The sequence below is a fragment of the Staurois parvus genome, unplaced genomic scaffold (assembly GCF_062004578.1).
Source record: "Staurois parvus isolate SC_StPar_1 unplaced genomic scaffold, SC_StPar_1.0 ptg000693l, whole genome shotgun sequence".
Lineage (NCBI taxonomy): Eukaryota > Metazoa > Chordata > Amphibia > Anura > Ranidae > Staurois > Staurois parvus.
The window spans coordinates 394,847-466,935 of record NW_028318489.1 but is presented as its reverse complement, the minus strand read 5'-3'; the positions used below and the strand labels follow the sequence as shown (position 1 = coordinate 466,935).

Here is a 72,089-nt window from a genome sequence, read left to right as displayed (position 1 = left end):
CACCCACAACCCCTGCACCACATGGCAGGTATGGATCACTATAATTGCTTAGACTCTCCGGGTTGCTTGTTTCGTAGTTGATTTTTCTCCACTGACTGCAAATTTTTACATAGGGACAGCCACAGCATTTCATTAAATATGTACATAACATTTGGTAATGAAAATGCTGCAGATGTGAAGAAAAATATAGAAATGTTTTCAGGTAACTGTTCTCATCACGTACTGTGAATTATTACTGAAAACACAATGATAATTACCCTTGGGTCAGTACAAATTGGATGCCAACTGTCTCCTATTTTCAGTAACATCGGATAATCATATTCCCCCATCTAGTAAATTATAATTTTTGGCAGCATCATGACCAGAGTCTCAGGGTTACGTGACAATTATCTTGCACTTGCATTGCAAAGGTTAGTTGCTTATTTAGGTCTTGGGGACTTGTTATAGAATATTTATTTACCTTTTGAAAAAATGAGATTAAGGGGGGATATGATCAACATGTATAAAAATCAAAAGGTTCCTCCTGCGCTGTTATGGACCCCAACCCTACCCTACAGCTGCTAACACTCCCCGATACCCCGAAGAAGTCACGAGACCACGTGACGTAACGCGTAGGTACGCCGATACGCAGCTTCCGGTTTTGAAGTGACAAACTTCCTGTACGGGACGCCATCTTGGAACTCCCAGGAAATACTACATGCATGCAATCTACTCACATAGAGGAAAGAGGCTGTAATACAAATGTGAGTTGCCTTTTAATTTAAATAAAAAGATCTGCAAGCTTGAATTACTACACTATGGAGGATCTCTTTTGTGCTCACTAATATGTGAGTGAGATTTCACAGAACACCTGTTTAGAGGGTCCTAAAGGACACAGAGGGGAAATTTGGAAGAAACAGTTTGGGTAGGAGAGTTACCAGTCGGTGCTGTTGAGGATCCAGGGTGATCCTGAAGGCTTTCTGGCCCTTAGGGGTCACAGAAAGGAGGTGAGGAGGCACTGCAGCTGGAGTGGAAAAGTGTGCTGGCACTTGCACGACTGAGCACCAATTTGCACTTTGCATATATATGTGGCATCAGTCACTTATTCAACTATTGGACTTATTTTGAGATTTGAAGTGGCACCTATCACAGTATTCATCAATTTTATTTTTATAGTAATTATGTTTAATAATTTGTTGGCACTTGTTTTGGGCACTAAGATGACCCTGTCACTTTAGGTTGTGTCACAATTATATATATATTAATATTTATTTTTACTGTTTATCACTAATCACGTTAACGTTAAGGTTTGATCTGTTTATGAATTAATAACTATGATCATCTAGTTTAGTAGCGCTACACTATTTTTTATTTAATGATCAGCATGTATAATGTTCAATATTGGGCACCAAGTCACAAAAAAAAACTGGAGAAAGTAGAGAGAAGGGCAACCAAACTGATGCGAGGCATGGAGGAGCTCATCTATGAGGAAAGATTAGAGGAGCTGAATTTATTCTCTCTTGAGAAGAGGAGATTAAGGGGTGATATGATCAACATGTATAAATACATCAGTGGTTCATATAGTGAACTCGGTGTAGAGTTATTCACCCTGAGGTCATCACAGAGGACAAGGGGGCACTCTTTATGTCTGGAGGAAAAGAAATTTAATCTCAAAACATGGAAAGGTTTCTTCACAGTAAGAGCTGTGAAAATGTGGAATAGACTCCCTCAAGAGTTGGTTCTGGCCAGCTCAGTGGATTGCTTTAAAAAAGGCCTGGATTCTTTCTTGGATACACAGAATATAACTGGATACTAACATTTATAGGTAAAGTTGATCCAGGGAATATCAGATTTCCTCTCAGAGGATCAGGAAGGAATTTTTTCCCTGCAGGAGCAAATTGGGTCATGCTTTGTTGTTGTTTTCGCCTTCCTCTGGATCAACTGTGGGTGTAGGATTATAACTTTTGTTTATGGTTGAACTGGATGGACTTTTTTCAGCCAGACTAACTATGTAACTATGTAACCTGTTACCTTGCTCCTCCATGCTGCTATACTGGTCCCCCAGTGTCTTCTTCCCTACACTCCATTAGGCTATGGTCCTGATGCAGTAGCATAACTAGAACTTTTAGGGTCCTGGAGCAACAAACCAAAGCCAAAGGTCAGGGGGGTCCCTTCCTTCTGAGCCTGGTGGTAGAACACCAGGGCCCAATCGCAAGTTCCACTTGTGTGACCCTGGTAGTTCTGCCATTGGTATCATATTTTTAATTTTGTATTTGATTACCTTTTATGATTTTTATTTTTTTATTTTTTACACCAAAGTTGGGGGCTTTGGTGAAATATCAGGGAAAATGGATAGATCGATTCCTCTATATGCAGAACCCCCACTGCTCCTCCTCTCCAGGTGTACAGGGGGCTGGGTCACAGTTGTGACCCCTGTAGGCGCACCCCTGTCCTGACATCATCAAGATCATTGCAGGGCTTGTAGCTCTTCATTGGACATGATGATGCCAAGGGACAATTCACTGCCAGGGTATGGGGCAGCAGCATCTGCTGGGGGGAGCAGAGGATCAGGTAAGAAAAACTGCTTCTCCACTCCCCTAGACTGAACAAGTGATTAACCCTTGCAATGTAGGTGCAGTCTCACAGCACTGATGTAACCCACTTAGGTTCTTACTAGGTATGGCAGATCAGCAAGCGGATGTTTGTTGGTCTCCTTCCTCTTTACCCAGTAAGTCAGAAAATAGGTGGAAAGGGAAAGTGAACCTACCAGGGGTGGATGGAAAGTTTGGACAGTTGTACAGTCATATTGTCAGATTTACTCACATGTGTAAAACCCCCTGCTGCTGCCAACCTATGTAATATGTTGCTGACAACGAAAGGGGTAATATCTGGGTTTGCAAAGGCATTTGGTGCACAAATAAGTAGATTTATATCCTTTGTCGCTATTATTGAACACATTAATGATTTTTTTTTGCTCCCAAAGTTCCTTTTGTAACTATATCCTGCATTTTAATTAGACCTGTGATATTTTCATTTCAAACTCTGAAGTCTCATTGGGAATAGATCAGAATAATTAATGGGTTGGAAAATAGTAATGGGATTATAGGGAATAAAAATAAACTGCATGTTGAATAGAATATAATTTATTTGCATATTCTCGTTTCTATGAAAATGAGCCACATATGGTTTTCCTATGTTCCTGATGCTGTCTCTGAGTGGATGCAGTAAATCTTATCTGAAGAGATAACAGTAGCTGAACTCCCTGCACATTCCTCCAGTGTCATGGTCAGACAAATTGAGTTCACTGGGGAAAATCATTATTCATAATTAAAATGCAAATAGATGATCTCAATTTGTTGGTCCTTATGGCTGCTTCTATGAAGAATGTTGCTAGATCTATAAGATGGTCAATGGACCATTCTTTGTGAACCAAGCGTAGGCAAACATGGAAGACCCTAGGGTCAAGGCTAGCTAGCTGGGGGACATAACCATGGTACCAGACAGAAAGTAATAAAACAAAAACAAAGTCAGTTATCTAAACCCAAAGAACATGTAATATATTGTTGCTAACCAGTCCTTAGATGTGGTTGGTGCATTAGTTTTCTTTTTTTAAGCTATTGGTCCTTTTTTTTTTAGCCTCTGTTCACATCCCAGTAATATGAAGCCAATCTGAAGCACTTTTCTGGAAGGGCTTCAACGTTGCATATCAGATTTCCCATGTTATTTTAGTGTGTGTATTCACATCTGAGTGATGTGCTGTCACTCAATGCTCAGAAAAAGTACAGGAGCTCTCTTGGGGCATGTTTTTGGCCCCAATGGACTTAGGTGGGACTGCTGGAGAAACTCATGTTCTCATAAACTTTCTAGCCTAGTCAATCATCTCCTCCTACGATTTACTAATTACCATTGACTTAAACAAAAATGCTCGCACTCAAAGGTGAATCCAGGCACCTGCTGATTCTGAGAGTAACGAATTTCCTCAGGCATGTCTGCTGTTCATCTCCATTACAATGTGGATGGAGAGATTAGTAGTTATCAGAAAGAATAAACTTTGATTGTGCTTTCCTTTCAGTGCTCAAGAAGTGACAAGGATATTGCATTTCTGGCAGGATCAACAGGTATGTTCTGTATTTGCTTTTGAGCAGGGTGTAGCGTGGTGTGTCGGCAAGGCCGAGATGAATGAGAACAGTGTATAATATGCAGCGTTACCCTCTGGAGGGCAGCTGTAAGACATGGGCCCCCCAAAGGTTGCTCTGACCTTGCAAGCCACCCAACACTTCTGACACCCTGGGTTCAGACATAATGCACACTGGAAACAATTGCACAGACACTTGAATGCAGTAATGCAATAGCGTATTCACTGAGAATTTTTCAGTCAGCAAATAGTAAATAATGTTTATGCAAATACCTCTTTATGCAATAACCACCTTGTTGGACTCAAGCTGTGAACACAAGTTAACTTGTCAAAACTGAACACAAAAAAATCAAACAGTGTCCCCATATGCTCAGTAGGGAGCTTTTGACTTCAGGTATAAAAGGGAAAAGAAAAGACTTTTTAGTGTCAACCTGCTCCTTTAGAATCCTGATGCCACAGGTCCTAAAAAAACCACATTCTGTGAGTTGAATGTATAAGCTACTCTATGAACAATTCAAAAGGAATTCCCCGAGATGGGCACCGAATCCTGGGATTGAGGAGTGTCAAAGAGACTCTTGGTGGACAGTAAGTCCTGGATCTTAAGCAAGCTCAGTAAGGGCCCTGAAAAGATTGCTGTGCTATGGCGACCAGCAATCGTAGATATTTTGGGTAGATGATTCCAGAGAAGGATCCCAAACTTCGTGTGAGATATAAAAGGTGTCTCTTACTGAGGAGTTTACACAGCGTGGGCTTCCGCCTGCTCCCCAATCCTGACGATACCACAGCTCAAGGGATCCAGGCTAACCTCCTGCAGAATCTGCGACCAGCGTGGGACACTTGGCCTAGCATCTTGTGACACTGGGATTCTGCTGTAGCTGTAGAATTTGGATGATGCCAACAGCATCTACAACAATGAGCGAGAATGCAACCTGGCTGATCCACACCCAATGGGGAGGCTTCCTATAGAAGAGGATAAGCGTAGTCCCTGCACTCTCCCTACTCTTAACGAACCCCTTCCTTAATCTAAACACTCTCCTTGACAGACGGGGAACCTGTCCATACACTAAACACTTGCAAAATGTGCTCCAAATCAGGGAGCCAGTGTCTTAATAAATACTGCTCTCACCAAAGATGGCTGCAGAGGTTAAGCAGGGCGCTAGTGTCCAATCAGACAGCTGATTCCCTGATGACCACAGGAAGTCAAAGAACTAGGTTCCTCACACCTTTCTTCCCCTTCTGAATTGCCATTCAAACTTAGCGCCACCTACAGAGGGGAGCACAGTCTGCACCTGCCTACATGCTGACATGGTACTGTAGCAATTAGCCCAGAAGGAGCTGCACGTGTTTGGGTTCCAGGTGTTAATGAGTTCATTGGTGGTACCACACTCTCTGATACACCTTGAAGTTGAAAAAAATGTTGTTTATTCGGGCAATATGCCAGCCGTGTAAGAAAACAACAGTGATACCAACAAACAGCAGGAAAGCAGTGGCAATAAACAGTATATACCAATGGCAAATTGGATTATAACAGCGTCATGTACAATAGGTACCCAACATCCCGATTCACAGATATTGACCTCCCAGACCCTGACCTAAGGTGATGCCCAAAATATGGGAGATACACACAGGGGCTATAAAGACACCATCCCTCCTTATCACCCTCCCAGTGGACAGGGGTATATAGCTGTTGGGGGCCCAAGCCTTTCTAAACAAAATTTTGTAATCCCAATAAAAGTGTAGCACCCTCCGAGGTAGGTGTTAGGTTTAGATAGTTAGCTTAGCTTTAGTTTGAATTTTGATAGGTAAATTTAGTTATCACACTGTAGTCAGTATGATTGTAAACTGTTGCTAGGTTAAAGCATAACTGGATAAGTGATGCCTTGTTCTGTTAGTTAACTCTGCTCAGTCCGCTCAGCTGCTGTCGGGCCGATAGCTCCCTCTGTGTCTAGGAAACTTGGGAAGTTTTTAGATTATAAGTGTGCAGCTATGCGGATGGCAGCATGAATATTGATATAGCCCCAGCCTATCCCAGAGAGGCAGATTCTGATGTCATGCTGGATAACTGTATATATTCAATGAGCACATTGGGCTCTGGGTCTTTCCTGTCCAGGATTGGTCAAGCCTGGGAGAGGACATGTGGCCCTCCCTAGCAACTACCACCATGCGGCCTCAGGTGGGTGGCCTGAGGGCCTGAATGCTGAGACCCGGGTTCTACTATTCTGACTGAGGGACTGTCTACTGAAAATCTGGTCTGGTATTACGGAGGAAGGCAAACATCTGCTCTTGGGCATTGTGAGTACAAACTCCCTTACAGGATCTTAGAGACTGTGTGCAGTTTAACCCCCTCTGCTGCTAGGAAGTCAGCTGCGGGTCTAGCAAAGGGAACAACGCCTGGTGTTCTTTCTCCTTCTGAAATACCTCTTAAAGGGACACTGCTCTGGGGCTCTAAAGCTATTACTACTACGGCCTTAAACTGAAATCCATAGTTTGATTCAAGCAAGGACTCTAACATAGCTAATCCTGAAGATTAGATAAAGTCCTCAGTTGTACATAGTTCTATTTCTGGAGTATCCCACAATCCCCCTCAATCCTATCCAAGTTTCCAAAAAAAAAAAAAGGTAAAAAACAACAAAGAAAAAAACAACACCCCTGGACTGGTCAGAAACATATGAGTGAGCCAATGTGCAGAGCAAATTTTTTTTGGGGGGGCCTGGACAATATTCCTATGGCTCCTATGGGAGCTACAAACGAAAGGGTGGGGGGGACTCTTCAAAGAGCAATATCTGAGGGATTCAGGAAGGAGGTACTGCTGTCTCTTTAAGCAGGAGTATAACAAAACTCCATGGCCAAGGGGCCTTTCACCAGTCTGGAGTCTGACACAAAGGTCCTTTCCCCTCCTGGTTATCCTGAACAGCATCCCTGGGTGGTTCCCAAAGTTCCTGACATGATAGCAGTGATAAGATCACAGCAGGATGGCCGTTCTCTGAATTAATCTAGGCTGCAGTCCATCTGTAGATTGGTGATGGCAGCCTCAGGAAGGCTTCCCACATACAGCAACAGAACTCAGGTGCAGTAGTATTTTTTCCAGATTAAGGCGGCAAAAGGCAGTTCCCAGTGCACATAGCATCAGTGATCTCTGGGTAGAAGCAACAGAGCAGACCTGTAGGATCCATGGAAGCCTAGCTTGTTATTCACACAGTTCAGCACACACACTCCTCTCTCTAAATGTGTCCTTAACAAATCACCACCGCACAGAGGTCCTCTTTTCTCCCCTCTCCGCATGAGACTGTCCTTTGCAGTGCAGCCTTTCCAGACCTCTTCCTTCTCTAGGGCACACAGTCCTACTAAAACTTGTAGTCCCACTCTCAGATTCCACTGTTAAAGGCCTATATCCCCCATAAGTCACTGCTTTCCTCAGCCTCAAGTTTGGTGGGCAAGGCTTTCTCCAGGACTTCTCCAGTCCTTCTGCCATCCATTAAACAGTGGGATGCAAGCTTTAATAGAGTCTACCCTTCTCCCCCAGCCTCCCGCTCAGTACAACTGCTGCGGGAAAGAATGAGATGTAAACCTTCGGTCAATGACGTCACATCCAGGGGAAAAAGGGGGCACCCCTGGAACTGGAAAAATAGGAAGGTGCTCCCCACAGTAGCTGGGGCTCCCAGAGACAGTTCAGACTGACAGTGGAGGGCATCTCACCTAGCTGAAGATCACTTGTCCAGCTACCTCTGTGATGTGGCCTCTCTGAACTACTGGGTGGGGGGAGAAGCAAAGAAGCCATGAATCCAGGGAGTTGTGGAAAAGGAGTTAAAGGGTCCTGCGCCTGCAATTGAGTAAATGAGCCATCCTCTTAACCACTTCCCATCCATAGGACCTACCCGAACCTTGGATGGGAAGGGTGACCAAGACGGATTTTGTCACTTCTGGTTTTCGGTGTGATCTGATGCTTTGGAGGCCAGAAGATGAACGATGGTCCAGCATCGCACACATATGAAAATTACGATCACACCACATATGTGAGGTATCGGCACGAACGTTAGAGTGGGAGCAATAATTCTAGCCCCAGACTTCCTGTGTAACTATAAACTGGTAACCTGCAAAGACTTTTGGAGATTTTTAGGTACTGTAGTTTGGAGCCATTCCACAGGTGTACATTTTTAAAGTGTGACATGTTTGGTATCTGTTTACTCAGCGTAACATCATCTTTTATATTTTACAAAAACAAAATAGGTATTATATTATGTTTCTGTGCTTTAAAATTCATGAAATTCACGAAAAAGTAGTTTTCCTAAACATTTACGTTTGAAAAACTGCTGCTTAAATATCGTGTGACATAAATACATGCAAGAATGCACAATCCCAATGCGTATGTACCTGCATTAAGAAATGGCTGTGTATATAGACAGGTGCTGCAGAGACCATCAGCTGGAACCGAGCAGAAATAAAGGCGAAGTATGTCATCAGCTCACCGAGGATCTCCAATATGAGTCCAAAGCTTTAAAAAGCGATCATATAGTTACAGCAAGAGCAACATTTCGGAGTGCGGCATGAAATCCTGTGACAAAAACATGCAACACCCACCATTTTATTCTCTAGGGCCTCTGCTTAAAAATGTATATAATTTTAGGGGGTTCTAAGTAGTTTACTAGCAAAAAAATAATGTTTTTTACATTTAGGAGAGCAATGTCAGATATGGCCCAAACTGGAAGTGGTTAAAGTGATTGTAAACTGCTACAAATAAAAAAAAAAAAAAAAGAAATCAGGTCCCCTGCAGGTTTAAGTTATAATGTACTAGTGTGCAGGAGCTCTCCGTCACAGCGCTGCCACCGCACCCGGGCGCTTCCATCATCTGAATGAGAAAAGAACAAACAGAGGGCGCACAGGCCTAGTGCATTACCATAAAAAATGTTTAATAAAAAATAAAGTGGGTGTTGTACTCACAAACGACAATGTAGTCAAGGCACATCATAAAGAACAGCTGGGTCAACACCGCGCTGAGTAACAGTCTGCAATAGGGAGTGTAGACATCCAATAGGCTGACGCGTTTCGAGGACTTCCTCTGTTTATTAAACATTTTTATGGTAATGCACTAGGCCTGTGCGCCCTCTGTTTGTTCTCTCCTCATTCAGTTTATTTGGATTCCCCCGGTCTATTTGAGGGCAGCAAGGTGTGCATGTTCCAGGACAATCTTAATGTGGTTGTAGCCTGCATCGAGTCCATCCCCAAGCCCAGGAGCATTTGTGTTTGCTGGTTCTTTGCTTCCATCATCACCTGGTCTTCCTTCCAGGTTTGAGGGCTCCGGCTGTATGGATGGCCGGGCCACGATGACGTCATTCCTGCACATGCGCGCAGGAGCTCTGAGCCTGGCACAGAGCTCTGAAGTTATGTCGTGGATATGCCGTCCCTTCAGAGCGCATGTTCCGTGTGCATATCTCTTATTATAGGCTTACCTAGAGGTACACATTAAAAAATGGACTTTACTTCCACTTTAGCTTGCAACTTGGTTGCTGTAGACAACAGCTAAATTACATCTCCTTATTCTTTTATGCAGCTGTTCAGTTGTTTTTCAATCTATGCAAAGCCAGCAAGGCTGGTTTTTTTTTGTGTGTGTTACTAGGCTCTCTGAATTCCAAGCAAAATTAATGAACAGCAAAAAATACATTTCAACATAATAATTAACTCGGACAGTTTTAGAAGCCTGTTTTGAGAAGGGACCGCCGTGCATGCAAAGCATAATTGGCTTAGTGATGCATTCTATAAAACCCAATTTAGAATGATTACTTGCCGTTTACACTCAGCGGGGAAATCACTCTGTCCCTTCTGCTGATGGAGCATAGCATTATTCATGGGTACAGTTACTTATCTGTGATTCATCGCGCACATTGAAATGAACTCCGTGATAAAGGCATTGCTGGCACAATAGAACAGCCCCTATTAATTCTTTTTAATCTGCAATACTTTACACAGGGAAATATTTGAGCATTTTTCCAGAGTCAGCGGAGGTAATAGATGTCCGCCACACACTGCTGTGCCCGAATAATAGGCCTTTCAGGACATGGCATGGCAAAGTGGGGAAAGGAAAGTCAAAAAGAGTTTAAAAACGGCAGACTTTCAGCTCAGGATTCAGATTTGACAAGCTATTAACTTGATTTGTCAGAATCTAAATGAATGGGTGAAAAGTAGGATCATTAAACTCTACAGTTCCAAAAGAAGAAGATGGGTGTTTTGTATATGGGAAAGAGAGCTCTGAAAGCTCAATGTTCAAAACCGGTATATAATAAATGTTACCCCTTTGTCTGGTTAAGTGATATTCATAATGGCTCTCCTAATCTGCCCCCAACCTGGATGTTTACTCATGCTGTACAAGCTTGGTAGTACAAAGGACATAAAACTGTACTATCTGTAGCTTCTTACATATGAGATGATAGTCATGCCTATGGGTCAGGCAGAAGGCTATTCACCACTGATAAAAAAACCCATCACATTCCCTAAAGCAGACACTCTTGAAAGTAAGAGCTAATTACTAGTACTACTGCTGGAACTTACAATTCTGTGCATTTTCTGTACAGGGGGACATGTTATAGACTTTTTTTTTAAACAGTGGTGAACAAACGCTGCATTTATTGAATGTTAATGAAGTATCCCTGCTGCCTGGCATTCCACTATTGACTTCACCACATTCATCTTGGCCAACCAGTGCTCTGCTCCTGTCCCACTGCCCTCATCTCTTGTTTTGGACATTCTGCTCCTGGTCCCACCACCCTCTTCTCTGCCAGCTGGCATCTGCTTCTGTTCCCACTGCCCTCATCTCTGGCGTCCAGCAGTGTGCTCCTTCATCTCTGCAGCCTGGCACTCTGCTCTTGGTCCCATCAGCCTTATCACTGATCCCTGGCGCTTTGTTCCTGACTCCATCGCCTTCATTTCTGGTGCCTGGAACTCAGTTCCTGATCCTTCTGGCCTCATCCCTAGTTCCGGGCACTATGCTATACCTAATTTGCCATACCTAAACTTCAGTTTTAAGAGTACCTGTTGTTTTTCCAAGCCTGAGAACCTGATCTGCTGATTGTGAGTTCTGTTATTCTAATGCCATTCAAGAATTCCTCTAAACAATTTATGTTGCTATAGTTCTAGATCACCAAAAACCTTTGCACTGAAAGCCTGTAAGAGCGAACTTTGGGGATTTTGTGAACAAAGCAAAGTGTGACACAACCACAAAACAGTGGCATCACCAGGAAAGGTTAATGTATCTTCCCATCCCATATCTACCATGTGATTACAGGAGTTACAAGAGTGGTTAGAGGAGTCTTAAGGGACTGGACTCCTGGGAGAGGATGTGAGTGATCTCTCAGAGTGAACCTGGAGAGAGGCAATTTATCATGCAGATAGAATGTGTCTCCCAAGGAGTTAAAGCTTTGGCACCCCCACTCAGAGAGCCCCTGAATGCTGCATGTGAGCTTGGGCACACTGATGTATGTGGAAAGGATTGTGGCTCTTCCATCCAGCCCATGCAGCCTGAAAGTTTGGAGAGGCCTCAGCCTACATGTCTCTCCCAAACCATGTCCCCTGATGCATTCCACCCCACTCACTGGGGCTTATCATAGACCCTATGACCAGGTCCCAGTGGGCAGGGCAGAATGCGTCAGGGAAAGGCTGAGACTGCTCCACACATTCAAGCTGCAAAGGCTGGATGGGAGAGCAACAATCCTTTTCACACACATCTTGCTTACTTACTGGATCAGCATATGGATGCCGACACCCCACTTTCCTGAGAATTTAGGGAAGAAGCTCCTCTCCTGTGTGTGAGCAGCTCCATCCTTTTTTAGTTTTGGTCACTTGGGCACACTGAATCATGTGGCCTTGGAAGCTTCTGGTGGTTTTAAATGTCCCAGCTCTGAAGGCAAAGTCCCTTGAATTGGGTTTGATCCTAGACACTGACCTATTGATTAGGCAACAGGTGTCTGCTGCCATCAGGTCCTCCTTCCACAATCTCAGGAATATTACTACATTGCAGAATCAAACATCTGATTCCAGAAGAGGATATGCCTGAATTAATCCATACTTTTGTACCATCTAGATCGGATTACTGCAACACCCTCTACTATGGTGTGTCTGAAAAAGATGTATAGTATTTGCAGCTTGTACAGAATGCAGCAGCCAAACAACTCCCTCACCAATCCTGTCTTTGCCACATTACACCAAATTCTTTACTACTTACACTGCCTGTTTTAAAGGAGGATATCCTCTAAAATTGACCTACTTACTTATAAAACTGAAAAAAAATCTGGACCCCTCCTATCTGACAACCCTTCCAGTTAACTTTACTCCTGCATGCTTGTAGGCAGGTTGCCCACTGTTAGCCTAGAAAGAATGCTGTCAGGAAAGAGTTAAAATGTTGTGCACCATTTCCCGTGTGTTCCTTTGCAAGCTTTTTGGATCTGACCTACTGGTTATGTAGTCCATAAAAGGGACATGAGTCCAGAACCTGGAGCTCTTGCCTAGCTCATAGCCTTAGTAGTAAAGCATTGAAATGCTTCCATGCTTGGTCTGAGGTGACTAAAGGGGTGTATGAAGGTAACCGGCACATTATACACCAAATATCACCAAACCGTACTCTCTGCTTCTCGCACGAGCTCCTGCTCTCTAGCTCCCTGGTCTCCTCCTCCCATGCTCGTCTTCGGGACTTCTCCAGAGCTTCCCCCATCCTCTGGAACTCTCTGCCCCAATTCATCAGTCTATCACCTACTCTGCTCACTTTTAGGCGATCTCTGAAAACCTATCTCTTCAGGGAAGCCTATCCTGCCCTCATCTAATACTAGAATCTTCTACTCTTCCAACCAGTCCATCCCTCACAGTTACTACCTTTCTCTTCAGGGAAGCCTATCCATCCCTCAGCTAATAATGTAATCTACTCCTCCTACCAGTCCATCCCCCACAGTTACTACCTTTTGTACCACTAGCCCCTCCCTCCTAGATTGTAAGCTCCTATCCCTCTTGTAATGAAGTGTATTGTTGCTGTATTGTCTCCCGTTATATTGTAAAGCGCTGAGCAAACTGTTGGTTCTATATAAATCCTGTATAATAGTAATAATAATTATACGTTTTCATCTGCAGCTTGGGTCAGTTAAAACAATAAACAAACAGAAGGCACCGCCATCTAAGTGTACCAATTTAATTAAAAACAAGTAAAGGGAAGGGTTAAAATGCACTCACAAGAATGAGTGTAAATGGGCATATCATCAGTCCTTATTCACTGGCAAGCCTCGGTGAATAGCAGGTGGATGGAAGGATAAGATGTATCCTTAGAACAGCTCTGCAGGATAGGTGCAATAAAGCTGGACTCTGTCAGAATGCAGATTAAGTCCATATGATAGGCTGTGTCTTCCTCCAGCAGCAAATATAACCAGACTGGAACGCAAGCCAGCCCTAGGACCGAAATCCGAAGTGACGTAGGGACGTATTGACGTCAAAGCGTGATGGGTGGTAACATGTTTCAGAGCCAACAATCGCTCCTTTGTTAAACCATGAGAGGGAAAGGGAAGAAAGGATAGATATTATTCGACACTGAAAGAGGAAGGGGAGGGAAAATGTAGCACACATGGAATATTATGGATAGTTAGGTATGGGCGGATATGGCTTAAATAATTTGGGTGGAACTGACTGAATAAATGAATACTATGTGCATGATCTTTAAAAAATCCCCATAAAGGGGAGTTCTAGCGGAAAAAATAAAACAAAAAATGAAAATAAAATTAAAAATAGATGATACAAATAGCATTGCAGAGAAAGTTTAACTCAATATAAATAGAACTAGAAAAATAGACACTATATGAAATGTGGGAAATAAAAAAAAAAAGAGGAACTCTAGCCCATAAAAAGAAGATCATGATTTTAATAACATACCAAGAAGAGTGTGCTATTTGCTCTCTGTATATGGATAGATTTGAAGGTAAAGAAATGATAATATATAAAATAACTGTGTGAATATTATAAAAAGCTTTATATAGCTTAAATATAATATTGTTGTCAAAACAATGAATCTAAATGATAGTACTAGTTTCTATCTCTTCATTGAGCCCTGCTGGTGTTAGGGTATTCAAACAAGAAGATCCAATATGTCTCCAGTTCACACAATTTTTTTTATACCTTTCGGCTTTGGGGACAGCATTAGAGATCTGCTCTATGATCCAGACCTACAGTCCAAATGTAGATCTGGCATGCACTTGTAGAAATATGCAAACCCATATCTCTTGATTCATTCATTCAAATACCTTCCCTCATGAGTCTTTTATTGTTTTGACAATTTGTAACTGAGTAATTTTTCTCCTTCACTGATGTGCGCTAATGAGGCTGCAGTATTGGGCACTGATAGGCTGCACTGATGGGCACTGATGAAGAGGCACTGGTGGGTGGCACTGATGGGCATTGACAAGCATCACTGGTGGGCATGGATAGACACCACTGATGGGCACTGAAAGGCAGTACTCATATATGGCACTGATAGGCAGCACTGACTGGCACTGTTAGGCGGCACTGACTGGAACTGATAGGCGGCACTGACTGGCACGGATAGGTGGCACTGAATGGCACTGATAGGTGGCACTGATTGGCAGCACTCATAGGCGGCACTGACTGGCACTGATAGGTGGCACTGACTGGCACTGATAGTTGGCACTGAAAGGCAGCTCAGATGGGCACTGATATGTGGCATTGATGTGCACTGGTAGGCACTGATATGTGGCATTGATGGACACTGATATGTGGCATTGATGTGCGCTGGTAGGCACTGATATGTGGCATTGATGGACACTGATAAGTGGCATTGATGCACACTGATAGGTGGCATTGATGGACACTGGCAGGTGGCATTGATGGACACTGGCAGGTGGCACTGATGGGGCTACACTGATCATCAGTGCCCTGATGATCAGTGTAGATGTCCCTTCTGAGGAATGCTAATTACCGGCTCTCCTCTCTTGTTGAGCTGTCAGCGTGATAGCTTGTGAGGAGAGGGATGCCGATAACCGGCATTTCCTTATTTACATGTGATCAGCTGTGATTGGACACAGCTGATCACATGACAAAGCCAACATCATTGGCTCTTTCTACTGATTGGTGATCTGCTGTGTTGACCACCGATCGCCGATCGGTTAGAGTGGCAGGACGTAATATGACGTCCTCCCAGAATGAAAGAACCAACACTCGTCTGTCATTTCCTTATATAGTGGGCGGGTGGCCGTTAAAGAGATCTAAAAAAGTGCAGGTAAAGCACAGAAAAGGCAAGTATTATAAATGCTTACTTGCAGCTATCTTTCCTTTTCACAAACAATGTATTATTCATTTGCAATGTCCCTTTGAACTTACTAGAAAATTTGACTACTCCAGGAAGAGTCAATTTCCTAGCACAGTCCTTCCCTCCTTACATGTCATAGCCCTCTCCTATTCTGGGGATGTTTAATGACTTCTCCCTCCATAACCTTTTATGTAGCTCTGGAGGGAGGAGCAAAGGACAATATTACTGTCACTTGAGCTGACATCTCTGGGTTGGATGGGGTTGGTGACATCACATCCAAGATAACATTGCCTAGCAGCAGTTTGTGGATTTTTGGATATCTATACAAGGGAGGATTTGGAGTTTACAAGCAAATAACACGAATATGTTAAATTCATATATAATCTTATGAAAAGATATTGTTAAAATGAATGGTCTTGTAAACAGATCTCTTAAAAAACCAATTGCTACTATGTGTCTGAAAGCAGTGTTGCCCAGAGAGCAGTGTGACATTTCACCCTGGCTTGTTAACACAAATAGCTTGCAACTTTCTAACTCTTATATGTGATTGCTGCATTAGTTTCCTTTTTTAGTATTTCTTTTCCCTTTATTTTCACCTGGTGATCCGGACAGTGAGTCTGTTATTTTTCATCTTTCTTTAACAGGCCAAGCTGTCTGGAATATGTGGCAGTTGAAGGGGCTGAGACAAACCATTTAAATAAACCATTTAGCACTGGCAGTGGTGCTTAAAATGATCAGCTTTTTTTGATTTATAGAAAACATTTATCCCAAAAGGAAATAAAGTGTTAGCTGGAATTTGGCTTTAACTTTTTAGTCAAGTCCATTTAAATCTGCGAGGCCACCTAATGCTGTACACACGATAAGAAAATCGTACGAAAAATATCGCAGAACCACTAATCGAACGATTTTCTCTTCGTTGATGAGCAGGATGTTTTAACCGATAACGATATTGTGAACGAAAAATTCCGGTTGAACAACAGTGAAAAATGTTGTTGTTTCGCATATGAAGGACCGATTTTCTATGCGGTGGTATGACGATCATACGAAAAAAATCTATCAAGCGCTATCACGCATGAGCGGAAACAGAAGATGACCCGGATGTTTATGTCCAAGGAATCTTCATAAACACGAACAAAAAATCCAAATGTTAAAAGTAGATTGTCCTAATGAGATAATGAAACCAGAATTGTGCAGATTATATTTTATGTGTCACTATTTATGTATATAGGTCATGTAATAATATATATTATACTCATTACTGGGAATTGTAGTGTATATCGCTCGTTCTGGCCAGAAGGGCGTGGCTACAAGGTCACACGCACACCGCATCACTTCCACTTGTACGGAACATGTCAACACTACGTATTGCCCGATGAACGATTTTTTTAGATTGGTTAATGTGGGCCATGATTTCGCACAATGAACGAACTCCTCTTGGTCGTTGGATGGCTGATTGGTCGATTTTCTAATCATGTATTCCCACCTTTACACTACCCTTTCCCCAGACTGACAATGTCCAAGGGTGTCTTTGTTGCTCCTCCATCCAGAGTAGAGACAGAAAGTTTATTAGTGGCCAAATCACCAGGTGAAAACAAAGAGAAAGAAAGCCTAAAAAAGAGAGAACGAATGCAGCCACCACATTTAAGGATTGACTCTTCCTGGAGTAGTCAAATTTTCTAGTAAGTTCAATGGGACCTTGCAAACGAATAATAAATTGTTTGTGAAAATCCCCGATATACTGTATACTCTTTTTAACCATTTCCCGACTGGCCGTTGCATATAAACGGCCGGAGGGTGGCAGTGCAGGGTCGGGTGGCCGTTTATAAACGGCCTCCCCGCACCCTGCTTGTGCGCGCTCCCTGGGAGCACACAGCACCGCGATCCGGTGCCCGCTGTGTCCTCCGGACACAGTGGAACACCAATCGTCGGACGGGACCTCTGTGTGAGGTCCCGATCATGTGATCACTGATTGGCCAAACAGTGATCACATGAATAGTAGTAAGCAAGATGTCACTTCTGACATCATTGCTTACTACGTGTGAAATCTGTGAATGATCACAGAGGTCACATGGTACAAGGCTATTCACAATAGCCTTGTACCATGTGACAAGCTGTGACTAATCAATGAGTACTTCTCAATGAGTGCAGGAATGCACACAGAGAGAAAGAGAAATGATCGCTTTTACATCCTATATGGGTGTAAAAGCCATCAGTGTAACAAAAAAAAAAAATCTTCATCACCCCCCACAAGTAGTACAGTGTAAAAATAATTAAATAAAAAATAATAATATAAAAAAATAAAATAAAAATGTAAAAAAATTGTTTAAAAATTATAATTTTTGGTTATAAACTAATTTGTTTTTTTTTTACTAAAAAGATAACGGACTAAATTTTGGCAAAGATTTATGATGAAATATTATTTATTTGCAAAATTTTATAAAAAATACACTTTTGGGAGGTGCGCATGCGCGGCCGGCGGGACGGACATGTCCCCGTGAGGCTCCGTCTCCCCGTCGGGTGACGGCGCTCTATAGCAGCGGGTCCCGGCCCGCAATCACTCAAGGGGGATCCGATCCCCATGGCAACCACCCCGGGTCCTGATCCGCCCGGGTCTGAGGGGGATCCTCAGCTTCAGGTCGGAGAAATCCGACAGGGGACCGGGTCTCCACTGTGAGCCGCCATAAGCCCGCCCACCGCTGCACACAGCATACCGCGGCTGCGGTGAAGAAGGAGAGAGCAGGGGGGGGGCTGAGCATAGTATAACAGCCCCCCCCTTAGCAAACAGAAAAATGGTCAAAGGGGCACCCCGACATCAGGTCCCCCCATCGACCAAAACTATTAAAGAGGCCTTGGCAAAGGCCTCCACAAAGATGGCCGCCGCTCCAACACGTGGAAGCAAGCAAGCAGCAGGGGCATATGCAGCCCTGCAGGATCCACAGCCCAGCCATCCCTGCACGTCTGAGGGTGAGTCCGACAATGAGACAGATGTTCCTGCACAAGCCATGACGCCTGACCTTACACCCCCTGACCTTTTATCACGATTTGAAAAAATGCTACACAAAGCTTTGAAGCAAACCTCGGACCGCATTACTGCCACACTTTCTAGGGAAATCCGTGAACTAGGACAGCGCACTGCGGACCTAGAACAGAGGGTAGATGGTCTTGACGCTTCGCTTCAGACGCTTACGGATGACCTTGATCTTCTGCGCGACGAGAACGCAACATTATTAACATGACTGGAGGACTTTGAAAACCGAGCACAAACCTGCGTATCCGTGGCCTTCCGGAAACGATTGTTGATGTCCAATCAACGATAACAGCTCTGTTCCAAGAGCTCGCTCCAGTTATCCCAATTGACAGATTAGAATTGGATAGAGTTCACAGGGCGTTAGCACCACGACGCACGGATGGCCCACCACGCGATATTATAGCCAAGCTCCACTTTTTCCGCACCAGGGAGCAACTCCTGCAGGCTGCCCATAACGCAGAATCTCTTCAGTTCAAAGGTCATACCTACCAATTGTTCCAAGATTTATGCCCCGAAACCATCTCCAGGCGCAGGGCAATGAAACCCCACCTACAAGTACTCCAACACCACGCTATACAATATAGGTGGAGCTTCCCCTTCGCAGTGCGATTCCGATACCAGTCCAGAGATTACACCTGCAAGACTCCAGAGGACCTTTTAGACACCCTACGGATCCTGCAACTACATTCCCCAGCGACGCCTTCAGAAAGCGGCAAGCGGAGGTCCACATCTTGCTCACCGCGGTAGTCCCTCCCCACACGTGAAGTTGAAGGTCAACTCCATTTCCACAAGCGGGGACGTTTTTCGTCTCCGGGCCTACCTTCGCAAGATACCATGGACTGAACAATATTCCATGTTTATTTTTCTTTCTCCTTTTTTCGCCACATGCACCGTAAGGTGTACTCGTTTGGTTATCACCATGGCGGTTACCACCATAGTTATCCACTTTTCCTCTACCTGTTAAATTTTGGTTGCCCCAATATCTGGGGATTGTTCTACACCCCCCTCCTGACCTTCACTGTAGTTTATGTTTGGGATCCTGGGTTCTGGCGGCATGAGATATCACACCCTTACACCGATGTTATCCAACTAGTACTACCAGTGCCGCCTGAGTCTAGAATCCCTGATTTTCCTGAATGTTCTTTTTATGCACCAGCTTTTTTTTTTTTCTATCGGGACCTAGCCACCATTTATTAAATGCGCAGCTGTCACCCTCACGGTCCGCATACCTGCACACTCCACCCTAGCCCCTGTGTTATTGGTTATTTAATAACACTTGGGCTATTGTTGTTCCCTGGCCAACCCTGATTCAGGGTGTCCTTAGGGAACCCACTTTTTAGGCCACGAATGGCCTTCTACACCCCTTTTTACCTGTTACCTTTCTTATACCGTACCCCTCCTCCTTCCTTCCAACATGACTCCATGACTTCGTACAACACGTTTCGTAACGCTCTCATCCCCTGCAGTAAGCGTCAGGCTACACCCCGAGTGGGAGTGCCACGCTATACAAACCGCTTTGCACTTTATCCATGGGCTTGCTAAATATCCTCACCCTGAATCTACAGGGTCTCAATATTCCACAGAAACGGAATAAGGCTTTCCGAACCTTTGCTACACTTAAAGCCCACGTGGTCTGTCTTCAGGAAACGCATTTCACTCCAAACTCCACTCCTAAGTTTTTTGGTCCTCGATATACTCAGGTCTATACAGCTTCTGCCACCTCCAAGCGCAGGGGGGTACTGATAGCCTTCCACCGCACAACACCTTTCACGCTATGCACCGAAATCAAAGACCCGGAGGGTCGTTACCTCATTTTAGTAGGGCAACTCCTGGACACAGATGTTACCATTGTAGTATATTACGCCCCAAACCAAGACCCTTTACCATTCCTCTCGCACTTACTCTTGGTTATAGATCACCATTAGCGCGGAACTCTAATTGTTAGCGGAGACTCTAACAGTGTAATATATCCTTTTCTTGACAAATCTCCTCAACCACCCCCCATCCCTGCCTCTAAACAGACCTTCCAAGCTATACTACATCAATATTCTTTGATAGACACATGGTGGGAACTCAACCCAACTAAACGCCAATACACCTTTTATTCTCATCCTCACCAGTCATTCTCCAGGATAGACCATATTTTCATTACTATCGCCTCTTCCCCTCGGCTTCTGGCCTCTGAAATAATTCCAATCCCTTGAACTGACCATTGCGCCGTATTCATGGCTATGGCCTCGTTAGCTCCATCTCCCACCGAATCCTCTTGGATCATTAATGATAACCTGCTCGCAAACCCAGCTCACTGTTTAGAAATTGAAGCAGCCCTAAAAGACTGTTTCACTCTTAACCAGTCTCCTGATATATCCCCTCTCCTGTTATGGGAAGCGCATAAACCGGTATTAAGAGGGTTCTGTATTAGCAAAGCATCCTTTTTAAATAAAACCAAAAGACAACAACGTCTCTTACTGGAGCAAACCTATGATCACTCCCATCAAACTTTTCAGGCGGCTGCTACGCCTGCTAATCGTGAAGCCTTGGAGCGATCTAGATTGGCTCTAGATCTTTTTCTCACAGATCAAGCGGAACTCTCTCTCCGTAGATCTAGACATAAATATTATACTAGGGCAAATAAACCCAATACACTCCTGGCCCTCTCACTTCGTAGGCTCGACCTACTCACTAAACCTATCCGGATTCGCTCCTCCTCCGGCAACCTCACTAGTAACCCAGAACACATTCTACAGACTTTCCATAAACATTTGTCACAGCTTTACTCTTCTTCCACGCCTTTTGACTCCGCACAAGCCGACACCCTTCTAACTTCCATTTCCTTCCCGAAACTCTCAGAGTGCCAGTTAGCAGCGCTTGAGTGACCTATCTCCTCTACTGAAACCTTAGACGCTATTAAAAATCTAAAATTACGGAAACGCCCAGGACCGGATGGCTTCTCAGCCACTTATTATAGGAAATTTGCTCACCTCCTCACTCCCATCCTTACTAATGCTTTTAACGATCTACTATCTGGCCACACCTTTAACCACGAAACAGTGCAAGCGAACATTTCAATGATCCCAAAGCCGAACTCTGATGACACGCAGTGGTCCAATTACAGGCCAATATCTCTTCTTAATATTGACATCAAACTGTTAGCAAAAATCCTATCTTCGCGTCTTAACTTGTGTATTGGCTCTCTAATTCATAACGACCAAGTGGGCTTTATCCCAACTAGACAAGCAGGAGATAACATCAGGCGTGCATCTCTTCTAGCAAACTTAGCTAGGTCTCGTAATGTCCCTACCTGTTTCCTCTCCCTAGACATTCGGAAAGCATTTGATACAGTCTCATGGCCATACCTCAACTACATTTTGCATCGTTGGGGTTTTGGCCCACACTTCTTAACCTGGATCTTTTCGTTGTATCGAGAACCTTCGGCCAGAATCAGGTATCTGGGGCACAGATCAGCTCAGTTCCCAATTTCCAGAGGCACGAGACAGGGTTGTCCTCTGTCCCCCCTGCTCTTTGCCCTGGCTATAGAGCTCCTGGCCCTCTTAATCAGAGCTAACCCGAATGTTAAGGGACTCGAAATAGGGGGCACGCATCATAAATTATGTCTCTTTGCAGATGACGTCTTGCTCTTTCTTACATCCCCATTAACTTCCTCCCCTTCTTTACTTCGGCTCCTTGAGACATTTGGCGCGCTTTCGGGCCTAATAGTAAACCCTAATAAGTCGACAGCACTCAACATTTCCCTCTCCCCTTTAGAGTTGTCGCACTTGCAACAGATTTTACCATTCCCATGGTCACAGTGTCATATGCCTTTCCTGGGTATCAAACTGACTCCTAGATTATCAGACCTCTACGCAGCTAACTATCTTCCGATGCTAAACCACCTCTCAACCCTTCTGACCAAATGGTCTTCCCTTCCCCTCGCATGGCTCGGCAGAATAGCGGTTATCAAGATGTCAATCCTCCCAAAAATTCTATATCTGTTTAGAGTCCTCCCTGTCCCGGTACCTCCTCATTACCTCCGCACACTGCAGAGTCGCATCTCTTCCTATGTATGGGGCAATACTCGTCCTCGTATACCTCGCTCCACCCTCTATCGCCCTAAGCTCAGTGGAGGTTTGGGCCTACCTGACATTAACAAATATTATCAGGCAGCGCATTTAGCCCAGTTGCCTAAATACCATGCAACTTTTGAAATCCCTCAATGGGTTGCGCTTGAATCGATAGAATGTGACCCTTTATCTACCGCAAACTTACTCTGGTTGAGGCCGACGGATCGCCGCTCTATAACCAACCCCATCACTTCTCACTTTCTATCCTTATGGGACAAACTGAAAACCCGTTATCTTCTCCAATCACCACACAATCCTATGCTCTCGTTCCTGCGAAATCCAGCTTTCCCCCCAGCTTGGCAGGCACCCCTTTTATTTAAAGCCTGGTCCTCTGCTAATTTACTCCGTACACATAATTTCCTACAGAGGAATAAGTTTAAATCCTTTGCCTCGCTGCGGGAAACGCATAGCCTCCCAGCCTCCGAGATATTCCGATACTTGCAGCTACAACACTTTTACGCTCCCTATACCACAATAACCAATTGGCCAGACACCATGTCTTCCTTTGAACGAGCATGCAACAAAGACCCTCATAGGCGTGGGCTTATCTCCTGCTTATATTCACTTCTCACTACTTCGGTTACCACGTCCCCCCCTTTGTATACCCATAAGTGGGAAGTGGATATGGGAAAGACATTTGACCCGTCTGAATGGGACCGCATTTGGGCCAACACAAAATCATCCTCACAGAACATTGTAGCACTGGAAACGAATTATAAAGTCTTAACCCGATGGTACTTGGTTCCGGCGAGAATAGCAAAATTTACCCCTAATTACTCACCCAACTGTTTTAGAGGCTGTACGGACCCTGGAACGCATTACCATATGTGGTGGGACTGTCCAATAGCCCGAACCTTTTGGGGTGAAATCTTCACCATGATCTCTACACTTAGCACAACCACCCTACAACCCGACCCATCAATAGCCCTACTCAATCAATGCCCCCCTGGCATCTCCAACTCGCAATTTAGGCTCATCATGCAAGTTACTATGGCGGCTAAGCAGGTTATAGCGAAATCCTGGAAATCCCCCACCCTGAGTATCGCGGCCGTCAAAACTAGAATAACACAAGCCATGATACATGCAAAGGTGGAAGCCACAATTCTTACACGATTCCTAAATTCTTACGCATATGGAGCCCCTGGGTAGAGCGCTTTCTCCCCCCTAACTTTGACGAATCACTCCTTCTCCCCTGATTTGTATACAATGCGCTTTGGATATACTCAATAGCCCTTTGTACGTAGCACGCAGGGGCGGTTGTAAACTTGCTGAACGTTCATGGAGTCATGGTTGTTGTTCCACTTTCCCTCTCCCCCCTCCCACCCCGGTTTGACCCCCCCCCTTCAAATTCCCCCTATTTCTTTAATGCACTCGGGAGACATTACCGTGATTGGCGGGAACAATACTGTCTGTTATTGTCAACCTGTATCTACCTGTTTATGCTAGTAGCATATAGACATTTGTATTGTGAATCTCATTCAATTTTTTTATATATATCCTATTGCTACTTCCATGTCCATCATACTCTAACAATGTCTCCTTGTTTGTTCCACTCTGCTTTATTGTTAATAATAAAAATTGTTTGAACAAAAAAAACACTTTTGTTCCAAATTTTTGGACATTTTCATTTACATAGCAAAAAAAATTAAAATCCCAGCGGTGAATAAATACCACCAAAATAAAGCTTTATCTGTCTCAAAAAAATGGTAAAAAATTAGTTTGGGTACAGTGTTGCATGACTGCGCAAATGTCATTCAAAGTGTGATAGCGCTGAAAGCTGAAAATTGCCCTGGTCAGGAAGGGGGTAAAAGTGTCCGGTCTGGAACTGGTTAAAATTGTTTTTAGGTCTAATACCATTTTGACATCTGGCAATCTAAGTTTATGTTGAATGCTTCTGCCATATTTTTGGCTTGAGTTCAACTGGGCTTTAAGTAAATGGACAAATACTGAAATTGTTACAGTCATGAATGTTTTAGTGAAATAGGTTGACTTGCTGATAAAACTTAGCTTTTGTGCAAATGGAATGTATATAGGAAGAACAAAGGATTACATGAAAAGGTTATACTGCTGAGTCTGACCTATGCTAGCTTTCTTAATGCAGCTTTTACAAGGCTCTGGGCTCTGACTGCCTGAAGAAATGTTTGTATTCTGTTATATATACTGTACTTCTCTGGAGCTTTTATCTTTTCTGCAAGTGGGAGCTTAATTTATCTTTGTCTTGACTTGCTATTTGTCTCCGAGAAGTGAAATTTTGTAAAGAAACATTGTCAACGTGAACATTCAGCATTATCATGCTTTAATATGGAACAATGGATGGGAAAAGTGGCATACTGAGAGGTATTATTAAAGCAGAACTAAACTCTCTCAATCAACATTAACTATGTTTAATCCCTATGCTGTTAGCCTTAGAAAATACATAGGAAAGTATAATATATTTACTTTAAACTTTTCAAATACATTTCTGCAGTTGCTTCTTGGTTTCTGGCCTTGGCCAAACTGATGTCACACATCCCAGAAATCTTCATAGATATTTTTTTTCTTTCATCTGAAGTAGGATAAGATGTGCTTTTTCAACTAAACACACTCTCCTGCCAGCATATCTGTGCTAAGGACAGATGGATTCCTTGAAGTAACTGCTATATTAATAATCTGCCCTTTCTCAAGATGGCTGCATCTAGAATGCAATGGAGGTGTTTTTCAAAGTGATCTATCAACATAACAAAACAAAGCATGGATATATGGATTGATTTGTGAGTTTGGTTTGAAAATTACAAATAAAATAGAGTTTTCATTTTGTGTTGCTCAGAAACAGTTAATTGATAATTGATAATATTTGATTTTAAAATGATAACTAAGCTTTTGTTACAAGTCTTTTTTTAAAAATGAGCTATCTAGTCCAATCTGTAGACCCCTATACAGCAGCAAAAATAATTATTTGATCCCCTGCAGATTCTGTAACTTACAAAGAAATTAATTGTCTATAAATTTTATCATAGATGTATTTTAAATGTTAGAGACAGAATATCAACCAAAAATACAGAAATACAAATGTTGTAAATTGAGTTGTAGGTCAGTGAGTAAAATAAGTATTTGATCTCCTACCAACCAACAATAATTCTGGCTCCCACAGACTGGCACATGTGGTACACAGATTAGTCCTGTCGATTTAAGAAGGCGCTTCTAAAGACAACTCATTATGTGTATAAAAGACACCTATCCACAGAATCTTTCTTCCATTCAAACCTCACCACCATGAGCAAAACCAAATTGCTGTCAAAGGGCATCAGGGACAAGATTGTAGACCTGCACAAGGCTGGAATGGGCTACAAGACCATCAGCAGGAAGCTTGGTAAGAAGGAGACAATTGTTGGAGCGATTATTTGCAAATGGAAGAAATACAAAATAACCAGCCCTTGGTCTGGAGCTCCATGCAAGATTTTTCCTCATGGGGTAAGGATGATCATGAGAAAAGTGAGGGATCGGTCCAGAACTATATGGGAAGAGCTTGTGAATGATCTTTAGGCAGTTGGGACCACAGTCACCAAACAAACCATTGGTAACACAATACGCCGCCATGGATTGAAATCCTACAGCGCCCTCAAAGTCCCCCTCCTCAAAAAGACATATGTACTGAAGTTTGCCAGTTAACATCTAAATGATTTAGAGAAGGATTGGGAGAAAGTATTGTGGTCAGATGAGACCAAAATTGAACTCTTTGGCATAACTCGACTCGCTTTGTTTGAAAAAAGAAAAATTCTGACTATGGCCCTAAGAACATCATCCCTACAGTCAAGCACGGAGGTGGAAATGATATGCTTTGGGGCTGTTTCTCTGCTAAAGGTACAGACTGAATTTGCTGCATTGAGGGGCCAATGGATGGGGCCATGTATTGTAAAATCTTGGATGAGAACCTTCTTCGTTCAGCCAGAACACTGAAATTGGGTTGTGGATGGGTCTTCCAGCATAACAATGACCCAAAACATACTGCCAAGGCAACAGACGATTGGCTCAAGAAGAAGCACATTAAGGTCATGGAGTGGCCTAGCCAGTCTCCAGACCTTAATCCTACAGAAGATTTATGGAGGGAGCTGAAACTTCAAGTTGCCAAGCAACAGCTAAGAAACCTTAAGGATTTAGAAATGATCTGTAAAGAGTGGACCAAAATCCCTCCTGAGATGTGTGCAAACCTGGTAACCAACTACAAGAAACAGCTTACCTCTGTGCTTGCCAATAAGGGTTTCTCCAGCAAGTACTAAGTCATGTTTTGCTTGGGGATCAAATACTTATTTTACTCACTGAACTGCAACTTAATTTATAATATTTGTATCATGTTTTTTTTTCTAGATCTTTGGTTGATATCCTGTCTCTACCAATTAAAATACAGTACAACTATGATAAAAATGATAGACCTTTCATTTCTTTGTAAGTGGGAAAACTTACAAAATCTGCAGGGGAGCAAATCATTTCCCCACTGCATCTTAAAAACAAAATTTAAACATGGCTGTCTTTTATTGGGGTTAGAGATGGCTGTAGTAAGTTTGGCAAAATTTTACATTTAGTTACTAAATTACCCATTTCGCTGTTGGTGATTATTATATACTGTACGTCTTTATTATTTTACATGCACAAATCATAAGTAAAACTATCTCTGTACCACATACAAAATATTGTGTAACCTCAACATGACAAAAATATATGTAGGGACTTTACTGGCACAAGTGATATTACACTTCCAGTTTAAAAAAAAGTATATAACTTTGTATTACTTGGTAAAGTATAAATGGATCACTTAGCTCCTAAGAATTCATAAACCCCTATCATTGCCAACATCTCCTCATAGCTGATTTTCAGATAATATGAACAATCTCAATTCACTGTAGTACATAAAGCAAACAACAGACACTCTGTCTGCACCCCGGGGGATGATAGGGCAGTGGGCTAACAGTGGGCTGCAAATGGCTTTATTTGGTCTGGGTTGATTGGATGTATTCCCCTTTGCCTCTCCCGCGTCCTGTGCTGGCTGTTTTAGAGGACATTCTTATGTGCCACAGATTATAATTTAAGTCAAGGATTGCCTGCAGTATACATCCTATGCACTACTTGATCTACATGAAAGTTTGCTGCTAGCAAACTGGGGCTTGGTTGGGTTCTGGGCTAGTCCTTTTGTCCCAGTATCCATCCCAAGGGTGAATCGCTGTAGTTGGTAATATAATGGAGCCATATTGGCTAGTTACTGAGTCTATCTATATTTGGTTTTTTTTTCCCCCTATATTTGGTTTAGAACTTCCATTTTGTGTTTTGAGGGTCTATGATATAATATACAATACTTATTACTCCTATTTTTTTCCTTAATTTAGTCTATCTATTTGGACTGCTGAAGAACAGGTTTGTTTTCTTGCTGTGAGAACAACATAGAGATTGTGGGTTCAGGCTGTGTTCACTATTGTGATCTCTCTGCAGGTCATTCTGTCCTATTTTGGAGATATATATATATATATATATATATATATATATATAGGTCTTGGTCAGCATTGACAACAGGTATCGCCGATGAATATACTAGCAAGTAGTTCTCCATAAAGCAAAACTTTTTTGAATTCTATTGTTCTGATGTATCTTTTATATTTTCAGAGATGTGTTTATATGCTGCACCATATACGGTAGTACATTTATTGTGTTATGCTTAGCTACTTATCTCTGTACCCTAATTACAGGGCATTTTATGTCGCTGACAAATTTTTTATGTGTATAAGTCAAATTAACTAGTTTTACATAAAGCATTTGGGGTGGTACCATGAATCCTATGTAGTTTTTATTTGAGTGTTGTTTTTTCTACTAACGTCCATTCCAGGGAGTCACCCCGCCATTGGCCACCATTGTTGCCCACCCGAGATGCATCTTTTTTTGCATATTGTTATTACTATAATCCCTGTCTGACCCTTGACTGGTCCTGAAGAAGCTTTATGACTTAAGAGGGTTCATGATTATACGTTATGTGATATCTACACATTGTATGCTTTATGTACTAAATTGACACTGCACGTTATTTGAAAATCATCTATGAAGAGATGTTAGTAATGAGAGTGCTTTATGAATTCTTAGGATCTACAGTAGGTGAGCCATTTATATTTTAACTATGAAATAAAAATGTATCTACATGTTTAAATGAGCACAACTCTTTGGAGCTGGTACCCTATATTGAGCAATGAATACCTACTCTCCATGGGTTTGCTTCCCCAGGTCATCACCCCGTTCAGATCCACCCAATTTTTGACTTTATATGGTTCTGTATTTTTTACATCACCTGTATTACCACTTGATTTAGTGTATTGACCTGGTTGTATTTTGTATGTCACATCAAGGATTTTGACATTTGGTACATTGGAAGTGCTTCACTGGGATGTTGTAACCTCCCAATGTTTCAATAAAGCTTTTCTGGAAACAAAATTGCATAAACTATTTTAAATTGGAAGCGTAAGCTCATTTTTACTAGTGAAGTTCGTACATATATTTTTTTCATGTTGAGGTTATTTTATATCCTCAGGAAATGTATGCTTGCTGATAGTCTGACATGTCCTTTTTAAATACTGTATGCAGGGCATATCGGATGTTTACCATTATTGAAATGAAGAAAGCAAATAGATTGCAGATAAAGTCTCATTATCCACCAAGTCCAAATGGAATTTTTTTTTTTACCTTTCATTGCCTGTTCTCTACCTGAGTCTAACCTTGAAGTTGCCTAAAAACAAACCAGTTAGATGGCCAAAGTTGCCATCTTGGTGATGAAATGCATCAGACATGGTGTCCTTTGCCAAACAAAGAGCCCCTCTACATATATGAGAATAATGAGGACTTGCTATTGTTGAATCATTAAGGAGGTGGAGACTCATGCTTTGTTTGGCCATACACATGTACATTTTGTTGATATATACCTGACCCATAGCCCCGGGACTCACAGTATCTGACATCTATACAACTGGAGTCGGCTGATGTACTGTTGCTTTTCTTTTTTAATTTTAATAGAACTTTTCATCTTACTGTTACAGTGGATGTAAAAAGTCTACACACCCCTGTTAAAATGTCATGTTTCTGTGATGTAAAAAAATGAGAGAAAGATAAACCATTACATAACTTTTTCCACCTTTAATGTGACCTATAAACTGTACAACTCAGTTGAACAACAAACTGAAATCTTTTAGGTGGAGGGAAGTAAAAATTAAACACTAAAATAATATGGTTGCATAAGTGTGCACACCCTTAAACTAATACTTTGTTGAAGCACCTTTTGATTTGATTCCAGCACTTAGTCTTTTTGGGTATGAGCCTATCAGCATGACACATCTTGGACTTGGCAATATTTTCCCACTCTTCTTTGTAAAAACACTCCAAATCTGTCCGATTGCGAGGAAATCTCCTGTGCACAGCCCTCTTCAGATCACCCCACAGATTTTTGATTGGATTCAGGTCTGGGCTCTGGTTGGGCCATTCCAAAACTTTAATCTTCTTCTGTTGAAGCCATTCCTTGGATGTATGCATTGGGTCATTGCCATGTGGAAAGATAAAGTTCCTATTCATGTTCAGCATTCTAGCAGAAACCTAAAGGTTTTGTGCCAATGTTGATTGGTATTTGGAACTGTTCATAATTCCCTCTACCTTGACTAAGGCCCCAGTTCCAGCTGAATAAAAACAGCCCCAAAGCTTGATGCTGCCACCACCATGCTTCACTGTGGGTATGGTGTTCTTCTGGTGATGTGCACTGTTGTTTTTGCACCAAAAAATGTCTTTTGGAATTATGGCTAAAAAGTTAAACCTTGGTTTCATCAGTCCAGAACACATTTTCTCACATGCTTTTGGGAGACATCAGATTTTTTAATGCAAAATTTAGCTGGGATTGGATGTTTTTCTTCGTAAGAAAAGGCTTCCGTCTTGTCACTCTACCCCATAGCCCAGACATATGAAGAATATGGGAGATTGTTGTCCCATGTACCACACAGCCAGTACTTGCCAGATACTCCTGCATTTCCTTTAATGTTGCTGTAGGGCTCTTGGCAGCCTTGCCAGATGGGCTGGTCTGAGTATTTCAAAAACTGCTGATCTACTGGGATTGTTAGGCACATCCATCTCTAGGGTTTGAAGAGAACGGTCCGAAAAAGAGAAAATATCCAATGAGCGGCAGTTGTGTAGACAAATATGCCTTATTGATGTCAGAGGAGAATGGGCAGACTGGTTTGAGATGATAGAAAGGCAACAGTAACTCATGTCAATGTGGACCAATATTATTGAGGAATGTTTCCAACACCTTGATAAAACTATGCCACGGTCAAACTCGGTATTACTAAGGTGTATCTAATAAAGTGGCCGATGAGTGTATATCAAAAATGTCATTGAAAAGACCATATATCTCCTTTCATTATTATTATAATACAGGATTTATATAGCGCCAACAGTTTGCTCAGCGCTTTACAATATAAAGAGAGACAATACAGCAACAATACAGTTCAATACAAGAGGGATAGGAGGGCCCTGATCCTGGGAGCTTACAATTTAAGATATACCATCTTTCAGGTTCTGTGGTAACAGTACAAAACCACATTGTATTGTGTTGTAATATACAACAAAAATATTAGCATTTCCATTGAAACCATCTCTTTACTTTCTTTGCCTCCTGGGCAAGACAAACACGGGATCCCACGCTTATCGTCTCGCCCAGCCTGTCTTCTCCGGAAAGCTTCTTGCCAGAACAGTGCACCCAGGCGACGCTCTTGATGAGTAGGCTTATAATGTGACACAGCAAGGAAAGCAAGCTAAAGCAGACATCAAAGTGTAGACAGATGGGACAGGTACGGTGTGTAACAAGAAAAACACTATAGAACCAGAGGTCAAACTTCAAGCATGCCGTCTGCACTCTCTGTATAGAGTATCGGGGCTGCAGGCAAACACAATATGGTGAGACAAAAGGTGTTTACTTTGTATTATGTCAGGTCTCTTTTATATGAAAACTAGGAAAAGAAAACTTTTTCTATTATAGGATGTTCATGTGTATAAAGAAAATATTTCCTGCCACCAGAACTCACATCTCTTTCAAACCACTGTGGAATGACATAGTTCCAGTATATTGGGACATTCGTCTTTAAAGTTGGGTTCACATTGTTGCAGTGTATGAACACATCCAAAAGTCATGCCCTCTAAATCCCTGGTGTCCAGCATGCAGCCCGCTGGGTGCCGGACACTGGAACACTCTCTGTGCTCAAGAAACCAGCATTGAAGAGGGACTGTACTGTGGGTGGTGCTATCTCTGCCCACAGTACACGTAAAGTCCTAGTCTGGGGAAAGGGGATAGGTAAATAACGACTGATGGGGGATTACCTTTCACCTCCATGACCACCAATGCATGAAGGCAGTTATATTTCACTGCTAGTAACCACCAATACAAGGGGGTGGAGGGCTTACATTTCACTACCAGTGACCACCAAAGTGGGTTGAGGTTGGGTGGGTAATAGTTACATTAGTGTTGTAGCTTAATTTTTCATCCACTGACACCAATGTTGAGGGTTTATATGGCACTCAGTAACACCAATGTAGGGAGTTATTAATGAACTCACTGACACCAATTCTGGGAGTTATTATTGTGCTCACTGATACCAACATTAAGGGGGGTTATTACATTCACTTACACAATGCTGGGGATTATTATTGTGTTCACTGACACCAATAATGGGCGTTATTCTTGTGTCCACTGACACAAATGTTTGGGGGTTTATACTGTACTCACTGATACCAGTGTTGAGGGTTATTATTGCACTCACTAACACCAATGTAGGGAGTTATTATTGCACTCACTGACACCAATTCTGGGAGTTATTATTGTGCTCACTGATACCAATACTAAGGGGGGTTATTACATTCACTTACACAATGCTGGGGATCATTATTGTGTTCACTGACACCAATAATGGGGGTTATTCTTGTGTCCACTGACACAAATGTTGGGGGGTTTTTACTGCACTCACTCACACTGTTGCCAACCTCCCAAAGTGAAATTTACTGAAAGGACACCAAAAATGTGCTGACAACACTTGTTTTTTTGCTGACAAAACTCATGAAATTTACTGACAGCGACAAAATTTTTGCTGACACTTCTAAAAAGTAGATAGATTTACCACTTTCAGTGCAAATATCAATATTTAAGCTACAAACATATAGCCAGTGCTATTAGCAATGTGTTTAAGGTATAGCAAAAGGCAAAAAACATATTTCTCAATTTACATGAAAGTCAGGTTAATATAACCCAGCACATCAGAGTCTGCAGGGTTCACCTTTACCAAGTGCAAGGGAGAACTCTGCATACCCTGATGTAAATGGGAACGGCATGGACATTAATGTAAAGGAGAACATTTAGGACTATGATTTAAGAGGGAATGCTGCAGACTCTGGTGTAAGGGGGGCCTTACATAAGAGTTCATAGAGCTCCCCTTAACATCAGACCCCACAGAGTTCCCCTTTCCACAGAGTGAATATACTAAGATAAGGGAGAGTTACTGATATAAATAATGGGTAACCTTTATATCAGTGTCCCCCCTTACCTGAGTGTATTCATCTCCCCTTACATCAATGACCTTGCCTGTAGACTTTGTGTGAGCACTGGAGGCTGGAGCTGCCTGTCACTGACCTCCTCCATTGTTTGCTCATATGCAGGACAGTAAGACGTGGTTCTCCAGGTGGCTCCACTTCTCACCACCTCCCAGCAGGAGCGGGCCTTACCCTCCATTCCATCACCCCATCTCTGCACCCCCCCATTCCATCACTATTCTCTGCACATCCCTATTCCATCACTCACCTCTGTACCCTGCATTCCCGTGTGAGATGGGGAAACAGCTATCATTGTTTGAACACTGTTTGTGTGGAAGTAAATTAATGTTTTGACTGACATTCTGTGGTTTAGCCACAAGATGTCACTGTTTTTCTAACACAGCCTAGGACTGCATAGATATTTGTATATTCATGAAGAGGTGGGTTTTTTTTTGCACTCAGAGTTGGAGAGAACAGGAAGGAGAGAGAGAAGCCATGTTTTGGAGCATGGTGAATAAGGGGCCCTGTGATCTGAGAATCTGATGACATCCAGGTGTAAAAGCGTCCCTCCATAACCATAGCTGCAGCTAAGTGAAGCTGATGAGATTGCTGCCAGGAATACTGATGAGATTGCTGCCAGGAAGGCTGATGAGAACAGAGGAACTAAGCAACATATACGGTGAGACCGCATGCTTGTTGGAGAGACATTTGTTCTGTTCAGAGTCACCAGCGTATGCAAAGCAGACCCGGGTCGGTAAAATCGTGCACGCACCTCATTTCAGTGTTGGCGCCTTGAGACGGAGTCCAGGCCTATAGTTAGTTAGTTAAGGTCTCTGTTTGTGTCAGGCCACAAGTGTTGTTACTGATCATTGGAAGGACTCCACAACTTAAAGTGATATTTCACATTGGAGAGCTGATAAAATCCTACAAACTCAAGCCAGACTGGCCTTTTTCTCAAAAGGAATACTCAGGCACGTGCTACAGGACCAGTTATGGGAGAGGGAATACTGTAGATTTGTGTAAGATTGTAAGCTGTTGTGCTGCATGATGTCATTGCACACCTGCAACCCCCCTCCCCTGTCTGTGCACGACTGTGGCTGGCTCAGCATGGGCGGCTGTTCTGCTTCGGAACTGCACATGTGCATATTTTTTAGGGGTGGCTGCTGTCCGTAATGGACATTTACGGACAGTTTGTAAATTTACAAACTGTCCCTAATTTTACGGACTAACGCCAAGGTTGATGGTTATTATTTGCATTCGCTGACACCAATGCTGGGGGTTATTATTGTGTCCACTGACTCCAATGTTGGGGGTTATTATTGTGTCCACTGAAACAAATATGGGATATTATTATATCAACTGACACCAATGCTGTGGGTTACTGTACTCACACTTCTTCAGTGTGCACTGTGACACACTACAAAAAATGCAGCAGGACTGAACATTTTGGGCATTGAGGTGCACAAATGAAATGCCAGGGACCCCACTTGAGGTCCTGTATATGTTTCAAGTTGATCACCATTGCTCTAAATAAAAAGTTTTTTTTTCTCAAGCAAATTTTGCCTTGTGTGACATTATTAGTTTCTGCATAGTTAAAATTGCACAGTAAATTACATTTTTCCTAAATCACTCCACCCATTCCTACTGGCCATATGTGTTCCATGCTGGTTGTACAGTGTCTATGCTATCTCATATGAATGGGCTGCCTAAAACATCTAAATGCACCAAATTAACACAGCGTACCACAACGCACAGCAGTGTGCTCCCATGCTTTGTAGGGTGATGCAATGCATGTGTGTTGGTAAGCTGCATGGAGGTGCCAATAAGAATGAATTATTTTGCATGTTGTGGTAACGCTCATACTTACACACCCATTACGCAGCACAACAGTGAATCAATGGATGAGTCCATCCTTCAGAGAAAACAGCTGGAGAAGCCATTGTCAGAAAAAATACCGTGATCTGTGTGAGAGGTAATAAATACAATCTTACAAATTTTTTTTACATGCATGCACATAAAATGAAAAAATATATCTGAGTCCAGGTCAACTCTGAAGCTGAACTTCACTCAAAACGTGAAGTACCGCTCATTCCCTCCATTCACCCACCCTTTAACTGAGTCTCTGTTTTTTTGGGGGGGGGCTGAGGGATTACTTTTTAGTCAGTACTTGTTCCCACTTGCTCAATCATTATCTAGGTGAGGATGATGTCACTTTGTCCAGCCCTTCTCTCTGCCTTTAGTCTCCCTGCGTTGCGTGATCTTGGAAATGGGAGCTGGCTGTGATTCATCAAGATCTCAAACCCAAGATGAGGGCGCCAGGGGATCCAGCAGTGGTGAAAAGAATTGGCTGAGGGAAGCCAGCGATGGAGTCTATGGGCTGGTAAGTATCTGTTTTTGTTTTCTGTATCTATCAGCAGCTACAGTATTTATAGCTACTGGCTTTTAATTTTTAATATACTATGTGAAGTTCTTCTTTAAACTGACATTGTTACAAATTTGGGAAATTCAGGTATGAAAAATGCACAGACTTTGGATGTCCAAAGCGTGAACTGCATATCAGAATGATCAGTAGATCCAGAATTACAGGCAATTGTAGCTGTTTCCTACTAAGAAGTATGGGCTCCCTGATTCCAGATAACAGTGACATCTCCACCCTCTGACACATTGGGGTTTATTTACTAAAGCTGGAGAGTCCAAAATCAAACTCCCTTCTGTATAGAAACCAATCAGCTTCCAGGTTTCATTGCCAAAGCTTCATTGAACAAGCTGAGGTTAGAAGCTGATTGGTTTCTATGCAGAAGGGAGTCTGATTTTGGACTCTCCAGCTTTAGTAAATAAACCCCACTAAGTCTAAAAAAGGAGGATTTATTTGGGAAGTACGCCCAACAAAAACAGTATGTCAATACCAATAAACAAGATCAGATTATAAATTGGCAAAACACCATAAACAATTAGAGGAACAAGTGTTTCTGCACCCATACCCTGAAATTAGGAAGGTCCTAACTAAGGGGTGTACTTCAGTCTCTCCAAAGCCCTGCCACTGGCCAATGTAGTTTAACTGTTGGGGGCCAAAGGTTCTGTGTTTTAGCGCTAAGGTTTAAATGAGGCCCACAATACAGGGCATAAGTACCCAAATTGTATTCTAAGATAAGGCAACATTGTAAAAAGTGGACAAGGCTGTTGTGGCCAGTAGCCTCTCACCACCAAGCGGTCTGTGATAAAGCCTTCTCTTGCTCTCTGGTGGCTGGAAATGGTGACGTTGGCAACAAGTCAGGACCTGTTAGACCTGACGATCTCTTACAGAACGATGATGCTCTCTGACAGCTGTGATGGATGTGATGGCCCAGTCTTTCCGTCACCATGGCAAACACTACAGTAGGCAGCTTTCCAATACAGCAACCCACTTTGATGGTCACCTTTCACCTTCCCCAAAAGACTGCCCCAAGCCCGTTGGACTTCTCTGTCCTTTTCCTCCTCCTGCAGCTCTTTGTCCTTTTGGAACCTCCAGTTCTTGCCTTGCTAGAGAACTGTCAACTTGGGACTACTTCCCCATAGTGTCCTCTGCTGTCCTGGGTGGTGGGCTAACCTAACAAAGCATCCTGCAATCAGTTATTCCTCTCTCTCTCTCTTACTCCAGTTCACTGTTACTCAGGAGAGGGGGAGAAACCTGTGCATGGGTGGATGCAATTTTAGTCACAGCCTAAGGGGATGAAAGAACCGCTCACCACTAGCTCAACAGATGGAGAGGAATGTGAACAGCCTCAGCCTGGAAATCCACCTAAGCCACATCCCTGTCATGCATTTTACCCAGCCCATCAGGGCATAATCATAGACTTAGTCACAGCCTAGTCTGTGCAGCAGCAGGTAGGGAGTGCCATAGAGCCAGGGCTACAAAATGATCAATCAACACACTTGTCTTGTAAAAACTGAGCATGGCCCCATTTCTCCCAACATTTAAGCCTCCCTATTAACTAGTGAACTCCCTATTAACTAGTGAGTCTTCTAACCACTAAGGTGAAAAGCGGAGGGGATTTAGGAGGCAGAAAAGGGTGAGGCCAAACTTGTTGTGTATAGGAAAAGTTAAGATTTGCATATATTTTTAGTTGCCCATATCTCTGAATATTTATTCTGACATGCAATGTTCACGAGCTAACCTCTGTTTATGTTTATTTTGTTAGCTAAAATCATTCCTATGGATGTAGTACAATTGTGTATTTTGTTGATTGCTTGGAATTCATTTTTAAAACAGAAAAAAATCAAACTTTTCACTTTATGTACATATTGCGGCACTGAAAAAGATAAACTCAGAAATGCATTGCATCTAACATCCTTCAACTTTTTCTAACCCTATTCACAGTTTCATGTTTAACCATCTGCATCATATTTCCTCTCGTATTATAATTATAATTTAATGGCAAGGTCTCACTTCGGCCGAAGTATAAAATTGTTCCAACAAAATGACTTATCTCCAGAAAACTGGAGACTAGTCAGCTGGAATTAGAAATATTTTGGCTTATTACAGTAAAAAAAGACAAACTTGGAACATCTTACTTTTATCTACCAGACAGGATGTGTGATTGTTCCCAGAACCGCTTGTGATTGTGGGTGTGGGATGGACTCATTAGAGTGGCGAATTACAGATTAGAATGTAAAATTATATAGCAGAGGCAAATGTAACATTTCAATGCGATGTGATTTCAGAGAGTGAAGCAATAAAAAGTGGAGCAGTAAGCATTGATTGAAAGGGTCATTTTACTTTAAATACTGGTAATTATTTCGGGTTTGGCAAGAACTTTATTGGTTGAAGCATCCATTGGGTCTGTAGTCAGGTTGCCTACTGTAAATTAGTTAGTTGTGGCTACCTTAGCTAGGGGAAAGGGGTCAATGTTTTTACCGCCTTCCCCAGACCAAGTTCATGGGCTTTTCTGGGTCCGGCCCTCCCGCTCTGGGTGATTATAAAAGGGACTGGGGTTCAGATCCGAGAGCATCCAGAAGAACCTGAAGGGTATTCAGAAAGCCGATGAGTCTCTGGAGAAACTTCCACCGAATTTGGCCTGGGAAACTGCATACTGCTACTATGTAGAAAGGCTGTTTGGATTTGCAGTCCACTCAGGGGAAAACTGACTTGTTGGGACACTGTCTTTATGGACTCCTGCCATTCTGAACTTACCACTTATGAACTCTACCTATCCAGGCATGCTGGGGCAGCCACAATTAGGGTTAGTTAGGAAAGAGACTCTTTGCCTGTTAACCTGCTATGCTGAGTTTCATCAGTAAAACCTTTGAACCGTTGTTCTGTCTGGTCTGAAGAGGTATATGAAAGTAACCGGCACAATACATAGACACGGCTTGGGTCAGTTAAAACATATTGGAGTATGAAGTTAGTCTCTTTGAGAGTTAACATGGTTCAGAAGAGAAGGAGGTGGTTGTCAAGAAGCCAGTATTCAGTACAAGCAGCCTATCCTGAAGCGTGGTACCTGTGCTAGTTAGGGGGTCCTTTGGTAGCGAGGGGGTTGCTTCTGGTATTCCCTCCCATAGGAGGTCCATCTCCTATAGCAATGGGAGCAGATCAACGTCATGGAGGCCCTTGGCTTAGCCATCAGGTGCGGAAGAGTTAACGGAATTAAGTGCACACATGAAGTCCATACTATGTTACTGGGAGTGAGGTAACAGAGGTATGCTGGTTGGATGGAGCGGGCATAGGCGCGGCGTGTCCCTCCTAAATGCAACAGTTGCAGTCAGGGTGTGCATTGATATGGGACCAGAGAGTTAGCTGCAATCTGGCTTATTTGATTAATGTACACAGTGTTCGGAGGACCGCCTTAAGGTTGAATTTCCCTGAAAGAGGTCCCTGACTTGTCCCAGGGCATTGATGAGTGTGACACAGTCACAGGTACCCCATTTACAGGGTAAGTGACCCTGCCCACAATGCCTAGCAAAGCCAAGAAGAACCATATAATCCCTTCTGTTCCCACTCCTCACATTTTCCTTTATCTCTTGGGCAATCCTTAGTATCTACAGCACAAACTTGAGTACCAAGTCCACCTACCTTGGCCATAAAAAGGGATCTTTAAGTGATTGTAAAGGCTTATTGAGAAAAAACAAAAACAAACCAAACATGTCTATACTCACCTGCTGTATGCAATTTTTGCAAAGAGCAGCCCAGATCCTCCTCTTCTCGGGTCCTCTGCCGGCGCTCCTGGCCCCTCCCTCCTGTCGGGTGCTCCCACAACAAGCAACTTGCTATGGGGGCACCTGCTGTTCCCTGTGTCCATTCACACAAGGAGCCGTGGCTCCGCCCTGCCCCCTCTCTCTCCTCATTGGCTCACTGGCTGTGATTGACAGCCGTTAGTGCCTATAGCTTCTGCTTCTGTCTCAGCCAATGAGGAGAGGGAGACCCGGGATAGCTGAGACTCCAGTGCACATCGCTGGATAAAGAGGGGGCTTAGGTGAGTATTGGGGGGATGCTGCACATAGAAGGTTTTTTACCTTCATGCATAGAATGCATAAAGGTAAAAAACCTTTAATACCCCTGCTGGCTTTTTATTTATAGACATGCTAGATAAAATATTTTTGGATAGGAAAGTATTTTTTTTTTAATTTTAATGGTTTTTTAATTTATAAACATTTCAAGAAAACTAGAGAAACCAGACACACCCACGCAGGGGCTATCAACTGCACATAAAAAATAAATGGTGCTCTAACACCAGAAAGCATTTTAATGACACTTATCCTAGGGGTTCTTGCTAGGACCGTGAAAGCCCTGTAGTATCTATGGTCGCCTAAAGTGTGGCCTATTTGCGCTAACAGTGGGAGAGGCTTAATGGGTTATGATTAAATAAAGTTGGCGCCTACTACCTGTATACACAGTACACCTTTACCACAGTCCTTGTACCTAATGCTGGGATTATTGAAGACCTGTAGCACATGTGGGCATCTAAAGAAGATGTGGTACAGTAAATAGGTTGATGTGATCTATTTGTTGTAGCAGTGGGAGGGACGTAAAGGGGTATAGTTAAAATAAAGTCAGAGCCTACTCACTGCATACACAGTACACATATATCACAGTCCTTGTATCATTTGCTAGGACTGTGAAAAGCTATAGCACCTTTAGGCACCCAAACTATAGCAATGATGCAGTACAGTGAATGGTAGGAGTGGCCTATTTGTGCTAATGTTGGGAGGGGCTTAGAGGGGTATGATTAAATAAGAGTCCACTCACTATATACACATATACCACAATCCTTGTACCTAGAAAATATGCTTTCATTACTGTGCTACAAGCAAGAGTCTTACAGACACAATTCACCCATAGAACAATGATTTTTTAAAAATGAGAGCTAGCACTTTGTGTATGTCTACTTTAAAGAAGAACTTGATTAAAATAGGAGGGGGCTACTTATCTACTTTTGAGACAATGAATACTTTGGCTAGGAGCCATGTAATTATGATATAGTAAATAGATTGCAGGGGTTAGGAATATGTAATGTATTAAGTGCAAAAGTCAGGAGTATGTACAACATAGTGGGGGAAATTTACTAAAACTGGAACGTGCAAAATTTGGTGCAGCTCTACATAGAAACCAATCAGCTTCCAGGTTTATTTGGCAATGCTTAATTGAACAAGCTGAAGTTAGAAGCTGATTGACTATGGTTCCCAGCTGCACCAGATTCTGACAGCTGCAGTTTTAGTAAACCTTTGTCAACGTACAGTATATATTTTCAGTGGGGTATTTTGGTTTTGTGCTGCCCTAGGCAAGACTAAAATTGGGCGCCCCCTTCCTGTTTAAGATCTACCCCTTCAGGACAGGAAGGGGCAGTGTGACAGGAAGGGGCAGCATGGGGGCAGGTGGGGGCAGCATGGGGGGTGGGGGCAACATAATGGGAGTGGGGAAGTGCCAGTCCTCCAAGCTCTTATCTGTCCAGCAGCGACTCCTCCAGATGGTGCCAGGATCGGTAGTTGAGCATGTGTCCTATCTCCACCAGGATCTCCGGCACCAGCTGCAATAAAGAGCAAGGGGGCTCCTCCACCCTGATCTTGTCCTCTTCTTCCTCCTCCTCCTCAGGCCCTCCGCTGACACCTCCTGGCCTCACTCATCCTGCACAGCCCGATGCACCCTGACACCGGGCCCTGGACCTTGAGCTTTCCCTGGATCTGCCCACCACTCCGTTCTCTTCTGCAGCTGGTCCCCTTGCCCCTGCTTGTGTGTCAGGTTGGCTCAGCTGTCCCCCCCAAGATGGTGGCCCTGGTGCTTTACCCACAGTGTCCATTCTGCATGGGGGGGAACACCTCTCCCCTATAAAATGCTACCCAAGGCAGAGACCTTGTTTGCCTTGTGGAAGATATGCCCTTGTATATTGTAGACGTCTGAAATATGTAACTCAAAGCCTACAGGGGTGAGAAGTATGTAATGTAAAAAGTAGTGTAAATAGTGCAGGGGTCAGAAGTACAGTATGTAACACACAGAGTGCATTGGTAAGAAGTATTTGATGTGCAACAAAGTCTATATACTGCAGGAATCAGGAGTGTGAAATGTACAATATAGCATATATAATGTAGAGGGTCAGAAGTACCTAATGTGAATAGTGCAGGAGTCAGACATATGTAATGTAAATGAAGTGAAAGAGTAAAAAGTGCTGCGCTAAAAAATATATTTTTAAAAAAAACAGTGTAAAAGTTATATGCCACTGTTTATCCTTTGTGACTAAATCAATTTGCAAAAAAACATTTTTGTGATTTAAAATAAAATAATTTTCCATATATTAAACAGTGTCCATCTAATTTGTGTAAAAAGTAAGTCAGTATAATTTGAAAACTGGTCATAGACTTTTTGAGGTTATACGGTCTCTTTCTTGTGTCCCTTCACCTTTTCCTTCTTATGCATAAATACAGACTACAATATAGGGCTGGCTGAAATTCGCTCCGTGTATGCCCAACATTTGGGGAAGTCCCTCCTAAACCTGTCCTCTGCTGTGTAAAACATGTCAGAACTGAGGAATAGGTCTGCTCCACTGCAGCTCTGACAGGTGGTCAGGCTGGCATACAGTACACACTGCTGTCTGTGAAGACTGTGCGCAATAGAGACATGGACGCTGTACGTGATAGCCATCTTGTTAGGCCTCATCCATTTTGTCTCTCCTCTCCTCCCTCCCTCTTTCCCTCATGGTATGGAATTTATAGCTGTAAGTTGAATGGACATCAAAAGGGCCTCTTATCTTAAATAAAACGCAGATAGATGAAGCTCCAGGGCTGTAAACCGCTAATTAGTCTGGTGCAGGAGGTCTGCTTTGAAAGCCACTTTTCTCTGCCCGATCGTAAAACAATAACTCAGTCAGTCATGACCTGTTAGGCCATTAGGGCTAGAGCGTGCCATAAAACATACATTTCACATGTAGACATTTTTCATACAATTCATAAAGTTCAGCAGGAACCGGGCACATTTTTATTAGGTATATATTTGGATAGATCATTTTAATATGAGTCAAACAAGGCCTTACATGACTATATTAGCACCTAGGACAGGGAAGAAAGCAGTCTCTTCCCTCCTGGGTGACAAGGGTACGTTCTGTTTGGTATCCCTGCATTTGAAATATTATATATTCTATTCTGAATATTAATCTGCCAGTTGCTAGGATGGTACCTGTACCTATTGGAGGTTATTAACCTTAGTATGAAATTGTAAGGCGACTTGATCATAACCTTGGTTACCTCCTAGCACCCCATCCCCAAACTGGATGATTGGTCATTTGTTCTCAGGCAAAACCCCTTTAATATCATAGAAAAGGATTGACAGGCTGGAGAAAAGACAGCTCTCGTTTAACATCAAACAGGAAACATCTAACGGACTTGAGAGCCAAGGCAACCTTTTTGTTCAGACACTTGGACTCCTTGGCTTAAACCAAGGACATTGCAAGTATTCTGCCTTCTGAACTCCTTTCTTTTATTTCTCTATTATTTTATTGCTCTATTTATATCTTTGTAACATCTTTTTCTGTAAATATGTCAATTGCACCATTTTGACCTTTTTAGTAATAAATCCTATTTTAAAAAGTGTTGAACTGTCTCTAAAGCTTTTAATGCAAACTAAAGAATCCCTGTCTCTTGTAGAGTGCTACTGTATGTAATAACCCTCTGAATATATCTGTGGTGACAGTGTGTATTACAGACGCTTATGCTAATATCATCGTGTTATTGCTAGGATTTGTGTAAAAAAGGTGGTGGTGGCAGTGTGAAGGGTTAATTGCGTAATTACCCTAACCCAGTAACAATCACTCTTAGGCTGCTGGCACATAGATTGTAGTCCCGCGAGCTGGAAACTCTTTGTGCATGGAGCAGCTGAGAGTGGCATTGTTACGCAACTGACAGCGGGGTGCAAGATTGGCTGGTCCTTCGGTCACGAGTTGGTGAGAAGGGCAGGGGTTTGACGCCGCATTCCGTCACACTGTCCACCATAGAAGCGTCTAATTTGCAGGAAGAGAAATGCCAATGGTCAAGACCCAGGACAGCCAGCAACGTATGTTCAGCATGCCCACATTCCATGCTTATCTCTTTCCAACATCTCTACCAGAAACCCAACTTTGGTTCAATACTTCTGTCCATCTGATTTCTTTTTCCTGTTTATACTATTTTTTTGGAACCAATTGCTACAATGGATGCTTGCATGGCTACCATTTGCAGCAACTATTTGCATTTAGAGAATAATAGAGAACAAAGTGGCAGCGCACAGACCAGAAAGTAGACAAAACTGTTTCTTGTCCTACATGTCATCCCTTCTCTTTTCCCTTTGTTGCTAATTTTTTTAATTCAATTATCTATCTGCAATACTTACCTTGTCTCCAGCTCTGTCCACCCAAAATCTTCCCTCTGCAGATTGCCTTCTTCCAGATTGAACAGGGGCCAGAAGCATTAAGCCCACTTCCTGTGAGCCCAGGCTGTAATGGACACACTCTGTGGGGTGTGTCAACACATTGACCTGGGCTCACAGTACAACACTGCAATACAAGTCCTGATGTCATAACGCAGTATTAAAGACCACTCTGAGAGAAGAAGAAGACCTCAGGACATTATGTGATCAGCCAGAAGATGAGTCCGGGGATGGGGGAAGGATTTGAGGGTAGGTTTAAAAAAAAAAAAAAACTCTGTTTTAATTATAGTGCACCCAGTAATTAGCACTACTGTAAGGAACATAACTGGTCAGACACTTCCTGCTCAATTCTTCTGCTATGCAAATCATAATGAGGGGTGCAGGGCCAAGGATAAGGGAGTACCACCAGTCCTCCAGTACCGTGAGGTCTATGGTTCCCTTTCCAACCTAAAAATTAAAGTATCCAAATCAGAAGCGATGATTGTGTCCATGCCCCAATCCCAAATAGATACCCTGAAAACAAACTTCAACTTCAAATGGATTACTTCAGCACTTCACTGTCTAGACACCTATATTCCTCCATATCTAGCCAAATTTATATGCTAAACTTTGTTCCTCTACTTATAAAATACACACTCTGCTCTCTACATGGCACCAAGGTCCATTCTCTTGGTTTGGCAGAAGTAATATCACCAAAATGTTAATTTTGCCTAAAAATCTTTTTCAAGCCTTACCAATCCGTATACCCAGGTAATTCTTCAAATAAGCAAATGCCCTACTTATTGACTTTATATGGGCCCACAAGAGACCTAGACTACGAAGGCACTTACTCACTCTACCTAAACACTACGGGGGCCTTGCAGTCCTGGATATCCACAAATATTACCAGGCGACACACTTAAGAAGACTCATAGACTGGTGAAGACATATTGACATCAAACTGGTGCTTTAGGGACCTCCCACCCACCCTCAAGAGGCATCCGACTCTGGAACCCACATTGACTATTTGTGCCCGGTTGTATCTAACCACCCCTCTATCATCCACTTGCTCCCCCCTTTACCCAATTTTATATAACCCATGCTTCTCACCCGGACTACGGGGGGGGGGATCGCTTCATAACCTTTTGGGCTCCCATTGTTACCAAGTATCCCACTTTTTAAGCTCCACACAGTGGCCGTCAATTTAGACATTCACCTCTGCGACGGATCGCTGCTGTCTGGACTTTTGGAGTGCCTTGCAGTTAAGACATTATTTGATGACACTCCCTCCTCCAGACAGTTTTCAACGTTAGTTGACTCCCTTTGAACGCCTTTGTGAGGGAGATGGCCCACTGCCTCATTCTCTCTCTTTTGATATACTCTCAATTGATTGCTCCACCCTTCATCCCAACAACGGCAAATTATTCGTTTTGCTCTAAAATCATCCATCTGTTCACAGACGCAGGAAACAAACTTCAAACTCCTTACCAGATGGTACCATACATCGTCGATACTCTACAAATACTGTCCCGCACTCTCAGACCAATGTTGGTGATGCCAAGATGGTGAGGGATCTTTATTACACATCTTTTGGACGTGTCCAAAGTTGGAATCCTTTTGGTAAGAGTTTCATCGTATCTGACAGAAGTTCACCGATTATGTCCTTCCAGAAGACCCAGCCCTCTTCCTCTTACATGTCTCGAATATCCCCGAAAAAACATACAGCAAATCGATTCTGTGCCATATGTTTAATTCTGCTAGATCATGTAGCGCCCTATGGTGGAGAGATACATGACCCTCTCCCATCTCACTCTGGCTCTCGAAAGTGGAAGAAGTGAACAAGATGGAGGACTTGATACTATCAGCGCAAAACAGACGTGAAGCCTACTCAAAAATCTGGCTTCTCTGGAACATGTTTACTTTCTCTGACGAGGGGAAAACCATCTTTGCATCTTCCTCACAAGATTGACACATAATACCTCACTTTTGGCTGGGATCATCCCTCCCTCTTCTGGTATCCCCCTTTCCTTCTCCTCCCACCTCCACCCTTTTTTTTTTTTCCTTTCTCTCTCTTTCTTTCTCTTCTTGCTTTCCCTGTCTGAGTTCACCCCATTCTTTTCCCTTCCTATATACATTCTGTTAAGACAGACAAACCCAGGTACTCATAGATTCAATCAGACCCAACTCTGAAGTACACCCCTTGCTTAGTTCCCATTTTGTGGCCTAGGGGCTAATTTGAAGTCCTACAAAAGCTTATTTTGCATTTTCTACTGTTTATACTTATGGCCATACCTTTTCCAGACAACCTGTGTACATTTGGGGTATTACCCCTTTCTATTTTGTATATTTTGGCTATATTTTATTGCTCTGTAAGTGCGGTGTTGTCTACATAAATAAAGAATTTTAGAAAAATAAAGTATCAGATCTAAGATGTTTATCTCCTGGCCAATTATATCAAAATCTGTTTTGGACATTTCTCTTGGACTGTCCTGGTCTTATTTTCAGAATTTTAGCATGAGCACAAGATGTTCTACTGCAGGTGTTGCCACCATCCCATTGGTCCAAATAATTGGGCAAGCTGAGTAACCAGTGTAAGTGGAGTCATGGGGCAGCCTGCCAAACAACTGTTGTCTTGTGTTGTCCTGATCTGCATAGATGGCTTTGCTGTGTTGATCCTTAGTACTAAAGAATTAATAATTATTTGCAGCTGTTGGAGATTCACACTTAGGCTTTGTTCACACAGGGCATACTACAGCGTGCGCCCATGCGAGGGATTCACAGGTTTTCTGTGCACCTGTACATATCCGTGAATGCAAACACGGCCACCACTTGGTTGTACGCTGTAGTACGCCCATGTGAATGAGGCTTTACGTTTTACGTGGCAAGTTGTTGTAACTAACTAGACTTTGTCCTGAACAACTAATGCTAGTACAAGTTACTTGGCTTATTTGAAAAATGTCTCTATGTTTTTGTCCTCTGCCAAGCACCTGAAATTGATTAACATGTCACCAATTAAGAATAGAACAGTTTATAAACAAACCACAAGCTATTGTCCAATCAGATCACATAATTGATCAGATAAGGAACACTTGAAACAGCACTGATATAACAAACAAAAGAAGTAATTAACACTTGGCATATTTCCCAGTGAAACATATCCAGCGTTTGCAGATGTTTCGATCTTACTGATGCAAACAATATTTTGACAAGCATATAATGAAAGTGACATTGTGTCGGTCTGTTGATGAACTAGAGATCTGCAGAACAATTGTAAACACATTAAACTCCAAGCATAAAAGATACAAAAGATTGCAGCTCTATAGTCATAAATAATAAATAATTATTAAGTAAAAGTAATAAATAATTAAAGGTGTTCTATAGTCACAGCATACACTTTCATTGTATAACATCAGCATCGTAAGAGCAATACAAACAGAACTTATATCTGACAATTCAAAATCAGCTTACTTATAATAATGAATTTTATTTATTTCAGGTGTTTTTATAGTGCTGTCAATTTACACAGCACTTTACATATATGAATAATAATAACAATTAGGTAAGTGTGCGCAGAGTAAGACACGAAACTAGCATACAAGGCAAACCTCAGCACCTTAGAACTAGACAAACAGAATAACAAGGTATGCAGCGCTAAATAAATGATAAAGAGAAAACACTGATAACAACATCTCTGCTGGGACAAAGATGATATTGTTGAAAGCGTGTCCACGTTCCAAGTATGGTGAATATAACCCTTCAGGCTTAATCGAATGTTCAATTCAGCGTAATATCAGCGTATATTCCTGAAGATTCCAATAAACGTATGCGCTTACCACAAGAACATACAAAGTGTGTGTTGTATGTATGTCATCCGGTGTACCATCAATGGAAAAGGAGCCTGGTTCCCACTGCGGGCCGCATCCGGTCACTACGGTAAATACTCAGGGGATGTCAGCACTCACTCTGGGATCACATCCAGCTCACCGGTGGGTCCAACGGCGTCCAGCCTCCCGGTAAATGCTCCTCCTACTGTGGTGCACCTTACATGACTCGCAGATGAACAAGTCACAAAGCAAAAATGTATGGATGGTGAAGTACGTCTTTATTGAGAAATTCCACACAAAAGGTATAACACTCACATCAAACAGTCTGTAGCAGCCAGGTTAGGTTGCAACCTCCCTGGTGGTCTATGGATTCCTGGTAAACAGTGGCGTCTGCTGGGTGAGTCCCATCAAACAGTCTGTAGCAGCCAGGTTAGCTTGCAACCTCCCTGGTGGTCTATGGATTCCTGGTAATCAGTGGCGTCTGCTGGGTGAGTCCCCTGACATGTTTCGAGCAAACAAGCTCATTATCAAAGGGGTGAGCTTTACATATATATTGTATATTTACATCAGGCACTAACCCTCAAGGAGCGTACAATCTAAGGTCCCTAACTCACATTCATACATACACATACTAGGGCCAATTTAGGCAGGAGCCAATTAACCTCTCAGCATGTCTTTGGAGTGTGGGAGGAAACCGGAGTACCTGGAGGATACCCACACAGGCAGAACATGCAAACTCCAAGCAGGAGGTGCTATGGCTGGGATATGAACTAATGACCCTAACACTGCCAGGTGGAAGTGCTAGCCATTTAGCCACTGTGCTGCCCCAACTTGAATTTCACTCAAGATCAACCTCCTATAATCCCATGCACAGGTAACTCTGGAAGAGGGAGCAGGACTGGGAGCCAGTTAGGTGTGTTACATATAAATCTGCCAACACAAAAAATGCTGACAGGAGGAAAGAGCAGCATGGCCAGCAGATTGAACTCATCAGTCTCCTGCTGCTGTTTAATTGTCCAGTAAAAATGCAGTGGTGAAAAGAGGACACCACTGTATCCCTTCTACAGCCCCTAACTGTAGTAATAGAAAGTGATGTCAACCATCTGGCTGTGCTGTGTGGCAAAGCTGTGTAAATCACAGAATTGGATGGAAACAAAAATACATTGGCAGATAAAGCAGCTCCCTTATATTAATTTCAATTAATATTTTTCTGTTTGACTGGAGTTCAGCTTTAAGTTTCTGAAAAAAAATATTATGATGCATATTAATTCCATAACCAATAGAACTGCAGAGCATTCTATTCCAGGTGAACACAATACACATTGACAGCCTGCCACACCCCAGGTACAAGAGGACTACTGGTATCAGCAAAAATTCTATTTTCTTATTCTAAATTTTAAAATTGCATTGCACAGCTATTTTTTTAAACTAAAAAAACCAGCTTTTGCTTCAATTCTCACTTCCAGCATTATCACCCATAGAACCTACCACTCTGTGTTTGAGGCACTGGAAGTGAAAAATAATTGCAAAAATGGCAGGAGAAAATCTATATTAAAGTGGTGGTAAACCACAAAAAAATCTAAAACATCCTCCTGTAAGTTAAGAGTATAATGTGCTAGTATGCAATGCATTGCATACTAGCACATTATGAAAGACTTACCTGAATACGAAGCCCTCCAGGGGAGCGCTGTCACAGCTCTCCGAGGCTTCCATCTCCACCCGCTGTTCCTTCTGGGTTCATGAGCTGCGGCCATCTAGCCGAGCTGCGGTGTTGTCACTTCCACACATGCGAGCGAGAGTTTCAGCCGCGGCACAGCTCTCTCAATGGATATCACAGCATCACTGGTGCTTCTACAGTAAATATCCCCGAAATGATACAAGTTTAGGAGATATTTACAGTACCTACAGGTAAGCCTTATTAAAGGCTTACCTGTAGGTAAAAGATACAAAATTGAGTTTATTTCCACTTTAAACTGTGTAGTGTAACACTTAAATAAGTGTAGTAAACAGCAATTACATAAAGTAAAGCCCAACTCCAGAATTTAGAACTAGCCTTTTGCTTTGAACCACATGCCTCTCCCCCCTATCCTCTGAGTTCCCCATCACACCTGTGTTTAAAAAAATCACTTTATACATACCCTACAGTCATAGGCTTGTCATATGACTGGGTTCTTCCTCTTTTTCTCTGGAGGTGGGCACTGCATATTCCTGGACACTCTAATACTCACATGCTATGAGGCCAGGTTGGTGGGATGACAGGGCATGTAATGGATTGTGTGCGAGGTCAGCTGTATGGTGCCCAACCTGAGGAAGCAGCACACTCAGAGTCCAAGGTAGTTTATCAATGTTGTATTTTGTTGAGGGCAAATTGTGGAATAAAACAGTTACTTACAGAGCACAGATATTAGCGCTAGCAGTATCATTTCACTCAGGTGCAGTATCTTTTGCAGTGACAGACTCAGCAACACTTCAATAACAGGTTTAGTAAGACTTGGATAACAGGCTCAGTAACATTCTGTAACAGGGTCAGTAACACTTTGTAATAGGCTCATTAACACTCAGTGACAGTGTGACGGGCGCGGTGTCAGACCCCTGACCTTCTCACCAAACTCGTGACCGAAGGACTAGCCAATCTAAAACCACGATGTCACGTGCATAACAATGCCACGCCCAGCTGCACCCTGCACACCGAATTTCCAGCTAATTGGACGACAATCAATGTACCTGCAGCCTGGGAGCGTTTGCTATTGGGTCAGGTTAATTACGCAATTAACCCTTCACACTGCCACCACCTCCTTTTTGTACAGAGAAAGAGGAAACTCAGCAATACACTAGGATGATTGGTTAATCGTCGGTATCTCCGCAGACAAGTTATACAGAGGGTTAAACACTCATAGTAGCGCTCTTCAGCGGCAGGAATTCGTAAGTTACATTAAAGAGCTATAGAAACAGTTCAACACTTTCAGAAAGTAAGATTTATTACTAAAAGGTCAAAAGGGTGCAATAAAAATATTCACAGGAAAAAGATGTAACCAATATATATATATATATATATATATATATATATATATATATATATATATATATATATACAGAGTACCACAGCACAGCAAAAAGGTAACAGAAAGAAGTTTAGGTAGATAAGTATTTGCCAAAACGCCTTGGGTTAAACAGTTTTAAGTCTTATGAGCTCCAGGATGATTTTCTTTGTCTCGACTGCAAGTTTCGTTGTTTTCATGGCAGGAGACTCTGCAGTGATGTTAAACACAGGGCAGATCTCTTGTTCTCCCTCTACACACAAAGCATAACAGCTTATTCCCACAAAAATCAATTGGTATCTTCTTACAACAGACAAGTTAATTACCTTATTTGGGCAGAGGATTGTTAGGCAGGAGCTCAGCATCATACACTGATTGCATTCCTGAGGGAGGGGGAATGAGGGGATAACATTAGCGATTCTTAACAAAATAAGGATCGTGTCTGGCTCTGGTGTGCACGATTGTTACACCTTCCCCCTCAGGTGGTTGCATAGGAATTTAAGAGAAATACCAAAATGCAGACGTTTGGAGCAAAATGGGGAACCGCGCCCCTCCCTGTGTGCATGATTGTTACAGACAATTTCAGTAACACTTGGATACCAGGCTCAATAATGCTCAGTAACAGGTTCAGTAACCCTTGGATAACAGGCTCAGTAACACTCAGTAACAGGCTCAGCAATGCTCAGTAACAGGTTCAGTAACACTTTGATAACAGGCTCAGTAACACTCAGTGACAGGTTCTGTCACACTTTGTAATAGGCTCAGTAACACTCAGTAACAGGCTCAGCAGCACTCAGTAACAGGTTCAGTAACACTTGGATAACAGGCTCAGTAACACTCAGTGACAGGTTCAGTAACACCTGGATAACAGGCTCAGTAACACTCAGTGACAGGTTCAGTAACACCTGGATAACAGGCTCAGTAACACTCAGTGACAGGTTCAGTAACACTTTGTAATAGGCTCAGTAACACTCAGTAACAGGGTCAGTAACACTTCATTAACAGGCTCAGTAACACTCAGTAACATTTTCAGTAACACTTGAATACCAGGCTCAGTAACACTCAGTAACAGGTTCAGTAACACTTGGATAACAGGCTCAGTAACACTCAGTGACAGATTCAGTAACAGTTTGTAATAGGCTCAGTAACACTCAGTAACAGGCTCAGTAACACTCAGTAACAGGTTCAGTAACACCTGGATAACAGGCTCAGTAACACTCAGTGACAGGCTCAGTAACACTTTGTAATTGGCTCAGTAACACTCAGTGACAAGCTCAGTAACACTTGGATAACAGGCTCAGTAACACTCAGTAACAGGCTCAGTAACACTTGGATAACAGGCTCAATAACATTTAGTAACAGGCTTAGTAAAACTTGGATAACAGGTTCAGTAACACTCAGTAACATGTTCAGTAACACTTGGATATACAGGCTCAGTAACACTCAGTGACAAGTTCAGTAACATTTGGATATACAGGCTCAGTAACACTCAGTGACAGGTTCAGTAACACTTTGTAATAGGCTCAGTAACACTCAGTAACGGGTTCAGTAACACTTGGATAACAGGCTCAGTAACACTTATTAATGAGTTCAGTAACTGGCAAGATGACCACTCTACACAGTCACAATGCGAGTCCCAGACAAATGCTGACACAGTCCATAAGGCACAGCAGTAGTGGAGCAGGTTAGTTGGACCGGCTGATGCCAGAAGGTGATAGTGTAGTGCAATTTTCATCTTGCTGGGGCAGCATCTGCTGGAGGGGTGGCTGACTGGCAGGTTGCTGTAACAGATGGCGGCTCAGAATGGCCCTGCTGAAAGTAAGCGCTGTATGCAGCAAACAGCAGTGTCCCCATTCTGTCCCTTCTCATACAGGAACCTTTCCCTGAAGCTAAAACTCTGACCCTGACAAGCATGGTTCCTATCCCTAAACTAGCCACTTCACAAATGCACGCCAATACAGTGGGGCACTGCTATTTATCAGCACTTCCCCAACCAAGATAGCGCAGAAGGTCACTGAGGAGCAGTGTCCAAACGGCCAGTTGCTTCTCCCTGTGACACCTATGTAGGCTGCAGGGGAATATTATTCCCCTTTCTATCCCCAAGGCGGCAAGGCACCACTTGCTGGGTGGAATAGAAACGACACCTGTCAACAGAATAAAGCTAGATATTTTTCAGCCTGGAAGAGAACCTGCACTGGATTGCATAGTCTGTAGTGGAAAGTGTTAGAGGGGAGGTGAGTATTGCTGCCATTTTTATTTTTACCATTGCTGTGCTTTTCATTTTTAAAACTTTTTACAAAGGTAGAGATGAGCTTAAACCAATATTTGGTATGGCCACCCTCTGCTGTTAACAGAGCAATAATTCTCTTAGGTATATTTGCATACAACTTTCCACACATACTTAAGCTGGTTGCAGATACTATTTTCTTGTTCAATTTCCTTAAGATTTAGACCTTCAACTATGTAGTGCAAGGGCCTGCCTCATTGCATACAATTTTAAAGTATTTAGGTTTGACCTCATATTGCTGTATAAGGTTTTGGTAAATCTAATGGAAATTGTACAACAAAAATTGAATAATATGTAGCCAGATTTAGGCTGGCATAATTCCTTCTGTAATTCAAGACTAGTTTGATGAAGCATAGATTGGGGTTCCATAGGGGTTATACCATTTGTTGTGCGATTCCTTGTTATTCTATTCACTGAATATAGTTCTTTAGGACCTTGGTCATGTTTAGGGTCATTGTCACACTGCAGATTGAATCTGGAACCAAACAGATGTCTCCCTTATGATACTGTATGATGGATAAGATCCTGCCATACTTCTAAGAAGAGAGGGCACCCTCAACTTTGATCAGATCCCCATATCTGTTTGTGCAAATGCAGCCCAAAACCTGCAGGTGAACTTCTACCATTCTTCATGGTTGCCTTTTAGTTGATCCTGTTCTTCAATCCTTCAGTGTAAAAATTGCCTTTTGTTCAAGGCAGATATTAGAAATTTTAACTCATCAGTCCAAAGCATTTGATTTGTTTAACTACGCTTCAGTCTTTTTATGATTTTGTGCACAAGTGAGTCATTTGTCTTTGCTTCCATCTCAGAAGGCTTTTTTTGGTCCCAACCCTTCTCTTTTGATGACTTCTGAAGACTGTGGATGGGTGTACCAGGATTCCTGTGGTTTATGCCAGTTCAGACCTGATAGTAGCACCTAAAATCTTCTGGTTTTGAATGCTTGATATATTTATTATTTGCTCTGCTTAATTTCTGTGCAAGTGTTCCTCTATGTGTTTGGTCGTTAACCCTACCCTTGTGTTTGTGCTTCTGCAGAAGACCTTGGACAGCACATCTGAAAACACTTGTTTTTTGCTGTGAAGAGACCTTGATGACAGAAGATCAACTTGTCTTGTTGCTCTTTCCTATATGCCTACCGAAAAAACTTACAATGTTTGACTGGAATGTGGTTGATGATGAGGGATAAGCTGAACTGCCCTGGGTTCGGATCAAGCAGGGTTTGACTGAATTGAAAGACATTCTGTTGCCAAATCCGGGTTTGATCACTGCCCTCAAGAACATGTACTAATGCAAAAAAGAAAATCCATTTAGCCAAGAGCTTTTTAGAAAGAACTGGCATTTAAGAGTGTTTTGAATTGCTGACAAATGCCATTTCCCTTCTGGCTTCTTTTTTTAAAATAAAAAAGGCACACAGGCCCCAAAGGTACCCCCCCCCCCAACCCCCAGGTATATAGCAGATCTCTCTCTCTCTCTTCATGGAAACACCAAATTAAAATGAAATAAAAAACATTACACATTCTCTTTACTGGCCTGAAACATTTTGTGACTAGCTCTCTGTAGCTGGATCAGCATCTCTGAAATCTCAGTACCTAGGGAAAAGGGTTTTTTTATTACAATGCGCAGCATTTTTTGATCTTTTGTTTGCTGTCCAAGTTGGCCTGGCTTGTGATTGTTTTAGCAATTGGCTTTGAATTCACAGTGAATACTTGGGCGACTTTACACTAGTTTGCATGTGAATCACAGACCACAAAAATCTCACATCTCATAGCACAACATACTTTATGTAATGAAAATCATGAAAATATTTATCACATACAGACTCAGGGTTGGAGTACTTATCTATGCAGTACTCTGATTTTATTTTATGTACACACTTTTCCCTATAGTCTTTTATACTCACCGACCACTTTATTAGGTACATCTGTTCAACTGCTTGGTAGCACAATTGCTAATCAGCCAATCACATGGCAGCAACTCAGTGCATTTAGGCATCTGGATGTGGTGAAGAAGACTTGCTGAAGTTTAAACCGAGCATCAGAAATGGGGAAGAAAGGGGATTTAAGTGAACTTGAACGTGACATAGTTGTTGGTGCCAGATGGGCTGGTCTGAGTATTTAAAAAACTGCTGATCTACAGTTACTCATGTCAATATGGACCAAAATCTCTGAGGAATGTGTCCAACACCTTGCTGAATCTATGCCACGAAGAATAAGGCAGTTCTGAATGCAAAAGGGGGTCCAACCCGGTACTAGCAAAGTGCACTTAATAAAGTGGCTGGTGAGTGTATATGACATGTTTATTCCAACTTTAGGCAACTTTATGACCCAGGTCATTCCAACTCAGGATTTATCCTCCAAAAGTCTATTTAGCCTATTTATTTAATGGTGGACGGGCTGTTTGGGAATAGTTTTAAATGATTTATTCTATGCTCTTGAGTGCCTATTGGATATTTATCTGTTCCTAAATTTATGTTGTTATTGCTATAATGAAGAGGGTCATATGTGTGAATACATTCATTCCGTCGTATTCGTTATATTGAACCAATTCATTTTCGGCATTCATTTTGTTATATTCAGCATTTGTTTCATATATTTGTTGGTGGTTTCAAACAATTTTGCAGTTGTTTTTGAAAGACTGCTAAATATTAGTTTTCAATTTTGATATTTCGGGTGGATTTGTTATTTATACAATATATAAAAACTATTCGATAATTTTGGATGTACCGGAACAAATAATGCAAAATTCGATTGCCTCAAATTTTTCAAACCTCAGACTTGTATTAGACTGTTGAACTGAACTAACTGACTTTGACAAATTCAATTTAAATCACAACTTCATTCAAATTGAACAAATTTGAAAACTGAATTAATTTCCCCATGGTCCTGACTATCGCATCATGTGATCCCATCCGAATGAAACAAATGCATTTGATCATTTAGGTATAACTTAATTCAGATTCCTTGACATTTGGTACTATGTCCATTTGGAGATTCATATACATTCGAATCTCCAAAATCATATTTTTGTCTACAAAACAATTTGTTACAAAACGGAACGCACATGTCTAGTCTTGTGTTCCTTCCTGTGCTGGTGTTTGAGGCAACTTGGACAGTTTATGAATGGATGCATCTTTGTGGTAGACTTAGGTCTTTGAATACAGGCAGCTGATCAGTGGTATATTGGGTGTTGTATATGAAGGTCTAAGCATTCTTGTAAAATTACTGGTTATAAAATGTCACAAGATGGTGGTTGGAGGAGATTGTTTACTATTTTCCACGCATTATCCCCAAAATAAGTTTAAACACCAAGAAAAAGTGCACAACAGGGGATTTGGTGGAATGAAAAATCAATACACCAAACATTAGATATACAGATAAAAAAATACTGCTTTATTAAAAATATTGAAAATAAATAATAACTGTGCTAGGTAAAAAAGAAAAAAATATATACATACACCAATCAATAAGTAGTCACTGCACAGCTGTGATACCAGTAGAAAAATCAATAAACAAAAAACAGTAGCGCTAAGAAATCCTACTTTATAATAAACTGTAAATAAATCTCATAAGATAGCAAAAATAAATTTGTATACACACGCACATACACAATTTATATATGCATTTTACAGCATAAATCAGTGTATAATTATAACTTTACCAGAACTGAAGATAATTAGTGAACTACAGTCCTTGTATGCACATATACTGTACAATTTATTGTTTTTATTATTATGCCACATTTATATAGCTCCAACAGTTTATGCAGAGCTTTACAATATAAGGACAAACAGCACAATTACAATACCATTTAATACAGGAGAAGCAGATATATACATACCCCATGAATCAGTGTGAAATTATAACATAACCAAACCTGAGAATAATTAGTGAACTACAGTCCAACTGATCCCATGTTTTTTCTGATATGGATGCAGGTATGTGCGCCCTTATCCTTGGTGGAATCACTATTGAATATTGATTACAAGCGCATCTTCACCATTTATAATTTAATAATCAAACGTATTTGGTAAGAGGCGTCTTTGTGTCTTTTGCATATCCTGTGGTGGCATATATCGCATCATAGTATGTGGCTGGCCATTCTCACTGAAGGATCTGATCATCACAGACACTTTCAGCTGGAATGTAGTTCACTAATTATTCTCATTTTTGGTCAGCAATGAATAAAGTACACATTTGTCTAGAACAAGGGTCTCCAATCTTTCTAAACAAAGGGCCAGTTTACTGTCCTTCAAACTTTAGGGAGGCTGGACCTGTGGCCAATAGGGGCAGAAAATGCCCCGGCGGCAGTAGGAGTAAACAATGCCCCATCATTGGTAGTAGTGGATGGAATAGTGACCCATCATTGGTATTAGTGGGGGGAATAGTGCCCCATCATTGGTGTCAGTGGGAGCAATAGCACCCCTTTATTGGTATCAGTAGGAGGAATAGTGCCCCATTGTTGATGTCATTGGAAGGAATAGTGCCTCATTGTTGATGTCATTGGAAGGAATAGTGCCCCATTGTTGATGTCAGTGGAAGGAATAGTGCCCCATCTTTGGTGTCAGTGGAAGGAATAATGCATCAACATTGGTATCAGTGGGAGCAATAACACCCCATCATTGGTATCAGTGGGAGGAATAGTGCCCCATTGTTGATGTCAGTGGAAGGAATAGTGCCCCATCTTTGGTGTCAGTGGAAGGAATAATGCATCAACATTGGTATCAGTGGGAGCAATAACACCCCGTCATTGGTATCAGTGGGAGGAATAGTGCCCCATTGTTGATGTCAGTGGAAGGAATAGTGCCCCATCTTTGGTGTCAGTGGAAGGAATAGTGCATCAACATTGGTATCAGTGGGAGCAATAACACCCCGTCATTGGTATCAGTGGGAGGAATAGTGCCCCATTGTTGATGTCAATGGAAGGAATAGTTCCCCATCTTTGGTGTCAATGGAAGGAATATTGCATCTTATTAGTAGGAAAAATAGTGCCCCTAGAGCCATTTAAAGTCAAGCAAAGGGCCACAGTTTTGTGACCACTAGCCTTGAACCATAATGTCATGTAAAATCTTCCAGAAACATAGCAATATCTTATACACATCTCATCAAAAGGCTTTTTTCAACATGGTATGAACATAGAACTCTTTCATAAAAATATCCAAAAACACTTGATCCCGTGTTCATGTGCAACCATTTAGACCAGAGTCTTTTGCAGGAAAGGGTAAAAGAAAGATGGAACCTGAATCCCCATAAACTAATGGTGGGTGGGAACTCCACACTAGATGAAAATCAAGCCAGACAATATAGATGTAAAATGCCTCCAATATAATTTTAATACAGATTTTTGGCTATTTGGTGAAGCAGGAATGATGCCCTCTCTATTAAGGGGAACCAGCAACTCTTCCAGTACTGTATCAGGAAAAAAGTAGAAGGCAGAATGGCACCCTTCTCTTTGGATCTCCCACAAAATGATCAACGTGATGACTTCACAGACGTAGACTAGAAGTGAAAGGGGTGCAAACCAGAGGTTCCCATATACACTGTGGAGCACATGGCACAATCCCCACCTGGCATGTGCCCAACCCCTTTCCCTTCTATCCAGGACGCCAAAGGATAAAAAGCTGCAATGAAGAGGGGTAGGCCATTTGTATACATGATCACAGGGGAATAAGAAAGTAGAAAGTGGTCTGGATGGATCGACGTGATGAGGGACCAAAAGTGAAGCAGGCATGAATTGGAAGTTCCCACACAGTATGTGTTTCCCGTTGCTTTATAATGTGGAACACATTGCACAATCTCCATCTATCATATGTCCAACCCCTTCCTCTTCCACCCAGAGCACAAAAGAACGACGGGAGGCAAGTCATTGGCATACACAGTCAAAGAGGGGATAAAGAAAGGGGTAAGTGGACTAGAAGCCCCCTGGACAATAGTAAATATATGTGAAAGATGGCCATTTCATCCTGTATACAATTTGGAGATGAGATGTGGCCCACAAGTCTGCAATCAGAAATAAAAAACCCTTACAGTGTAGTACATATTACATATAAATATAGTACATATAGTGCATCGCATACTAGCACATTTTGTGAAACTTACCTTAAAGCGAAGCCCTCCAGTGGCACCCTGTTACCGATGACAGGGCTTCCATCTTCACTTGGTCCTTCTTTCAGGTTTGCGGACTCCGGCGGCTTGAATGGCCGAGCTTCAATGACGTCATGCATGGGAGTCCCTTTGCACCAGGGGCGGACGGACAACTCATGGGGCCCCCGGGCAATAGGGGATCATGGGGCCCCTGTGTCCTTGCCCAAACTCAAAAAAGCCTATGAAAAAGGTACCAGGGGCATCTCATGGGGCCCCCTACTGACCCTGGGCCCTCGGGCAGTGTCCGAGTTTCCAAATGGTCAGTCCGCCCCTGCTTTGCACAGTACAAGCTCTGAAGGAACGGCACAGGCATGATGTTCCTTCAGAGAGCAGGTGCCGGTGCTCTATACAGGTACAGTTGTGACCAAAATTATTCAACCCCCACTGAAATTGAGTGTTTTGGCCAGTTTGACATTGCTTTTGATCATTCAGTCATCTTGCTTACATTTACATTAAAGAGGCACTTGTAGGTCAGACAAATATAACATAACAGTTATAATGAAATAACCACAAATGTCTTTTCTGTGCTCACAGCATTATCAGTTTTATTCAACCCCCAAGTGACATTCAATCTTAGTACTTAGTACAGCATCCTTTTACAGTTATAACAGCTTTTAAACGTGAAGCATAGCTTGACACAAGTGTCTTGCAGCGATCTACGGGTATCTTCGCCCATTCTTCATGGGCAAAGGCCTCCAGTTCAGTCACATTCTTAGGCTTGCGCACTGCAACTGCTTTCTTTAAGTCCCACCAGAGGTTCTCAATCGGATTTAAGTCTGGTGACTGCGATGGCCACTCCAAAATGTTCCAGCCTTTCCTCTGCAACCATGCTCTAGTGGACTTGGAGGTATGCTTGGGATCATTGTCCTGTTGAAAGGTCCAACGTCTCCCAAGCCTCAGGTGTGTGACGGACTGCATCACGTTTCCATCCAATATCTCCTGGTACTGAAGAGAATTCATGGTACCTTGCACACGCTGAAGCTTCCCTGTACCTGCAGAAGCAAAACAGCCCCAAAGCATGATTGACCCTCCACCATGCTTCACAGTAGGCAAGGTGTTCTTTTCATCATAGGCCTTGTTCTTCCTCCTCCAAACATAGCGTTGATCCATGGGCCCAAACAGTTCTAATTTTGTTTCATCAGTCCACAGAACACTATCCCACAACTTTTGTGGTTTGTCCACATGGCTTTTGGCATACTGCAGTCGACTCTTCTTATTCTTTGGAGACAGCAAGGGGGTACGCCTGGGAGTTCTGGCACGGAGGCCTTCATTACGCAGTGTGCGTCTTATTGTCTGGGCTGAAACTTCTGTACCCACATCTGACAAATCTTTTCTCAGTTCCTCAGCAGTCACACGGGGACTTCTCTCCACTCTACGCTTCAGGTAGCGCACAGCAGTCGAAGTCAGCATCTTCTTTCTGCCACGACCAGGTAGCGTTTCAACAGTGCCCTTTGCCTTGAATTTGCGAATGATGCTTCCTAAGGTGTCTCTTGGTATGTTTAACATCTTTGCAATCTTCTTATAGCCATTGCCCTTCCTGTGAAGAGAAATCACCTCTTCTCTTGTCTTCCTGGACCATTCTCTTGCCTTCACCATGTTTGTAACCACACCAGTAAATGTCTAGAAGGAGCTGAGTATCACAGTCATTTTAAAGCTGCCTAATTGGTGCTTATTATGCTTGATTGCTGCTCGGTGACATCCACAGGTGTTTTCAATACCTGATGGAAAGCACCTGTATGAACCTCTGTTCTTCAGAGTGGTAGTCTTTAAGGGGTTGAATAATTGTGGCAATGAAGAAACCACATAAGAACCATTTACTACTGTATTACATAAACAATTGATGTCATTTTAGTTGCATTTGGGTAGTTACAACGTCCTTGTAGGATTTGATTCTGAATACAATTCCAAATGTACACTATAGTCCCTAAACCCCTTTACAGCATTGGGGGTTGAATAATTTTGGTCACAACTGTAAATATCTTATAAATGGTGCACGTTTAGGAGATATTTACACTACCTACAGGCAAGCCTTATATAGGTTTACCTGTAGGTACAAATTCAAAATAAATTGTGTACATGCTGTATACAGTATATATTCCACATGGATAATTGTGAAATAACTCAAAGCACCCTGCTGCTCCTCTTATGCCCAACTGGTGCCCAACTGGTGCCTAACAGCTTGTAGGTTGCATACAGAGGGACAGCAGATTGGACAACCGGGGGTCTGGATTATATAGTGTACTGTGCAATGTACAGAGTGGGCAGTCCGTACTATATGATGTCCAGCACAACTTACAAGGTGCAGCAGAGTGTATAATGTATGGCACAACATACAAAGTATGGCAGTTTGGCGTATGCAACTAGTCACATTCACTTCAATGCTGATAACTAGAGATGAGCGAATCGAAGCATCCGAAGTGGAATTCGAGTCGAATATCGGAAAAATTTCGATTCGTGCCGAATCCGAAAAACAGCCTAATTCGGACGCGCGAATCGAAATTTTTCCGAAAATGGCGGCTGACATGTGCGGCGACGGAGCGGGGATGTCGGGGAAGGCGCGCAGACAAGGCGCGCTGCCCCATAATGCATTCCTCAACGACATGTGATCGCATCAGCCAATCAGCAGCCAGCCAGCCAGCACTGTGTAATGGTCGAGGTATATATAGCGGCCATTTTGGAAATCTTCATTTGCCTGCAGTCATTGAACAGAGGCAGACCGCTCTGTACTAGGGACAGGGACAGAGTTAGGGCCACAGAAACGAGAATTGGGGACAGAGAGAAGTTACTTAGGGACAGAGAACCATTACTCAGGGACACAGACTTGTTAATGAGGGCCACAGAATCGTTATTTAGGGACAAAGAAACGCTAGTTAGGGCCACAGAATTCATACTCAGGGACAGACAGAATTGTTACTCAGTGCCAGAGAATTGTTACTTAGGGCCACAGAAACGTTATTAGGGCCACAGAATTTTTACTCAGGGACAGACAGAATTGTTACTGAGTGCCAGAGAATTGTTACTCAGGGACAGACAGAATTGTTACTGAGTGCCAGAGAATTCTTACTCAGGGCCACAGAATTCATTCTCAGGGACAGACAGAATTGTTACTCAGGGACAGACAGAATTGTTACTGAGTGCCAGAGAATTGTTACTCAGGGACAGACAGAATTGTTACTGAGTGCCAGAGAATTGTTACTCAGGGACAGACAGAATTGTTACTGAGTGCCAGAGAATTGTTACTCAGGGACAGACAGAATTGTTACTGAGTGCCAGAGAATTGTTACTCAGGGACAGACAGAATTGTTACTGAGTGCCAGAGAATTGTTACTCAGGGACAGACAGAATTGTTACTGAGTGCCAGAGAATTGTTACTCAGGGACAGACAGAATTGTTACTGAGTGCCAGAGAATTGTTACTCAGGGACAGACAGAATTGTTACTGAGTGCCAGAGAATTGTTACTCGCACAGACACAAAATTGTTACTTGCACAGACACAGAATTGTTACTCGCACAGACACAGAATTGTTACTCAGGGCCACAGAATTCATACTCAGGGACAGACAGAATTGTTACTGAGTGCCAGAGAATTGTTACTCAGGGACAGACAGAATTGTTACTGAGTGCCAGAGAATTGTTACTCAGGGACAGACAGAATTGTTACTGAGTGCCAGAGAATTGTTACTCGCACAGACACAAAATTGTTACTTGCACAGACACAGAATTGTTACTCGCACAGACACAGAATTGTTACTCAGGGCCACAGAATTCATACTCAGGGACAGACAGAATTGTTACTGAGTGCCAGAGAATTGTTACTCAGGGACAGACAGAATTGTTACTGAGTGCCAGAGAATTGTTACTCAGGGACAGACAGAATTGTTACTGAGTGCCAGAGAATTGTTACTCGCACAGACACAAAATTGTTACTTGCACAGACACAGAATTGTTACTCGCACAGACACAGAATTGTTACTCAGGGCCACAGAATTCATACTCAGGGACAGACAGAATTGTTACTGAGTGCCAGAGAATTGTTACTCAGGGACAGACAGAATTGTTACTGAGTGCCAGAGAATTGTTACTCAGGGACAGACAGAATTGTTACTGAGTGCCAGAGAATTGTTACTCGCACAGACACAAAATTGTTACTTGCACAGACACAGAATTGTTACTCGCACAGACACAGAATTGTTACTCAGGGCCACAGAATTCATACTCAGGGACAGACAGAATTGTTACTGAGTGCCAGAGAATTGTTACTCAGGGACAGACAGAATTGTTACTGAGTGCCAGAGAATTGTTACTCAGGGACAGACAGAATTGTTACTGAGTGCCAGAGAATTGTTACTCGCACAGACACAAAATTGTTACTTGCACAGACACAGAATTGTTACTCGCACAGACACAGAATTGTTACTCAGGGCCACAGAATTCATACTCAGGGATAGACAGAATTGTTACTGAGTGCCAGAGAATTGTTACTCAGGGACAGACAGAATTGTTACTGAGTGCCAGAGAATTGTTACTCAGGGACAGACAGAATTGTTACTGAGTGCCAGAGAATTGTTACTCGCACAGACACAAAATTGTTACTTGCACAGACACAGAATTGTTACTCGCACAGACACAGAATTGTTACTCAGGGCCACAGAATTCATACTCAGGGATAGACAGAATTGTTACTGAGTGCCAGAGAATTGTTACTCAGGGACAGACAGAATTGTTACTGAGTGCCAGAGAATTGTTACTCAGGGACAGACAGAATTGTTACTGAGTGCCAGAGAATTGTTACTCGCACAGACACAAAATTGTTACTTGCACAGACACAGAATTGTTACTCGCACAGACACAGAATTGTTACTCAGGGCCACAGAATTCATACTCAGGGACAGACAGAATTGTTACTGAGTGCCAGAGAATTGTTACTCAGGGACAGACAGAATTGTTACTGAGTGCCAGAGAATTGTTACTCAGGGACAGACAGAATTGTTACTGAGTGCCAGAGAATTGTTACTCGCACAGACACAAAATTGTTACTTGCACAGACACAGAATTGTTACTCGCACAGACACAGAATTGTTACTCAGGGCCACAGAATTCATACTCAGGGATAGACAGAATTGTTACTGAGTGCCAGAGAATTGTTACTCAGGGACAGACAGAATTGTTACTGAGTGCCAGAGAATTGTTACTCAGGGACAGACAGAATTGTTACTGAGTGCCAGAGAATTGTTACTCGCACAGACACAAAATTGTTACTTGCACAGACACAGAATTGTTACTCGCACAGACACAGAATTGTTACTCAGGGCCACAGAATTCATACTCAGGGACAGACAGAATTGTTACTGAGTGCCAGAGAATTGTTACTCAGGGACAGACAGAATTGTTACTGAGTGCCAGAGAATTGTTACTCGCACAGACACAAAATTGTTACTTGCACAGACACAGAATTGTTACTCGCACAGACACAGAATTGTTACTCAGGGCCACAGAATTCATACTCAGGGACAGACAGAATTGTTACTGAGTGCCAGAGAATTGTTACTCAGGGACAGACAGAATTGTTACTGAGTGCCAGAGAATTGTTACTCGCACAGACACAAAATTGTTACTTGCACAGACACAGAATTGTTACTCGCACAGACACAGAATTGTTACTCGCACAGACACATAATTGTTACTCAGGGCCACAGAATTCATACTCAGGGACAGACAGAATTGTTACTGAGTGCCAGAGAATTGTTACTCAGGGACACCTAATCGTTGAATTAAATAGTATGTCAGACAACATGCAGAGGAGTGGCAGAGGAGGCAATGTTTTAGGAGCGAGCAGACGTGGCAGCAGAGGAAGGGGTCGAGGCAGCAGTATTCGCAGCCAGAGGCCAGTGCTCCCGGTGTCATCCAGCGGTCGTGTCTCCACCGACAACCCTGCCGTCATTGATTGGTTGGCTCGGTCGTCTTCCTCTTCCCAGGTCACCTCTGACACCTACAGCCAACGGTCGGTGGGTACGTCAGACACAACCGTTAGTTGGCATGGCCCGGGACCAAGCCCACTGAAATCACGTGTCCTCTACCTGCCCCTGTCCTTTGCTGTTCCCTCACCAAGCGAAGTATCGCATGCTGTGGGCTCAGCCCCACTGTACAGTGAGGAAGAGCTAACAGAGGGCGGTCAGGAACGGGGGGAGACATCGGCCTTTTCAGCAGCCAAGCGAACAAGTACTGGCGAGGAGAGTGGCTCGGTAGCCGGTCTAGAGACAGGTCTGTCTCCTGACCCAGACGCAGCCGAGGGGGCTAGTAGTGAGGCGGAGACCCTACTTGATGATGAGGAGGTTGATCGCACTTGGCAGCCTCGTCGTCATCAGGCAATTTCTTCCGCATCATCAGGAGAAGAGGGTGGCAGCTTGGCAGCGAGCAAAACAGTCGGTGGGTTGCCCAGGAGACAGCAGCAGGGTCGCATCAGTGTCAGTGGAGCCAAACGTCCACGGAGTAGAGCACCAGCTCCACTGCAGCCTACCACCACGGCCAGTAGTGGTGCCGTTGCGCACGGAGGAAGTAGCAGTCAGCCAGTGAAGAGTAGCGGGGGCAAAGTTTCCTACTCGGTGGTGTGGCAATTTTTCCTCAAGCCGCCCGAGGAAGTAAACGTAGCCGTATGTCGACTATGTGGCCAGAAATGCAAGCGTGGCCAGGGGGCCCATGTTGGGACTACAGCGTTGCGTCAGCATATGCAGCGTCACCATTCGGTGGCCTGGGAAAACCGTGATAAACATACGGCGGTTCTGCCTGCCCCAGCCCCCGCTCCATCACCCGCTCCGTTACTTGCTCCGTCACCCGACGTCGTCAATCGCCCTCTATCAGCCAGTCAAGGCTCCAACACCTCTGCTGAGGGGAGTTGTCGCTCATTGGCATCTTCCGCTCGTTCAGATGCTCCTTCTCCTGCTACTCCTCTTCTCGGATTCCGTCAACAGTCTTTCTTGGAATCCGTATCCAAGAGACAACAGTTTGCGAGCACGCACCCGACGGTGCAAAAGCTGAACGTCCTCCTGTCCAAGTTGCTGGTGCTGCAGTCCCTCCCTTTCCAACTGGTGGACTCAGCACCTTTCCGAGAAATGATGGCTTGTGCCGCGCCGCGGTGGAGAGTGCCAAGCCGTCATTTCTTTGCCCAAAAGGCAGTGCCAGCCCTGCATTCACATGTAGAAGAGATGGTGGGCCAGTCTTTGAGCATGTCGGTCTCTGCCAAAGTGCACGGCAGCGCCGACGTGTGGAGCTGTAACTACGGTCAGGGACAGTACATGTCATTTACGGCCCACTGGGTGAACGTGGTGCCGGCACAGCCGCACCAGCAACTTGGACAGGTCACGACGCTTTTGCCTCCACGTTTGCACGTCCTTGGTCCAGCAAGCATGTCCGCCTCTACCACCTCTTTTTCCGCCGTGTCCTCAGCCGCCACCCCCGTGCCAAGTCCCATTACCCGACCGGCATATCACATGTGCAGGGCGCAACGGTGTCACGCTGTGCTGCACCTGGTATGCCTTGGCGAACGTAGTCACACAGGGGAGGAACTGCTGAGTGTAATGAACAGAGAAATCGACAGATGGCTGTCTCCGCGCAAACTAAAAATCGGAACCATGTTGACTGACAACGGAAAGAACATGGTGTCTGCTCTGCGTCAAGGAAGGTTGTGCCATGCGCCATGCATGGCTCACGTGTTCAATCTGGTTGTCAAGCGGTTCCTAAAATCCACCATCCCACTGCAAGACATCCTTAAAATGTCACGTAAACTGTGCATGCATTTCAGCCATTCCTACACCGCAAAGAACACCCTCATTGAGCTGCAGCGGCAGAACGGAATTCCACAGCATCGCCTGATCTGCGACGTTGCAACAAGGTGGAATTCAACCCTACACATGTTAGACCGCCTTTACGAGCAGCGAAAGGCCATCACCGATTTCCTGATGTTACAAGCGGATAAAGGTACTCCCCTGTGTAACTTAGATGTCAGCCATTGGCAGCTCATGCGTGACACCTGCCGCTTGCTCAGGCCCTTTGAGGAGGCCACGCTATTCGTGAGTCGGCAGGACTATGGGATGAACGACGTCATTCCTCTGTTGCACGTCCTGGAACAAATGCTGTTAACAATGGCTGGTCAGGGTGCGGTAGACGTGGCGCACAGATCTCAACGCCACATGACCCCTGTGGGGGCAGGACAGGAAGAAGAGGAGGAGGTAGAGGAGGACATTTGTGCTCAGGAATTATTGAGTGAAATGGGTGGTTTTTCCACTCAGCGGACAGGAGTGGAGGAGCAGGAGCATCTGGTAGAGGAGGAGGAGGAGGAGACAGAGGACCCAGACGCACCGTGGCAGTATGCTGTGGAGATGGAGGCAGGGAGTCCCTCGCATTCCTTGGCACAAATGGCCCATAGCATGCTCGGTTGCTTGCGTAGCGACAGCCGAATAATAACCATCAGACAGAGGGATGACTTTTGGCTGTCCACCTTGTTGGACCCTCGCTACCGGTCCAAAATGGTGGCCTTTTTCACACCTGCTGAGAGGGAGGCCAAAATTACGTACTATAAAAACCACCTATGTAGTCAGTTGGTCTCTGCCTTTGTGCGCCAACGTCCATCCTCAGACACTGTGGGCCCTGTGCGCTCGCGTTCCGCTGGCATGGCAGCAGGGGAGGGGTGGGGTGGTAGGAGCAGTGGCAGCTCCACCAGCAGCGGCTGCCTCAGTCTGCAGTCGATGATGAGTAGCTTTCTTCACCAGCGCAGTGAGGAAACTACTAACCAGCCGCAGCAGCAGCAGCAGCATCAGGTGGACCTGGAGCAGGAGCTCAAACAACAGGCTTGGGCCTACTTGGACAGCACCCTGCCAACCGAGGTAGACAATCCCCTTGACTACTGGGCAACGAAACTTGACCTTTGGCCCCAACTAGCTGAATTTGCCCTTGAAAGGCTGTCATGCCCGGCCAGTAGCGTGGCATCGGAGCGCGTGTTTAGTGCGGCAGGAGGTATTGTAACTCCGCGGAGGACACGACTGTCCACCCAAAGTGTGGAGAGACTCACGTTTGTGAAAATGAATCAGGCGTGGATTAGTCTGGATTTCAAACCACCAGTTCCTGACACAACTGACTAAATCCGCCATGAATCATGCCTCAAACATGTGCCACTTTCAGGTCTCCTCACACTGCTGGTGTGTTTAATTTTTTGACATAGGGTGCTGGCAGATTACGGGCCTCCTATAGCTGCTGCCAGGCCCCTAATCTGCCATAGGCCCCTATATACCGCCTCCTCATGCTGCTGCCAAGTCCAGAGTCTCTCATGGGTCCCTGTACGGCCTCCCATTGCTGCTGTCTCCATCGCCACACTCTGCTGCCATGTGCCACTTTCAGGTCTCTTCACACTGCTGGTGTGTTAAATTTTTTGACATAGGGTGCAGGCAGATTACGGGCCTCACATAGCTGCTGCCAGGCCCCTAATCTGCCATGGGCCCCTATATACCGCCTCCTCATGCTGCTGCCAAGTCCAGAGTCTGTCATGGGTCCCTGTACGGCCTCCCATTGCTGCTGTCTCCATCGCCACACTCTGCTGCCATGTGCCACTTTCAGGTCTCTTCACACTGCTGGTGTGTTTAATTTTTTGACAAAGGGTGCAGGCAGATTACGGGCCTCACATAGCTGCTGCCAGGCCCCTAATCTGCCATGGGCCCCTATATACCGCCTCCTCATGCTGCTGCCAAGTCCAGAGTCTGTCATGGGTCCCTGTACGGCCTCCCATTGCTGCTGTCTCCATCGCCACACTCTGCTGCCATGTGCCACTTTCAGGTCTCTTCACACTGCTGGTGTGTTAAATTTTTTGACATAGGGTGCAGGCAGATTACGGGCCTCACATAGCTGCTGCCAGGCCCCTAATCTGCCATGGGCCCCTATATACCGCCTCCTCATGCTGCTGCCAAGTCCAGAGTCTCTCATGGGTCCCTGTACGGCCTCCCATTGCTGCTGTCTCCATCGCCACACTCTGCTGCCATGTGCCACTTTCAGGTCTCTTCACACTGCTGGTGTGTTAAATTTTTTGACATAGGGTGCAGGCAGATTACGGGCCTCACATAGCTGCTGCCAGGCCCCTAATCTGCCATGGGCCCCTATATACCGCCTCCTCATGCTGCTGCCAAGTCCAGAGTCTGTCATGGGTCCCTGTACGGCCTCCCATTGCTGCTGTCTCCATCGCCACACTCTGCTGCCATGTGCCACTTTCAGGTCTCTTCACACTGCTGGTGTGTTAAATTTTTTGACATAGGGTGCAGGCAGATTACGGGCCTCACATAGCTGCTGCCAGGCCCCTAATCTGCCATGGGCCCCTATATACCGCCTCCTCATGCTGCTGCCAAGTCCAGAGTCTGTCATGGGTCCCTGTACGGCCTCCCATTGCTGCTGTCTCCATCGCCACACTCTGCTGCCATGTGCCACTTTCAGGTCTCTTCACACTGCTGGTGTGTTAAATTTTTTGACATAGGGTGCAGGCAGATTACGGGCCTCACATAGCTGCTGCCAGGCCCCTAATCTGCCATGGGCCCCTATATACCGCCTCCTCATGCTGCTGCCAAGTCTAGAGTCTCTCATGGGTCCCTGTACGGCCTCCCATTGCTGCTGTCTCCATCGCCACACTCTGCTGCCATGTGCCACTTTCAGGTCTCTTCACACTGCTGGTGTGTTAAATTTTTTGACATAGGGTGCAGGCAGATTACGGGCCTCACATAGCTGCTGCCAGGCCCCTAATCTGCCATGGGCCCCTATATACCGCCTCCTCATGCTGCTGCCAAGTCCAGAGTCTGTCATGGGTCCCTGTACGGCCTCCCATTGCTGCTGTCTCCATCGCCACACTCTGCTGCCATGTGCCACTTTCAGGTCTCTTCACACTGCTGGTGTGTTAAATTTTTTGACATAGGGTGCAGGCAGATTACGGGCCTCACATAGCTGCTGCCAGGCCCCTAATCTGCCATGGGCCCCTATATACCGCCTCCTCATGCTGCTGCCAAGTCCAGAGTCTGTCATGGGTCCCTGTACGGCCTCCCATTGCTGCTGTCTCCATCGCCACACTCTGCTGCCATGTGCCACTTTCAGGTCTCTTCACACTGCTGGTGTGTTAAATTTTTTGACATAGGGTGCAGGCAGATTACGGGCCTCACATAGCTGCTGCCAGGCCCCTAATCTGCCATGGGCCCCTATATACCGCCTCCTCATGCTGCTGCCAAGTCCAGAGTCTGTCATGGGTCCCTGTACGGCCTCCCATTGCTGCTGTCTCCATCGCCACACTCTGCTGCCATGTGCCACTTTCAGGTCTCTTCACACTGCTGGTGTGTTAAATTTTTTGACATAGGGTGCAGGCAGATTACGGGCCTCACATAGCTGCTGCCAGGCCCCTAATCTGCCATGGGCCCCTATATACCGCCTCCTCATGCTGCTGCCAAGTCCAGAGTCTCTCATGGGTCCCTGTACGGCCTCCCATTGCTGCTGTCTCCATCGCCACACTCTGCTGCCATGTGCCACTTTCAGGTCTCTTCACACTGCTGGTGTGTTAAATTTTTTGACATAGGGTGCAGGCAGATTACGGGCCTCACATAGCTGCTGCCAGGCCCCTAATCTGCCATGGGCCCCTATATACCGCCTCCTCATGCTGCTGCCAAGTCTAGAGTCTCTCATGGGTCCCTGTACGGCCTCCCATTGCTGCTGTCTCCATCGCCACACTCTGCTGCCATGTGCCACTTTCAGGTCTCTTCACACTGCTGGTGTGTTAAATTTTTTGACATAGGGTGCAGGCAGATTACGGGCCTCACATAGCTGCTGCCAGGCCCCTAATCTGCCATGGGCCCCTATATACCGCCTCCTCATGCTGCTGCCAAGTCTAGAGTCTGTCATGGGTCCCTGTACGGCCTCCCATTGCTGCTGTCTCCATCGCCACACTCTGCTGCCATGTGCCACTTTCAGGTCTCTTCACACTGCTGGTGTGTTTAATTTTTTGACATAGGGTGCAGGCAGATTACGGGCCTCACATAGCTGCTGCCAGGCCCCTAATCTGCCATGGGCCCCTATATACCGCCTCCTCATGCTGCTGCCAAGTCTAGAGTCTCTCATGGGTCCCTGTACGGCCTCCCATTGCTGCTGTCTCCATCGCCACACTCTGCTGCCATGTGCCACTTTCAGGTCTCTTCACACTGCTGGTGTGTTAAATTTTTTGACATAGGGTGCAGGCAGATTACGGGCCTCACATAGCTGCTGCCAGGCCCCTAATCTGCCATGGGCCCCTATATACCGCCTCCTCATGCTGCTGCCAAGTCCAGAGTCTGTCATGGGTCCCTGTACGGCCTCCCATTGCTGCTGTCTCCATCGCCACACTCTGCTGCCATGTGCCACTTTCAGGTCTCTTCACACTGCTGGTGTGTTTAATTTTTTGACATAGGGTGCAGGCAGATTACGGGCCTCACATAGCTGCTGCCAGGCCCCTAATCTGCCATGGGCCCCTATATACCGCCTCCTCATGCTGCTGCCAAGTCTAGAGTCTCTCATGGGTCCCTGTACGGCCTCCCATTGCTGCTGTCTCCATCGCCACACTCTGCTGCCATGTGCCACTTTCAGGTCTCTTCACACTGCTGGTGTGTTAAATTTTTTGACATAGGGTGCAGGCAGATTACGGGCCTCACATAGCTGCTGCCAGGCCCCTAATCTGCCATGGGCCCCTATATACCGCCTCCTCATGCTGCTGCCAAGTCCAGAGTCTGTCATGGGTCCCTGTACGGCCTCCCATTGCTGCTGTCTCCATCGCCACACTCTGCTGCCATGTGC

General features: G+C 43.8%; 1 long non-coding RNA gene across 1 annotated transcript; it reads left to right on the top strand.

Moving 5' to 3' along the window:
- The first annotated feature begins 35,310 nt into the window (after positions 1-35,310).
- LOC149446258 (uncharacterized) lies at positions 35,311-54,630 on the top strand. The gene is made up of 2 exons (XR_016306225.1): positions 35,311-35,499; positions 54,148-54,630. It is a non-coding gene; the product is annotated as an uncharacterized LOC149446258 (long non-coding RNA).
- Positions 54,631-72,089: the final 17,459 nt, after the last annotated feature.